Here is a 72,089-nt window from a genome sequence, read left to right as displayed (position 1 = left end):
TCACCATGCGCACTTTCCTCCATGGGAGTAATGTCTCATACAGTTTCGCTTTGATCGCTCCCTGAAAGACCAGTAGTAGTTTCCGATGCACATCTGGAGGCATTCTGTAATCTGTGGACTATCAGAGTGTTGATGAACACAGAAATTGCATCGGGATGGAATACAACAGTAACCATGCGCACTTTCCTCCATGGGAGTAATGTCTCAAACAGTTTAGGATTTGATCGCTCCCTGGAAGACCAGTAGTAGTTTCCGATGCACATCTGGAGGAATTCTGTAATCTGTTTACTATCAGAGTGTTGTTGAAACACAGAAATTGCATCGGGATTGAATACAACAGTCACCATGCGCACTTTCCTCCATGGGAGTAATGTCTCATACAGTTTCGCTTTGATCGCTCCCTGAAAGACCAGTAGTAGTTTCCGATGCACATCTGTAGGCATTCTGTAATCTGTGGACTATCAGAGTGTTGATGAACACAGAAATTGCATCGGGATTGAATACAACAGTAACCATGCGCACTTTCCTCCATGGGAGTAACATCTGAAACAGTCTACGCTTTGATCGCTCCCTCGATGACCAGTAGTAGTTTCCGATGCACATCTGGAGGCATTCTGTAATCCGAGGACTATCAGAGTGTTGTTGAAACACTGAAATTGCATCGGTATTGAATACAACAGGCACCATGCGCTCTTTATTCCATGAAAGTAATGTCTGAAACAGTCTATGCTTTGATCGTTCCCTGGAAGACCAGTTGTAGTTTCCGATGCACATCTGGAGGCAATCTGTAATCTGTGGACCTTCAAAGTGTTGATGAAACACAGAAATTGCATCGGGATTGAATACAACAGGCACCATGCGTACATTTCTCAATTGGAATAATGTCTCATACTGCCATCGCTTTGATCGTTCCCTACAAGACCAGTAGTAGTTTCCGATGCACATCTGGAGGCATTCTGTAATCTGTGGACCTTCAAAGTGTTGATGAAACACAGAAATTGACGCGGGATTGAATACAAGAGTCACCTTGACCACTTTCCTCCATTGGAGTAATGTCTCAAACAGCCTACGCTTTGATCGATCCCTGGAAGACCAGTAGTAGTTTCCGATGCACATCTGGAGGCATTCTGTAAGCTGTTTACAATCAGAGTGTTCTGGAAACACAGAAATTGCATCGGGATAGAATAAAACAGTCATCATGCGGACTTTCCCCCATGGGAGTAATGTCTCAAACAGTCTACGCTTTAATCGTTCCCTGGAAGACCAGTAGTAGTTTCCGATGCACAACTGGAGGCATTCTGTAATCTGTTTACTATCAGAGTGTTGTTGAAACACAGAAATTACATCGGGATTGAATACTACAGTCACCATGCGGACTTTCCTCCATGGGAGTAATGTCTCCAACAGTATACGCTTTGATCGTTCCCTGGAAGACCAGTAGTAGATTCCGATGCACATCTGGAGGCATTCTGTAATCTGTGGACTATCAGAGTGTTGTTGACACACTGAAATTGCATCGGGATTGAATACAACCGTCACCATGAGGACTTTCCTCCTTGGGAGTAATGTCTCAAACTGTCTACGCTTTGATCGTTCCCTGGAAGACCTGTAGTAGATTCCGATGCATATCTGGAGGCATTCTGTTATCTGTGGATTATCAGAGTGTTGATATAACACAGAAATTGCATCGGGATTGAATACAATGACACCCTGCGCACTTTCCTCCATGGGAGTAATGTCTCAAACAGTCGACGCTTTGATCGCTCCCTGGAAGACGAGTAGTAGTTTCCGATGCACATCTGGAGGCATTGTGTAATCTGTGGACAACGAGAGTGTTGATGAAACACAGAAATTGCATCGGGATTGAATACAACAGTCACCATGCGCACTTTCCTCCATGGGAGTAATGTCTAAACAGTCTACGCGTTAGTCGTTCCCTGGAAGACCAGTAGTAGTTTCCGATGCACATCTAGAGGCATTCTGTTATCTGTTTACTATCAGAGTGTTGTTGAAACACAGAAATTGCATCGGGATTGAATACAACAGTCACCATGCGGACTTTCCTCCATGGGAGTAATGTCTCCAACAGTATACGCTTTGATCGTTCCCTGGAAGACCAGTAGTAGATTCCGATGCACATCTGGAGGCATTCTGTAATCTGTGGACTATCGGAGTGTTGTTGAAACACTGAAATTGCATCGGGATTGAATACAACAGTCGCCATGCTCACTTTCATCCATGGGAGTAATGTCTCACACAGTCTACGCTTTGATCTTTCCTGGAAGGCCAGTAGTAGTTTCCGATACACATCTTTAGGCGTTCTGTAATCTGTGGACTATCAGAGTGTTGTTGAATCACAGAAATTGCATCGGGATTGAATACAACAGTCACCATGCGCACTTTCATCCATGGGAGTAATGTCTCACACAGTCTACGCTTTGATCGTTCCCTGGAAGTCCAGTAGTAGTTTCCGATGCACATCTGGAGGCATTCTGTAATCTGTGGACTATCAGAGTGTTGATGAAACACAGAAATTGCATCGGGATAGAATACAACATTCACCATGCGCACTTTCCTCCATGGGAGTAATGTGTCAAACAGTTTAGGCTTTGATCGCTCCCTGGAAGACCAGTAGTAGTTTCCGATGGACATCTGGAGGCATTCTGTAATCTGTGGTCTATCAGAGTGTTGATAAACACAGAAAATGCATCGGGATTGAATACAACAGTCACCATGCGCACTTTCCTCCATGGGAGTAATGTCACAAACAGTCTACGCTTTGATCGTTCCCTGGAAGACCAGTAGTAGTTTCCGATGCACATCTGGAGGCATTCTGTAATCTGTGGACCTTCAAAGTGTTGATGAAACACAGAAATTGCCGCGGGATTGAATACAACAGTCACCATGACCACTTTCCTCCATGGGAGTAATGTATCAAACAGCCTACGCTTTGATCGTTCCCTGGAAGACCAGTAGTAGTTTCCGATGCACATCTGGAGGCATTCTGTAATCTGTTTACTATCAGAGTGTTGTTGAAACATTGAAATTGCATCGGGATTGAATACAACAGGCACCATGCGTACATTTCTCCATTGGAGTAATGTCTCAAACTGTCATCGTTTTGATCATTCCCTCAAGACCAGTAGTAGTTTCCGATGCACATCTGGAGGCATTCTGTAATCTGTGGACTATCGGAGTGTTGTTGAAACACTGAAATTGCATCGGGATTTAATACAACAGTCACCATGCGCACTTCCCTACATGGGAGTAATGTCTCAAACAGTTTAGGCTTTGATCGCTCCCTATAAGACCAGTTGTAGTTTCCGATGCACATCTTTTGGCATTCTGTAAACTGTGGTCTATCAGAGTATTGATGAGCACAGAAAATGCATCGGGATTGAATACAACAGTCACCATGCGCACTTTCCTCCATGGGAGTAATGCCTGAAACAGTGTACGCTTTGATCGTTCCCTGGAAGACCAGTAGTAGTTTCCGATGCACATCAGGTGGCATTCTGTAATCTGTTTACTAACCGAGTGCTAATGAAACACAGAATTTGGATCGGGATTGAATACAAGAGTCACCATGTCCACTTTCCTCCATGGGGGTAATGTCTCAAACATCCTACGCTTTGATCGTTCCCTCAAGACCAGTAGTAGTTTCAGATGCACATCTGGAGGAATTCTGTAATCTGTTTACTATCAGAGTGCTGTTGAAACACAGAAATTGCATCGGGATTGAATTCAACAGTCACCATACGGACTTTCCTCCATGGGAGTAATATCTTAAACCGTCTACGCTTTGATCGTTCCCTGGAAGACCAGTAGTAGATGCCGATGCATATCTGGAGGCATTCTGTAATCTGTGGATTATCAGAGTGTTGATATAACACAGAAATTAAATCGGGATTGAATACAAAGTCACCCTGCGCACTTTAATACATAGGAGTAATGTCTCAAACACTCTAAACTTTGATCTTTCAATGGAGGACCAGTATTAGTTTCCGATGCACATCTGGATTCATTCTGTAATCTGTGGACTAACAGAGTGTTGATGCAACACAGAAATTGCATCGGGATTGAATACAACAGTCACCACGCGCACTTTCTTCCATGGGAGTAATGTCTCAAAGAGTTTACGCTTTGATCGTCCCCTGGAAGACTAGTAGTAGTTTCCGATGCACATCTGGAGGCATTCTGTAATCCGTGGACTATCAGAGTGTTGTTGAAACACAGAAATTGCATCGGGATTGAATACAACAGTCACCATCCTCACTTTCCTCCATGGGAGTAATGTCTCAAACAGTCTACGATTTTATCGTTCCCTGGAAGACCAGTAGCAGTTTCCGATGCACATCTGGAGGCATTCTGTAATCTGTTTACAATCAGAGTGTTGTTGAAACACAGAAATTGCATCGGGATTGAATACAACACTCACCATGCGGACTTCCCTCCATGGGAGTAATGTCTCAAACAGTCCACGCTTTGATCGTTCCCTGGAAGACCAGTAGTATTTTTCGATGCACATCTGGAGGCATTCTGTAATCTGTGGACTATCAGAGTGTTGTTTAAACACAGAAATTGCATCGGGATTGAATACAACAGACACCATCAGCATTTTCCTCCATGGGAGTAATGTCTCAAACAGTCTACGCTTTTATCGTTCCCTGGAAGACCAGTAGCAGTTTCCGATGCACATCTGGAGGCATTCTGCAATCTGTGGACCATCAGAGTGATGTTGAAACACAGAAATTGCATCGGGATTGAATACAACAGTCACCATGCGCACTTTGCTCCATGGGAGTAATGTCTCAAACAGTCGACGATTTGATCGCTCCCTGGAAGACCAGTAGTACTTTCCGATGCACATCTGGAGGCATTCTGTAATCTGTGGACTATCAGAGTGTTGATGAACACAGAAATTGCATCTGGATTGAATACAACAGTCACCATGCGCACTTTCCTCCATGGGAGTAATGTCTCAAACAGTCGACGCTTTGATCGCTCCCTGGAAGACCAGTAGTAGTTCCGATGTACATTTGGAGGCATAGTGTAATCTGTGGACAATCAGATTGTTGATGAAACACAGAAATTGCATCGGGATTGAATACAACAGTCACCATGCGCACTTTCCTCCATAGGAGTAATGTCTCAAACAGTCTAAGCTTTAATCGTTCCCTGGAAGACCAGTAGTAGTTTCCGATGCACATCTGGAGGCATTCTCTAATCTGTTTACTATCAGAGTGTTGTTGAAACACAGAAATTGCATCGGGATTGAATACAACAGTCACCATGCGGACTTTCCACCATGGGAGTAATGTCTCAAACAGTATACGCTTTGATCGTTCCCTGGAAGACTAGTTGTAGTTTCCGATGCACATCTGGAGGCATTCTGTAATATGCGGACTATCAGAGTGTTGTTGAAACACTGAAATTGAATCGGGATTGAATACAACAGTCACCATGCGCACTTTCATCCATGGGAGTAATGACTCACACAGTCTACGCTTTGATCGTTCCCTGGAAGGCCAGTAGTAGTTTCCGATGCACATCTGGAGGCATTCTGTAATCTGTTTACTATCAGAGTGTTGTTGAAACACAGGAATTGCATCGGGGTTGAATACAACAGTCACCATTCGCACTTTCCTCCATGGGAGTAATGTCTCAAACAGTCTACGCTTTGATCGTTCCCTGGAAGACCAGTAGTAGTTTCCGATGCACATCTGGAGGCATTCTGTAATCTGTTTACTATCAGAGTGTTGTTCAAACACAGAAATTGCATCGGGATTGAATACAACAGTCACCATGCTGACTTTCCTCCATGGGAGTAATGTCTCAAACAGTATACGCTTTGATCGTTCCCTGGAACACCAGTAGTAGTTTCCGATGCACATCTGGAGGCATTCTGTAATCTGTGGACTATCAGAGTGTTGTTGAAGCACTGAAATTGCATCGGGATTGAATACAACAGTCACCATGCGCACTTTCATCCATGGGAGTAATGACTCACACAGTCTACGCTTTGATCGTTCCCTGGAAGGCCAGTAGTAGTTTCTGATGCACATCTGGAGGCATTCTGTAATCTGTGGACTATCAGAGTGTTGATGAAACGCAGAAATTGCATCGGGATTGAATACAACAGTCACCATGCGCACTTTCCTCCATGGGAGTAATGTCTCAAACAGTTTAGGCTTTGATCGCTCCCTGGAAGACCAGTAGTAGTTTCGGATGCACATCTGGAGGCATTCTGTAATCTGTGGTCTATCAGAGTGTTGATGAACACAGAAAATGCATCGGGATTGAATTCAACAGTCACCATGCGGACTTTCCTCCATGGGAGTAATGTCTCAAACCGTCTACGCTTTGATCGTTCCCTGGAAGACCAGTAGTAGATTCCGATGCATATCTGGCGGCATTCTGTAATCTGTGGATTATCAGAGTGTTGATGAACACAGAAATTGCATCGGGATTGAATACAACAGTAACCATGCGCACTTTCCTCCATGGGAGTAATGTCTCAAACAGTTTAGGATTTGATCGCTCCCTGGAAGACCAGTAGTAGTTTCCGATGCACATCTGGAGGCATTCTGTAATCTGTGGACTATCAGAATGGTGTTGAAGCACAGAAATTGCATCGGGATTGAATACAACTGTCACCATGCGCACTTTCCTCCATGGGAGTAACATCTGAAACAGTCTACGCTTTGATCGTTCCCTCGATGACCAGTAGTAGTTTCCGATGCACATCTGGAGGCATTCTGTAATCCGAGGACTATCAGAGTGTTGTTGAAACACTGAAATTGCATCGGTATTGAATACAACAGGCACCATGCGCTCTTTATTCCATGAAAGTAATGTCTGAAACAGTCTATGCTTTGATCGTTCCCTGGAAGACCAGTTGTAGTTTCCGATGCACATCTGGAGGCAATCTGTAATCTGTGGACCTTCAAAGTGTTGTTGAAACACAGAAATTGCATCGGGATTGAATACAACAGGCACCATGCGTACATTTCTCCATTGGAATAATGTCTCATACTGCCATCGCTTTGATCGTTCCCTACAAGACCAGTAGTAGTTTCCGATGCACATCTGGAGGCATTCTGTAATCTGTGGACCTTCAAAGTGTTGATGAAACACAGAAATTGACGCGGGATTGAATACAAGAGTCACCTTGACCACTTTCCTCCATTGGAGTAATGTCTCAAACAGCGTACGCTTTGATCGATCCCTGGAAGACCAGTAGTAGTTTCCGATGCACATCTGGAGGCATTCTGTAATCTGTTTACAATCAGAGTGTTCTGGAAACACAGAAATTGCATCGGGATAGAATAAAACAGTCATCATGCGGACTTTCCCCCATGGGAGTAATGTCTCAAACAGTCTACGCTTTAATCGTTCCCTGGAAGACCAGTAGTAGTTTCCGATGCACAACTGGAGGCATTCTGTAATCTGTTTACTATCAGAGTGTTGTTGAAACACAGAAATTACATCGGGATTGAATACTACAGTCACCATGCGGACTTTCCTCCATGTGAGTAATGTCTCCAACAGTATACGCTTTGATCGTTCCCTGGAAGACCAGTAGTAGATTCCGATGCACATCTGGAGGCATTCTGTAATCTGTGGACTATCAGAGTGTTGTTGACACACTGAAATTGCATCGGGATTGAATACAACCGTCACCATGAGGACTTTCCTCCATGGGAGTAATGTCTCAAACTGTCTACGATTTGATCCTTCCCTGGAAGCCCTGTAGTAGATTCCGATGCATATCTGGAGGCATTCTGTTATCTGTGGATTATCAGAGTGTTGATATAACACAGAAATTGCATCGGGATTGAATACAATGACACCCTGCGCACTTTCCTCCATGGGAGTAATGTCTCAAACAGTAGACGCTTTGATCGCTCCCTGTAAGACGAGTAGTAGTTTCCGATGCACATCTGGAGGCATTGTGTAATCTGTGGACAACGAGAGTGTTGATGAAACACAGAAATTGCATCGGGATTGAATACAACAGTCACCATGCGCACTTTCCTCCATGGGAGTAATGTCTAAACAGTCTACGCGTTAATCGTTCCCTGGAAGACCAGTAGTAGTTTCCGATGCACATCTAGAGGCATTCTGTTATCTGTTTACTATCAGAGTGTTGTTGAACCACAGAAATTGCATCGGGATTGAATACAACAGTCACCATGCGGACTTTCCTCCATGGGAGTAATGTCTCCAACAGTATACGCTTTGACCGTTCCCTGGAAGACCAGTAGTAGATTCCGATGCACATCTGGAGGCATTCTGTAATCTGTGGACTATCGGAGTGTTGTTGAAACACTGAAATTGCATCGGGATTGAATACAACAGTCGCCATGCTCACTTTCATCCATGGGAGTAATGTCTCACACGGTCTAGGCTTTGATCTTTCCTGGAAGGCCAGTAGTAGTTTCCGATACACATCTTAAGGCATTCTGTAATCTGTGGACTATCAGAGTGTTGATGAAAGACAGAAATTGCATCGGGATTGAATACAACAGTCACCATGCGCTCTTCCGTACATGGGAGTAATGTCTCAAACTGTTTAGGCTTTGATCGCCCCCTGGAAGACCAGTTGTAGTTTCCGATGCACATCTCGAGGCATTCTGCAATCTGTAGTCTATCAGAGTGTTGATGAACACAGAAATTGCATCGGGATTGAATACCACAGGCACCATCCGCACTTACCTGCATGGGAGTAATGTCTCAAACATCCTACGCTTTGATCGTTCCCTGGAAGTCCAGTAGTAGTTTCCGATGCACATCTGGAGGCATTCTGTAATCTGTGGACTATCAGAGTGTTGATGAAACACAGAAATTGCATCGGGATAGAATACAACATTCACCATGCGCACTTTCCTCCATGGGAGTAATGTGTCAAACAGTTTAGGCTTTGATCGCTCCCTGGAAGACCAGTAGTAGTTTCCGATGCACATCTGGAGGCATTCTGTAATCTGTGGTCTATCAGAGTGTTGATAAACACAGAAAATGCATCGGGATTGAATACAACAGTCACCATGCGCACTTTCCTCCATGGGAGTAATGTCACAAACAGTCTACGCTTTGATCGTTCCCTGGAAGACCAGTAGTAGTTTCCGATGCACATCTGGAGGCATTCTGTAATCTGTGGACTATCAGAGTGTTGATGAAACACAGAAATTGCATCGGGATAGAATACAACATTCACCATGCGCACTTTCCTCCATGGGAGTAATGTGTCAAACAGTTTAGGCTTTGATCGCTCCCTGGAAGACCAGTAGTAGTTTCCGATGCACATCTGGAGGCATTCTGTAATCTGTTTACTATCAGAGTGTTGTTGAAACATTGAAATTGCATCGGGATTGAATACAACAGTCACCATGCGCACTTTCATCCATGGGAGTAATGTCTCACACAGTCTACGCTTTGATCGTTCCCTGGAAGGCCAGTAACAGTTTCCGATGCACATCTGGAAGCATTCTGTAATCAGTGGACTATCAGAGTGTTGATGAAACACTGAAATTGCATCGGGATTGAATACAACAGTCACCATGCGCACTTCCCTACATGGGAGTAATGTCTCAAACAGTTTAGGCTTTGATCGCTCCCTATAAGACCAGTTGTAGTTTCCGATGCACATCTGGAGGCATTCTGTAATCTGTGGTCTATCAGAGTGTTGATGAACACAGAAATTCCATCGGGATTGAATACAACAGTCACCATGCGCACTTTCCTCCATGGGAGTAATGTCTCAAACAATCTACGCTTTGATCGTTCCCTGGAAGACCAGTAGCAGTTTCCGATGCACATCTGGAGGCATTCTGTAATCTGTGGACTATCAGAGTGTTGTTTAAACACTGAAATTGCATCGGGATTTAATACAACAGGCACCATGCGTACATCTCTCCATTGGAGTAATGTCTCAAACTGTCATCGTTTTGATCATTCCCTCAAGACCAGTAGTAGTATCCGATACACATCTGGAGGCATTCTGTAATCTGTGGACTATCGGAGTGTTGTTGAAACACTGAAATTGCCTCGGGATTTAATACAACAGTCACCATGCGCACTTCCCTACATGGGAGTAATGTCTCAAACAGTTTAGGCTTTGATCGCTCCCTATAAGACCAGTTGTAGTTTCCGATGCACATCTTTTGGCATTCTGTAAACTGTGGTCTATCAGAGTATTGATGAGCACAGAAAATGCATCGGGATTGAGTACAACAGTCACCATGCGCACTTTCCTCCATGGGAGTAATGCCTGAAACAGTGTACGCTTTGATCGTTCCCTGGAAGACCGGTAGTAGTTTCCGATGCACATCTGGTGGCATTCTGTAATCTGTTTACTAACCGAGTGCTAATGAAACACAGAATTTGGATCGGGATTGAATACAACAGTCACCATGTCCACTTTCCTCCATGGGAGTAATGTCTCAAACATCCTACGCTTTGATCGTTCCCTCAAGACCAGTAGTAGTTTCACTTGCACATCTGGAGGAATTCTGTAATCTGTTTACTATCAGAGTGCTGTTGAAACACAGAAATTGCAACGGGATTGAATTCAACAGTCACCATACGGACTTTCCTCCATGGGAGTAATGTCTTAAACCGTCTACGCTTTGATCGTTCCCTGGAAGACCAGTAGTAGATGCCGATGCATATCTGGAGGCATTCTGTAATCTGTGGATTATCAGAGTGTTGATATAACACAGAAATTAAATCGGGATTGAATACAAAGTCACCCTGCGCACTTTAATACATAGGAGTAATGTCTCAAACACTCTAAACTTTGATCGTTCAATGGAGGACCAGTATTAGTTTCCGATGCACATCTGGATTCATTCTGTAATCTGTGGACTAACAGAGTGTTGATGCAACACAGAAATTGCATCGGAATTGAATACAACAGTCACCATGCGCACTTTCTTCCATGGGAGTAATGTCTCAAAGAGTTTACGCTTTGATCGTTCCCTGGAAGACCAGTAGTAGTTTCCGATTCACATCTGGAGGCATTCTGTAATCTGTGGACCTTCAAAGTGTTGATGAAACACAGAAATTGCATCGGGATTGAATACAACAGGCACCATGCGTACATTTCTCCATTGGAGTAATGCCTCAAACTGTCATCGCTTTAATCGTTCCCTCAAGACCAGTAGTATTTTCCGACGCACATCTGGAGGCATTCTGTAATCTGTGGACTATCAGAGTGTTGTTGAAACACATAAATTGCATCGGGATTGAATACAACACTCACCATGCGGACTTCCCTCCATAGGAGTAATGTCTCAAACAGTCCACGCTTTGATCGTTCCCTGGAAGACTAGTAGTAGCTTCCGATGCACATCTGGAGGCATTCTGTAATCCGTGGACTATCAGAGTGTTGTTGAATCACAGAAATTGCATCGGGATTGAATACAACAGTCACCATCCTCATTTTCCTCCATGGGAGTAATGTCTCAAACAGTCTACGATTTTATCGTTCCCTGGAAGACCAGTAGCAGTTTCCGATGCACATCTGGAGGCATTCTGTAATCTGTTTACTATCAGAGTGTTGTTGAAACACAGAAATTGCATCGGGATTGAATACAACACTCACCATGCGGACTTCCCTCCATGGGAGTAATGTCTCAAACAGTCCACGCTTTGATCGTTCCCTGGAAGACCAGTAGTATTTTTCGATGCACATCTGGAGGCATTCTGTAATCTGTGGACTATCAGAGTGTTGTTGAAACACAGAAATTGCATCGGGATTGAATACAACAGACACCATCAGCATTTTCCTCCATGGGAGTAATGTCTCAAACAGTCTACGCTTTTATCGTTCCCTGGAAGACCAGTAGCAGTTTCCGATGCACATCTGGAGGCATTCTGCAATCTGTGGACCATCAGAGTGATGTTGAAACACAGAAATTGCATCGGGATTGAATACAACAGTCACCATGCGCACTTTGCTCCATGGGAGTAATGTCTCAAACAGTCGACGATTTGATCGCTCCCTGGAAGACCAGTAGTAGTTTCCGATGCACATCTAGAGGCATTCTGTAATCTGTGGACTATCAGAGTGTTGATGAACACAGAAATTGCATCTGGATTGAATACAACAGTCACCATGCGCACTTTCCTACATGGGAGTAATGTCTCAAACAGTCGACGCTTTGATCGCTCCCTGGAAGACCAGTAGTAGTTCCGATGTACATTTGGAGGCATAGTGTAATCTGTGGACTATCAGAGTGTTGATGAACACAGAAATTGCATCTGGATTGAATACAACAGTCACCATGCGCACTTTCCTCCATGGGAGTAATGTCTCAAACAGTCGACGAATTGATCGCTCCCTGGAAGACCAGTAGTAGTTTCCGATGCACATCTGGAGGCATTCTCTAATCTGTTTACTATCAGAGTGTAGTTGAAACACAGAAATTGCATCGGGATTGAATACAACAGTCACCATGCGGACTTTCCACCATGGGAGTAATGTCTCAAACAGTATACGCTTTGATCGTTCCCTGGAAGACTAGTAGTAGTTTCCGATGCACATCTGGAGGCATTCTGTAATATGCGGACTATCAGAGTGTTGTTGAAACACTGAAATTGAATCGGGATTGAATACAACAGTCACCATGCGCACTTTCATCCATGGGAGTAATGACTCACACAGTCTACGCTTTGATCGTTCCCTGGAAGGCCAGTAGTAGTTTCCGATGCACATCTGGAGGCATTCTGTAATCTGTTTACTATCAGAGTGTTGTTGAAACACAGGAATTGCATCGGGGTTGAATACAACAGTCACCATTCGCACTTTCCTCCATGGGAGTAATGTCTCAAACAGTCTACGCTTTGATCGTTCCCTGGAAGACCAGTAGTAGTTTCCGATGCACATCTGGAGGCATTCTGTAATCTGTTTACTATCAGAGTGTTGTTCAAACACAGAAATTGCATCGGGATTGAATACAACAGTCACCATGCTGACTTTCCTCCATGGGAGTAATGTCTCAAACAGTATACGCTTTGATCGTTCCCTGGAACACCAGTAGTAGTTTCCGATGCACATCTGGAGGCATTCTGTAATCTGTGGACTATCAGAGTGTTGTTGAAGCACTGAAATTGCATCGGGATTCAATACAACAGTCACCATGCTGACTTTCCTCCATGGGAGTAATGTCTCAAACAGTTCAGGTTTTGATCGCTCCCTGGAAGACCAGTAGTAGTTTCCGATGCACATCTGGAGGCATTCTGTAATCTGTGGTCTATCAGAGTGTTGATGAACACAGAAAATGCATCGGGATTGAATTCAACAGTCACCATGCGGACTTTCCTCCATGGGAGTAATGTCTCAAACCGTCTACGCTTTGATCGTTCCCTGGAAGACCAGTAGTAGATTCCGATGCATATCTGGCGGCATTCTGTAATCTGTGGATTATCAGAGTGTTGATATAACACAGAAATTAAATCGGGATTGAATACAAAGTCACCCTGCGCACTTTCCTTCATAGGAGTAATGTCTCAAACAGTCTAATCTTTGATCGTTCCCTGGAGGACCAGTATTAGTTTCCGATGCACATCTGGATGCATTCTGTAATCTGTGGACTAACAGAGTGTTGATGCAACACAGAAATTGCATCGGGATTGAATACAACAGTCACCATGCGCACTTTCTTAAATGGGAGTAATGTCTCAAACAGTTTACGCTTTGATCGTTCCCTGGAAGACCAGTGGTAGTTTCCAATGCACATCTGGAGGCATTCAGTAATCTGTGGACTATCAGAGTGTTGTTGAAACACTGAAATTGCATCGGGATTTAATACAACAGTCACCTTGACCACTTCCCTCCATGGGAGTAATGTCTCAAACAGTCTAAGCTTTAATCGTTCCCTGGAAGACCAGTAGTAGTTAACGATGCACATCTTTAGGCATTCTGTAAACTGTTTACAATCAGAGTGTTGTTGAAACACATAATTGCATCGGGATTGAATACAACAGTCACCATGCTGACTTTCCTCCATTGGAGTAATGTCTCAAACAGTATACGCTTTGATCGTTACCTGGAACACCAGCAGTAGTTTCCAATGCACATCTGGAGGCATTCTGTAATCTGTGGACTATCAGATTGTTGTTGAAACACTGAAATTGCATCGGGATTTAATACAACAGTCACCATGACCTCTTTCCTCCATGGGAGTAATGTCTCAAACATCCTGAGCTTTGATCGTTCCCTCAAGACCAGTAGTAGTTTCCGATGCACATCTGGAGGCATTCTGTAATCTGTTCACTAACAGAGTGTTGTTGAAACACAGGAATTGCATCGGGATTGAATACAAGAGTCACCATGCGGACTTTCCTCCATGGGAGTAATGTCTCAAACTGTTTAGGATTTGATCGCTCCCTGGAAGACGAGTAGTAGTTTCCGATGCACATCTGGAGGCATTCTGTAATCTGTGGACTATCAGAGTGTTGTTGAAACACTGAAGTTGCATCGGGGTTGAATACAACAGTCACCATGCGCACTTTCCTCCATGGGAGTAATGTCTCAAACAGTCTACGCTTTGATCGTTCCCTGGAAGACCAGTAGTAGTTTCCGATGAACATCTGGAGGCATTCTGTAATCTGTTGACCTTCAAAGTGTTGATGAAACACAGAAATTGCATCGGGATTGAATACAACATTCACCATGCGTACATTTCTCCATGGGAGTAATGTCTCAAACTGTCATCGCTTTAATCGTTCCCTCAAGACCAGTAGTAGTTTCCGATGCACATCTGGAGGCATTCTGTAATCTGTGGACTATCAGAGTGTTGTTGAAACACTGAAATTGCATTGGGATTTAATACAACAGTCACCATGACCACTTTCCTCCATGGGAGTAATGTCTGAAACAGTCTACGCTTTGATCGTTCCCTCAAGACCAGTAGTAGTTTCTGATGCACATCTGGAGGCATTCTGTAATCTGTTTACTATCAGAGTGTTGTTGAAACACAGAAATTGCATCGGGATTGAATACAACACTCACCATGCGGACTTTCCTCCATGGGTGTAATGTCTCAAACAGTCCACGCTTTGATCGTTCCCTGGAAGACCAGTAGTAGTTTTCGATGCACATCCGGAGGCATTCTGTAATCTGTGGACTATGAGAGTGTTGTTGAAACACAGAAATTGCATCGGGATTGAATACAACAGTCACCATCCGCATTTTCCTCCATGGGAGTAATGTCTCAAACAGTCTACGCTTTTATCGTTCCCTGGAAGACCAGTAGCAGTTTCCGATGCACATCTGGAGGCATTCTGTAATCTGTGGACTATCAGAGTGATGTTGAAACACAGAAACTGCATCGGGATTGAATACAACAGTCACCATCCGCACTTTCCTCCATGGGAGTAATGTCTCAAACAGTCTACGCTTTGATCGTTCCCTGGAAGACCAGTAGTAGATTCCGATGCAAATCTGGATTCATTCTGTAATCCGTGGATTATCAGAGTGTTGATATAACACAGAAATTACATCGGGATTGAATACAAAGTCACCCTGCTCACTTTCCTACATAGGAGTAATGTCTCAAACGGTCTACGCTTATATCGTTCCCTGGAAGACCAGTAGCAGTTTCCGATGCACATCTGGAGGCATTGTGTAATCTGTGGACAATCAGAGTGTTGATGAAACACAGAAATTGCATCGGGATTGAATACAACAGTCACCATGCGCACTTTCCTCCATGGGAGTAATGTCTCAAACAGTCGACGCTTTGATCGTTCCCTGGAAGACCAGTAGTAGTTTCCGATGAACATCTGGAGGCATTCTGTAATCTGTGGACCTTCAAAGTGTTGATGAAACACAGAAATTGCATCGGGATTGAATACAACAGTCACCATGCGCACTTTCCTCCATGGGAGTAATGTCTCAAACTGTCTACGCTTTGATCGCTCCCTGGAAGACCAGTAGTAGTTTCCGATGCACATCTGGAGGCATTCTGTAATCTGTGGACCTTCAAAGTGTTGATGAAACACAGAAATTGCTTTGGGATTGAATAAAACAGGCACCATGCGTACATTTCTCCATTGGAGTAATGTCTCAAACTGTCATCGCTTTGATCGTTCCCTCAAGACCAGTAGTAGTTTCCGATGCACATCTGGAGGCATTCTGTAATCTGTGGACTATCAGAGTGTTGTTGAAACACTGGAATTGCATCGGGATTGAATACAACAGTCACCATGCGGACTTTCCTCCATGGGAGTAATGTCTCAAACAGTCTACGCTTTGATCGTTCCCTGGAATACCAGTAGTAGATTCCGATGCATATCTGGATTCATTCTGTAATCTGTGGATTATCAGAGTGTTGATATAACACAGAAATTACATCGGGATTGAATACAAAGTCACCCTGCTCACTTTCCTACATAGGAGTAATGTCTCAAACAGTCTACGCTTTGATCGTTCCCTGGTAGACCAGTAGTAGTTTCCGATGCACATCTGGAAGCATTCTGTAATCTGTGGACTAACAGAGTGTTGTTGAAACACAGAAATTGCATCGGGATTGAATACAATAGTCACCATGCGCACTTTCTTCCATGGGAGTAATGTCTCAAACAGTTTACACTTTGATCGTTCCCTGGAAGACCAGTAGTAGTTTCCGATGCACATCTGGAGGCATTGTGTAATCTGTGGACAATCAGAGTGTTGATGAAACACAGAAATTGCATCGGGGTGAAAAATACAACAGTCACCATGCGCACTTTCCTCCATGGGAGTAATGTCTCAAAGAGTCTACGCTTTGATCGTTCCCTGGAAGACCAGTAGTAGTTTCCGATTCACATCTGGAGGCATTCTGTAATCTGTGGACCTTCAAAGAGTTGAGGAAACACAGAAATTGCATCGGGATTGAATACAACAGGCACCTTGCGTACATTTGCCCATTGGAGTAATGTCTCAAACTGTCGACGCTTTGATCGCCCCTGGAAGACCAGTAGTAGTTTCCGATGCACATCTGGAGGCATTCTGTAATCTGTGGACCTTCAAAGTGTTGAGGAAACACAGAAATTGCATCGGGATTGAATACAACACTCAGCAGGGGTACATATCCCCATTGGAGTAATGTCTCAAACTGTCATCGCTTTGATCGTTCCCTCAAGACCATTAGTAGTTTCCGATGCACATCTGGAGGCATTCTGTAATCTGTTTCCTATCAGAGTGTTGTTGAAACACTGAAATTGCATCGGGATTGAATACAACAGTCACCATGCGCACTTTCCTCCATGGGAGTAATGTCTCAAACAGTCTACGCTTTGATCGTTCCCTGGAAGACCAGTAGTAGTTTCCGATGAACATCTGGAGGCATTCTGTAATCTGTGGGCCTTCAAAGTGTTGAGGAAACACAGAAATTGCATCGGGATTGAATACAACAGGCACCATGCGCACTTTCCTCCATGGGAGTAATGTCTCAAACAGTTTAGGCTTTGATCGCTCCCTGGAAGTCCAGTAGTAGTTTCCGATGCACATCTGGAGGCATTCTGTAATCTGTGGTCTATCAGAGTGTTGATGAACACAGAAATTGGATCGGGATTGAATACAACAGTCACCATGACCACTTTCCTCCATGGGAGTAATGTCTCAAACATACTACGCTTTGATCGTTCGATCAAGACCAGTAGTAGTTTCCGATGCACATCTGGAGGCATTCTGTAATCTGTTTCCTATCAGAGTGTTGTTGAAAAACAGAAATTGCATCGGGATTGAATACAACAGTCACCATGCGGACTTTCCTCCATGGGAGTAATGTCTCAAACAGTCTACGCTTTGATCGTTCCCAGGATGACCAGTAGTAGTTTCCGATGCACATCTGGAGGCATTCTGTAATCTGTGGACTATCCGAGTGCTAATGAAACACAGAAATTGGATCGGGATTGAATACAATAGTCACCATGACCACTTTCCTCCATGGGAGTAATGTCTCAAACATCCTACGCTTTGATCGTTCGATCAAGACCAGTAGTAGTTTCCGATGCACATCTGGAGGCATTCTGTAATCTGTTTCCTATCAGAGTGTGGTTGAAACACAGAAATTGCATCGGGATTGAATACAACAGTCACCATGCGGACTTTCCTCCATGGGAGTAATGTCTCAAACAGTCTACGCTTTGATCGTTCCCTGGAAGACCAGTAGTATTTTCCGATGCATATCTGGAGGCATTCTGTAATCTGTGGACTATCAGAGTGTTGTTGAAACACTGAAATTGCATCGGGATTGAATACAACAGTCACCATGCGCACTTTCCTCCATGGGAGTAATGTCTCAAACAGTCTACGCTTTGATCGTTCCCTGCAAGACCAGTTGTAGTTTCCGATGAACATCTGGAGGCATTCTGTAATCTGTGGACCTTCAAAGTGTTGATGGAACACAGAAATTGCAACGGAATTGAATACAACTGGCACCATGCGTACATTTCTCCATTGGAGTAATGTCTCAAACTGTCATCGCTTTAATCGTTCCCTAAAGACCAGTAGTAGATTCCGATGCACATCTGGAGGCATTCTGTAATCTGTGGACTATCAGAGTGTTGTTGAAACACAGAAATTGCATCGGGATTGAATACAACAGTCACCATGCGGACTTCCCTCCATGGGAGTAATGTCTCAAACAGTCTACGCTTTGATCGTTCCCTGGAAGACCAGTAGTAGTTTCCGATGCCCATCTGGAGGCATTCTGTAATCTGTGGACCTTCAAAGTGTTGAGGAAACACAGAAATTGCATCGGGATTGAATACAACAGGCACCATGCGCACTTTCCTCCATGGGAGTAATGTCTCAAACAGTTTAGGCTTTGATCGCTCCCTGGAAGTCCAGTAGTAGTTTCCGATGCACATCTGGAGGCATTCTGTAATCTGTGGTCTATCAGAGTGTTGATGAACACAGAAATTGGATCGGGATTGAATACAACAGTCACCATGACCACTTTCCTCCATGGGAGTAATGTCTCAAACATACTACGCTTTGATCGTTCGATCAAGACCAGTAGTAGTTTCCGATGCACATCTGGAGGCATTCTGTAATCTGTTTCCTATCAGAGTGTTGTTGAAAAACAGAAATTGCATCGGGATTGAATACAACAGTCACCATGCGGACTTTCCTCCATGGGAGTAATGTCTCAAACAGTCTACGCTTTGATCGTTCCCAGGATGACCAGTAGTAGTTTCCGATGCACATCTGGAGGCATTCTGTAATCTGTGGACTATCCGAGTGCTAATGAAACACAGAAATTGGATCGGGATTGAATACAATAGTCACCATGACCACTTTCCTCCATGGGAGTAATGTCTCAAACATCCTACGCTTTGATCGTTCGATCAAGACCAGTAGTAGTTTCCGATGCACATCTGGAGGCATTCTGTAATCTGTTTCCTATCAGAGTGTGGTTGAAACACAGAAATTGCATCGGGATTGAATACAACAGTCACCATGCGGACTTTCCTCCATGGGAGTAATGTCTCAAACAGTCTACGCTTTGATCGTTCCCTGGAAGACCAGTAGTATTTTCCGATGCATATCTGGAGGCATTCTGTAATCTGTGGACTATCAGAGTGTTGTTGAAACACTGAAATTGCATCGGGATTGAATACAACAGTCACCATGCGCACTTTCCTCCATGGGAGTAATGTCTCAAACAGTCTACGCTTTGATCGTTCCCTGCAAGACCAGTTGTAGTTTCCGATGAACATCTGGAGGCATTCTGTAATCTGTGGACCTTCAAAGTGTTGATGGAACACAGAAATTGCAACGGAATTGAATACAACTGGCACCATGCGTACATTTCTCCATTGGAGTAATGTCTCAAACTGTCATCGCTTTAATCGTTCCCTAAAGACCAGTAGTAGATTCCGATGCACATCTGGAGGCATTCTGTAATCTGTGGACTATCAGAGTGTTGTTGAAACACAGAAATTGCATCGGGATTGAATACAACAGTCACCATGCGGACTTCCCTCCATGGGAGTAATGTCTCAAACAGTCTACGCTTTGATCGATCCCTGGAAGACCAGTAGTAGTTTCCGATGCACATCTGGAGGCATTCTGTAATCTGTGGACCTTCAAAGTGTTGAGGAAACACAGAAATTGCATCGGGATTAAATACAACAGGCACCATGCGTACATTTGCCCATTGGAGTAATGTCTCAAACAGTCGACGCTATGATCGCCCCTGGAAGACCAGTCGTAGTTACCGATGCACATCTGGAGGCATTCTGTAATCTATGGACCTTCAAAGTGTTGAGGAAACACAGAAATTGCATCGGGATTGAATACAACAGGCACCATGCGTACATTTCCCCATTGGAGTAATGTCTCAAACTGTCATCGCTTTGATCGTTCCCTCAAGACCATTAGTAGTTTCCGATGCACATCTATAGGCATTCTGTAATCTGAGGACTATCCGAGTTCTAATGAAACACAGAAATTGGATCGTGATTGAATACAACAGTCGCCATGACCACTTTCCTCCATGGGAGTAATGTCTCAAACATCCTTCGCCTTGATCGTTCGCTCAAGACCAGTAGTAGTTTCCGATGCACATCTGGAGGCATTCTGTAATCTGTGGTCTATCAGAGTGTTGTTGAAACACTGAAATTGCATCGGGATTGAATACAACAGTCACCATGCGCACTTTCCTCCATGGGAGTAATGTCTCAAACAGTCTACGCTTTAATCGTTCCCTCAAGACCAGTAGTAGCTTCCGATGCACATCTGGAGGCATTCTGTAATCTGTGAACTATCAGAGTGTTGTTGAAACACAGAAATTGCATCGGGATTGAATACAACAGTCACAATCCGCACTTTCCTCCATGGGAGTTATGGTTCAAACAGTCTACGCTTTGATCGTTCCCTGGAAGACCAGTAGCTGTTTCCGATGCACATCTGGAGGCATTCTGCAATCTGTGGATTATCAGAGTGTTGTTGAAACACAGAAATTGCATCGGGATTGAATACAACAGTCACCATGCGGACCTTCCTCCATGGGAGTAATGTCTCAAACAGTCTACGCTTTGATCGTTCCCTGGAAGACCAGTGGTAGATACCGATGCATATCTGGATTCATTCCGTAATCTGTGGATTATCAGAGTGTTGATATAACACAGAGATTACATCGGGATTGAATACAAAGTCACCCTGCTCACTTTCCTACATAGGAGTAATGTCTCAAACAGTCTACGCTTTGATCGTTCCCTGGAAGACCAGTAGTAGTTTCCGATGCACATCTGGAAGCATTCTGTAATCTGTGAACTAACAGAGTGTTGTTGAAACACAGAAATTGCATCGGGATTGAATACAATAGTCACCATGCGCACTTTCTTATATGGGAGTACTGACTCAAACAGTTTTCACTTTGATCGTTCCCTGGAAGAATAGTAGTAGTTTCCGATGCACATCTGGAGGCATTGTGTAATCTGTGGACAATCAGAGTGTTGATGAAACACAGAAATTGCATCGGGGTGAAAAATACAACAGTCACCATGCGCACTTCATTCCATGGGAGTAATGTCTCAAACAGTCTACGCTTTGATCGTTCCCTGGAAGACCAGTAGTAGTTTCCGATGCACATCTGGAGGCATTCTGTAATCTGTGGACCTTCAAAGTGTTGAGGAAACACAGAAATTGCATCGCGATTGAATACAACAGGCACCATGCGTACATTTGCCCATTGGAGAAATGTCTCAAACAGTCGACGCTTTGATCGCCCCTGGAAGACCAGTAGTAGTTTCCGATGCACATCTGGATGCAATCTGTAATCTGGGGACTACCAGAGAATTGATGAAACACAGAAATTGCGTAGGGATTGAATACAACAGGCACCATTCGCACTTTCCTACATGGGAGTAGTGTCTCAAACAGTCTACGCTTTGATCGTTCCCTGGAAGTCCAGTAGTAGTTTCCGATGCACATCTGGAGGCATTCTGTAATCTGTGGACTATCAGAGTGTTGTTAAAACACTGAAATTGCATCGGGATTTAACACAACAGGCACCATGTGCACTTTCCTCCATGGGAGTAATGTCTGAAACAGTCTACGATTTGGTCGTTCCCTGGAAGACCAGTAGTAGTTTCCGATGCACATCTGGAGGCATTCTGTAATCTATGGACCTTCAAAGTGTTGAGGAAACACAGAAATTGCATCGGGATTGAATACAACAGGCACCATGCGTACATTTCTCCATTGGAGTAATGTCTCAAACTGTCATCGCTTTGATCGTTCCCTCAAGACCATTAGTAGTTTCGGATGCACATCTGGAGGCAATCTGTAATCTGTGGACTATCCGAGTGCTAATGAAACACAGAAATTGGATCGGGATTGAATACAACAGTCACCGTGATCACTTTCCTCCATGGGAGTAATGTCTCAAACATCCTACGCTTTGATCGTTCGATCAAGACCAGTAGTAGTTTCCGATGCACATCCGGAGGCATTCTGTAATCTTTTTCCTATCAGAGTGTTGTTGAAACACATAAATTTCACTGGGATTGAATACAACAGTCACCATGCGAACTTTCCTCCATGGGAGTAATGTCTCAAACAGTCTACGCTTTGATCGTTCCCTGGAAGACCAGTAGTATTTTCCGATGCACATCTGGAGGCATTCTGTAATCTGTGGACTATCAGAATGTTGTTGAAACACTGAAATTGCATCGGGATTGAATACAACAGTCACCATGCGCACTTTCCTCCATGGGAGTAATGTCTGAAACAGTCTACGCTTTGATCGTTCCCTTTAAGACCAGTAGTAGTTTCCGATGAACATCTGGAGGCATTCTGTAATCTGTGGACCTTCAAAGTGTTGATGGAACACAGAAATTGCAACGGGATTGAATACAACTGGCACCATGCGTACATTTCTCCATTGGAGTAATGTCTCAAACTGTCATCGCTTTAATCGTTCCCTCAAGACCAGTAGTAGTTTCCGATGCACATCTGGAGGCATTCTGTAATCTGTCTACTATCAGAGTGTTGTTGAAACACTGAAATTGCATCGGGATTTAATACAACAGTCACCTTGACCACTTCCCTCCATGGGAGTAATGTCTGAAACAGTCTACGCTTTGATCGTTCCCTCAAGACCAGTAGTAGTTTTCGATGCACATCTTGTGGCATTCTGTAATCTGTTTACTATCAGAGTGTTGTTGAAACACAGAAATTGCATCGGGATTGAATACAACAGTCACCATGCGCACTTCCCTCCATGGGAGTAATGTCTCAAACCGTCTACGCTTTGATCGTTCCCTGGAAGTCCAGTAGTAGTTTCTGATGCACATCTGGAGGCATTCTGTAATCTGTGGACTATCCGAGTGCTAATGAAACACAGAAATTGGATCGGGATTGAATACAACAGTCACCATGACCACTTTCCTCCATGGGAGTAATGTCTCAAACATCCTACGCTTTGATCGTTCGATCAAGACCAGTAGTAGTTTCCGATGCACATCTGGAGGCATTCTGTAATCCGTTTCCTATCAGAGTGTTGTTGAAACACAGAAATTGCATCGGGATTGAATACAACAGTCACCATGCGGACTTTCCTCCATGGGAGTAATGTCTCAAACAGTCTACGCTTTGATCGTTCCCTGGAAGACCAGTAGTATTTTCCGATGCACATCTGGAGGCATTCTGTAATCTGTGGACTATCAGAGTGTTGTTGAAACACTGAAATTGCATCGGGATTTAATACAACAGTCACCCTGCGCACTTTCCTCCATGGGAGTAATGTCTCAAACAGTCTACGCTTTGATCGTTCCCTGTAAGACCAGTAGTAGGTTCCGATGAACATCTGGAGACATTCTGTAATCTGTGGACCTTCAAAGTGTTAATGGAACACAGAATTTGCAACGGGATTGAATACAACTGGCACCATGCGTACATTTTTCCATTGGAGTAATGTCTCAAACTGTTATCGCTTTAATCGTTCCCTCAAGACCAGTAGTAGTTTCCGATGCACATCTGGAGGCATTCAGTAATCTGTGGACTATCAGAGTGTTGTTGAAACACTGAAATTGCATCGGGATTTAATACAACAGTCACCTTGACCACTTCCCTCCATGGGAGTATTGTCTGAAACAGTCTACGCTTTGATCGTTCCCTCAAGACCAGTAGTAGTTTCTGATGCACATCTGGAGGCATTCTGTAATCTGTTTACTATCAGAGTGTTGTTGAAACACAGAAATTGCATCGGGATTGAATACAACAGTCACCATGCGGACTTTCCTCCATGGGAGTAATGTCTCAAACAGTCTACGCTTTGATCGTTCCCTGGAAGACCAGTAGTAGTTTCCGATGCACATCTGGAGGCATTCTGTAATCTGTGGACCTTCAAAGTGTTGAGGAAACACAGAAATTGCATCGGGATTGAATACAACAGGCACCATGCGTACCTTTGCCCATTGGAGTAATGTCTCAAACAGTCGACGCTTTGATCGCCCCTGGAAGACCAGTAGTAGTTTCCGATGCACATCTGGAGGCATTCTGTAATCTATGGACCTTCAAAGTGTTGAGGAAACACAGAAATTGCATCGGGATTGAATACAAAAGGCACCATGCGTACATTTCCCCATTGGAGTAATGTCTCAAACTGTCATCGCTTTGATCGTTCCCTCAAGACCATTAGTAGTTTCCGATGCACATCTGGAGGCATTCTGTAATCTGTGGATTTACCGAGTGCTAATGAAACACAGAAATTGGATCGGGATTGAATACAACAGTCACCATGACCACTTTCCTCCATGGGAGTAATGTCTCAAACATCCTTCGCTTTGATCGTTCGCTCAAGACCAGTAGTAGTTTCCGATGCACATCTGGAGGCATTCTGTAATCTGTTTCCTATCACACTGTTGTTGAAACGCAGAAATTGCATCGGGATTGAATACAACAGTCACCATGCGGACTTTCCTCCATGGGAGTAATGTCTCAAAGAGTCTACGCTTTGATCGTTCCCTGGTAAGACCAGTAGTAATTTCCGATGCACATCTGGAGGCATTCTGTAATCTGTGGACTATCAGAGTGTTGTTGAAACATTGAAATTGCATCGGGATGGAATACAACAGTCTGCATGCGCACTTTCCTCCATGGGAGTAGTGTCTCAAACAGTCTACGCTTTGATCGTTCCCTGGAAGACCAGTAGTAGTTTCCGATGAACATCTGGAGTTATTCTGTAATCTGTGGACCTTCAAAGTGTTGATGGAACACAGAAATTGCATCGGGATTGAATACAACAGGCACCATGCGTACATTTCTCCATTGGAGTAATGTCTCAAACTGTCATCGCTTTAATCGTTCCCTCAAGAAAAGTAGTAGTTTCCGATGCACATCTGGAGGCATTCAGTAATCTGTGGACTATCAGAGTGTTGTTGAAACACTGAAATTGCATCGGGATTTAATACAACAGTCACCATGACCACTTTCCCCCATGGGTGTAATGTCTGAAACAGTCTACGCATTTATCGTTCCCTCAAGACCAGTAGTAGTTTCTGATGAACATCTGGAGGCATTCTGTAATCTGTTTACTATCAGACTGTTGTCAAAAAACAGAAATTGCATCGGGATTGAATACAACAGTCACCATGCGGACTTCCCTCCATGGGAGTAATGTCTCAAAAAGTTTACGCTTTGATCATTCCCTGGAAGACATGTACTAGTTTCCGATGCACATCTGGAGGCATTCTGCGATCTGTGGACTATCAGAGTGTTGTTGAAACACATAAATTGCAGCGGGATTGAATACAACAGTCACCATGCGCACTTTCCTCCATGGGAGTAATGTCTCAAACAGTCTAGGCTTTGATCGTTCCCTGGAAGATCAGTAGTAGTTTCCGATGCACATCTGGAGGCATTCTGTAATCTGTGGACTATCAGAATGTTGTTGAAACACTGAAATTGCATCGGGATTGAATACAACAGTCACCATGCGCACTTTCATCAATGGGAGTAATGTCTCACACAGTCTACGTTTCGATCCTTCCCTGGAAGTCCAGTAGTAGTTTCCGATGCACATCTGGAGGCATTCTGTAATCTGTGGACTATCAGAGTGTTGATGAAACACAGAAATTGCATCGGGATTGAATACAACAGTCACCATGCGCACTTTCCTCCATAGGAGTAATGTCTCAAACAGTTTAGGCTTTGATCGCTCCCTGGAAGTCCAGTAGTAGTTTCCGATGCACATCTGGAGGCATTCTGTAATCTGTGGTCTATCAGAGTGTTGATGAACACAGAAAATGCATCGGGATTGTATACAACTGTCACCATGCGCACTTTCCTCCAGGGGAGTAATGTCTCAAACAGTCTACGCTTTGATCGTTCCCTGGAAGACCAGTAGTAGTTTCCGATGCACATCTGGAGGCATTCTGTAATGTGTGGACTATCAGAGTGTTGTTAAAACACTGAAATTGCATCGGGATTTAATACAACAGTCACCATGTGCACTTTCCTCCATGGGAGTAATGTCTGATACAGTCTATGCTTTGATCGTTCCCTGGAAGACCAGTAGTAGTTTCCGATGCACATCTGGAGGCATTCTGTAATCTGTGGACCTTCAAAGTGTTGAGGAAACACAGAAATTGCATCGGGATTGAATACAACAGGATCCATGAGTACATTTCTCCATTGGAGTAATGTCTCAAACTGTCATCGCTTTGATCGTTCATTCAAGACCATTAGTAGTTTCCGATGCACATCTGGAGGCATTCTGCAATCTGTGGACTATCCGAGTGCTAATGAAACACAGAAATTGGATCGGGATTGAATACAACAGTCACCATGACCATTTTCCTCCATGGGAGAAATGTGTCAATTATCCTACGCTTTGATCGTTCCCTTAAGACCAATAGTAGTTTCCGTTGCACATCTGGAGGCATTCTGCAATCTGTTTACTATCAGAGTGTTGCTGAAACACCGAAATTGCAACGGGATTTATCAGAACTGGCACCATGCGGACTTCCCTCCATGGGAGTAATGTCTCAAACAGTCCACGCTTTGATCGTTCCCTGGAAGACCAGTAGTAGTTTCCGATGCACATCTGGAGGCATTCTGTAATCTGTGGACTATGAGAGTGTTGTTGAAACACAGAAATTGCATCGGGATTGAATACAACGGTCACCATCCGCACTTTCCTCAATGGGAGTAATGTCTCAAACAGTCTACGCTTTGATCGTTCCCTATAAGACCAGTAGCAGTTTCCGATGCACATCTGGAGGCATTCTGTAATCTGTGGACTATCCGAGTGCTAATGAAACACAGAAATTGCATCGGGAATGAATACAACAGTCACCATGACCACTTTCCTCCATGGGAGTAATGTCTCAAACATCCTACGCTTTGATCGTTCCCTTAAGACCAGTAGTAGTTTCCGTTGCACATCTGGAGGCATTCTGTAATCTGTTTACTATCAGAGTGTTGCTGAAACACAGAAATTGCATCGGGATTGAATACAACAGTCACCATGCGGACTTTCCTCCAAGGGAGTAATGTCTCAAAGAGTCTACGCTTTAATCGATCCCTGGAAGACCAGTAGTAGTTTCCGATGCACATCTGGAGGTATTCTGTAATCTGTGGACTATCAGAGTGTTGTTGAAACACTGAAATTGCATCGGGATTGAATACAACAGTAACCGTGCGCATTTTCTTCCATTGGAGTAATGTCTCAAACAGTCTATGCTTTGATCGTTCCCTGGAAGACCAGTAGTAGTTTCCGATGAACATCTGGAGGCATTCTGTAATCTGTGGCCTATCAGAGTGTTGTTGAAACACTGAAATTGCATCATGTTTTAATACAACAGTCACCTTGACCACTTCCCTCCATGGGAGTAATGTCTGAAACAGTCTACGCTTTGATCGTTCCCTCAAGACCAGTAGTAGTTTTTAATGCACATCTGGAGGCATTCTGTAATCTGTTTACTATCAGAGTGTTGTTGAAACACATAAATTGCATCGGGATTGAATACAATAGTCACCATGCGCACTTTTCTCCATTGGAGTAATGTCTCAAACAGTTTAGGCTTTGATCGCTCCCTGGAAGTCCAGTAGCAGTTTCCGATGCACATCTGGAGGCATTCTGTAATCTGTGGTCTATCAGAGTGTTGATGAACACAGAAAATGCATCGGGATTGAATACAACGGTCACCATGCGCACTTTCCTCCAGGGGAGTAATGTCTCAAACAGTCTACGCTTTGATCGTTCCCTGGAAGACCAGTAGTAGTTTCCGATGCACATCTGGAGGCATTCTGTAATCTGTGGACTATCAGAGTGTCGTTAAAACACTGAAATTGCATCGGGATTTAATGCAACATGCACCATGCGTACATTTCTCCATTGGAGTAATGTCTCAAACTGTCATCGCTTTGATCGTTCCCTCAAGACCATTAGTAGTTTCCGATGCACATCTGGAGGCATTCTGTAATCTGTGGACTATCCGAGTGCTAATGAAACACAGAAATTGGATCGGGATTGAATACAACAGTCACCATGACCACTTTCCTCCATGGGAGTAATGTCTGAAACATTCTACGCTTTGATCGTTCGATCAAGACCAGTTGTAGTTTCCGATGCACATCTGGAGGCATTCTGTAATCTGTTTCCTATCAGAGTGTTGCTGAAACACAGAAATTGCATCGGGATTGAATACAACAGTCACCATGCGGACTTTCCTCCATGGGAGTAGTGTCTCAAACAGTCTACGCTTTGATCGTTCCCTGGAAGACCAGTAGTATTTTACGATGCACATCTGGAGGCATTCTGTAATCTGTGGACTGTCAGAGTGTTATGAACACAGAAATTGCATCTGGATTGAATACAACAGTCACCATGCGCACTTTCCTCCATGGGAGTAATGTCTCAAACAGTTTAGGCTTTGATCGTTCCCTGGAAGACCAGTAGTAGTTTCCGATGCACATCTGGAGGCATTATGTAATCTGTTTACTATCAGAGTGTTGTTGAAACACAAAATTGCATCGGGATTGAATACAACAGTCACCATGCGGACTTTCCTCCATGGGAGTAATGTCTCAAACAGTATACGCTTTGATCTTCCCCTGGATGACCAGTAGTAGTTTCCGATGCACATCTGGAGGCATTCTGTAATCTGTGGACTATCCGAGTTCTAATGAAACACAGAAATTGCATCGGGATTGAATACAACAGTCACCATGACAACTTTGCTCTATGGGAGTAATGTCTTAAACAGTCGACGCTTTGATCGCTCCTTGGAAGACCAGTAGTAGTTTCCGATACACATCTGGAGGCATTCTGCAATCTGTGGACTATCAGAGTGTTGTTGAAACACATAAATTGCAGCGGGATTGAATACAACAGTCACCATGCGCTCTTTCATCAATGGGAGTAATGTCTCACACAGTCTACGCTTCGACCTTCCCTGGAAGTCCAGTAGTAGTTTCCGATGCACATCTGGAGCCATTCTGTAATCTGTGGATTATCAGAGTGTTGTTAAAACACTGAAATTGCATCGGGATTTAATACAACAGTCACCATGTGCACTTTCCTCCATGGGAGTAATGTCTGAAACAGTCTACGCTTTGATCGTTCCCTATAAGACCAGTAGCAGTTTCCGATGCACATCTGGAGGCATTCTGTAATCTGTGGACTATCCGAGTGCTAATGAAACACAGAAATTGCATCGGGATTGAATACAACAGTCACCATGATCACTTTCCTCCATGGGAGTAATGTCTCAAACATCCTACGCTTTGATCGTTCCCTTAAGACCAGTAGTAGTTTCCGTTGCACATCTGGAGGCATTCTGTAATCTGTTTACTATCAGAGTGTTGCTGAAACACAGAAATTGCATCGGGATTGAATACAACAGTTTCCATGCGGACTTTCCTCCAAGGGAGTAATGTCTCAAAGAGTCTACGCTTTGATCGTTCCCTGGAAGACCAGTAGTAGTTTCCGATGCACATCTGGAGGTATTCTGTAATCTGTGGACTATCAGAGTGTTGTTGAAACACTGAAATTGCATCTGGATTGAATACAACAGTCACCATGCGCATTTTCTTCCATTGGAGTAATGTCTCAAACAGTCTATGCTTTGATCGTTCCCTGGAAGACCAGTAGTAGTTTCCGATGAACATCTGGAGGCATTCTGTAATCTGTGGACCTTCAAAGTTTTGATGACACACAGAAATTGTATTGGTATTGAATACAACAGTCACCATGCGTACATTTCTCCATTGGAGTAATGTCTCAAACTGTCATCGCTTTGATCGTTACCTCAAGACAAGTAGTAGTTTCCGATGCACATCTGGAGGCATTCTGTAATCTGTGGACTATCAGAGTGTTGTGGAAACACAGAAATTGCATCGGGATTGAATACAACAGTCACCATCCGCACTTTCCTCCATGGGAGTAATGTCTCAAACAGTCTACGCTTTGATCGTTCCCTGGAAGACCAGTAGTAGATTCCGATGCATATCTGGATTCATTCTGAAATCTGTGGATTATCAGAGTGTTGATATAACACAGACATTACATCGGGATTGAATACAAAGTCACCCTGCTCACTTTCCTACACAGGAGTAATGTGTCAAACAGTCTACGCTCTGATCGTTCCCAGGAAGACCAGTAGTATTTTTCGATGCACATCTTGAAGCATTCTGTAATCTGTGGACAAACAGAGTGTTGATGAAACACAGAAATTACATCGGGATTGAATACAACAGTCACCAAGCGCACTTTCTTCCACGGGAGAAATGTGTCAAACAGTTTACGCTTTGATCATTCCCTGGAAGACCAGTAGTAGTTTCCGATGCACATCTGGAGGCATTCTGTAATCTATGGGCTGTCAGAGTGTTGAGGAACACAGAAATTGCATCTGGATTGAATACAACAGTCACCATGCGCACTTTCCTCCATGGGAGTAATGTCTCAAACAGTCGACGCTTTGATCGCTCCCTGGAAGACCAGAAGTAGTTTCTGATGCACATCTGGAGTCATTCTGTAATCTGTGGACTATCCGAGTGCTAATGAAACACTGAAATTGCATCGGGATTAAATACAACAGTCACCATCTGCACTTTCCTCCATGGGAGTAATGTCTCAAACAGTCGACGCTTTGATCGCTCCCTGGAAGACCAGTAGTAGTTTCCGATGCACATCTGGAGGCATTCTGTAATCTGTGGACTTTCAAAGTGTGGATGAAACACAGAAATTGCATTGGGATTGAATACAACAGGCACCATGCGTACATTTCTCCATTGGAGTAATGTCTCAAACTGTCATCGCTTTGATCGTTCCCTCAAGACCAGTAGTAGTTTCCGATGCACATCTGGAGGCATTCTGTAATCTGTGGACTATGCGAGTGCTAATGAAACACAGAAAAAGCGTCGGGATTGAATACAACAGTCACCATGACTACTTTCCTCCATGGGAGTAAAGTCTGAAACAGTCTACGCTTTGATCGTTTCCTGGAATACCAGTAGTAGTTTCCGATGCACATCTGGAGGCATTCTGTAATCTGTTTACCATCAGAGTGTTGTTGAAACACAGTAATTGCATCGGGATTGAATACAACAGTCACCATGCGGACTTTCCTCCAAGGGGGGTAATGTCTCAAACAGTCTACGCTTTGATCGTTCCCTCTAAGACCAGTAGTAGTTTCCTATGCACATCTGGAGGCATTCTGTAATCTGTGGACTATCAGAGTGTTGTAGAAACACTGAAATTGCATCGGGATTTAATACAACAGTCACCATGCGCACTTTCATCCATGGGAGTTAAATCTCAAACAGTCTACGCTTTGATCGTTCCCTGGATGACCAGTAGTAGTTTCCGATGCACATCTGGAGGCATTCTGTAATCTGTGGATTGAATACAACAGTCACCATGCGCCCTTTCCTCCATGGGAGTAATGTCTCAAACAGTTTAGGATTTGATCGCTCCCTGGAAGACCAGTAGTAGTTTCCGATGCACATCTGGAGGCATTCTTTAATCTGTGGACTATCTGAGTGCTAATGAAACACAGAAATTGCATCGGGATTGAATACAACAGTCACCATCTGCACTTTCCTCCATGGGAGAAACGTCTGAAACAGTCTACGCTTGGTCGTTCCCTGGAAGACCAGTAGTAGTTTCCGATGCACATCTGGAGGCATTCTGTAATTTGTGGACCTTCAAAGTGTTGATGAAACACAGAAATTGCATCGGGATTGAATACAACAGTCACCATGACCACATTTCTCCATGGGAGTAATGTCTCAAACAGTCTACGCTTTGATCGTTCCCTGGAAGACCATTAGTTGTTTCCGATGCACATCTGGAGGCATTCTGTAATCTGTTTACTATCAGAATGTTGTTGAAACACAGAAATTGCTTCGGGATTGAATACAACACTCACCATTCGGAGTTTCCTCCATGGCAGTAATGTCTCAAAGAGTCTACGCTTTGATCGTTCCCTGGAAGACCAGTAGTAGTTTCCGATGCACATCTGGAGGCATTCTGTAATCTGTGGTACTATCGGAGTGTTGTTGAAACACAGAAATTGCATCGGGATTGAATACAACAGTCACCATCCGCATTTTCCTAAATGGGAGTAATATCTCAAACAGTCTACGCTTTGATCGTTCCCTGAAAGACCAGTAGTAGTTTCCGATGAACATCTGGAGGCATTCTGTAATCTGTGGACCTTCAAAGTGTTGATGAAACACAGAAATTGCATCGGCATTGAATACAACAGTCGACATGCGCACATTCCTCCATGGGAGTAATGTCTCAAACAGGCTACGCTTTGATCGTTCCCTGGAAGAGCAGTAGTAGTTTCCGATGCACATCTGGAGGCATTCTGTAATCTGTGGACCTTCAAAGTGTTGATGAAACACAGAAATAGCATCGGGATTGAATACAACAGGCACCATGTGTACATTTCTCCATTGGAAAAATGTCTCAAACTGTCATCGCACTGATCGTTCCCTCAAGACCAGTAATAGTTTCCGATGCACATTTGGAGGCTTACTTTAATCTGTGGACTATCCGAGTGCTAATGAAACACAGATATTGCATCGGGATTGAATACAACAGTCACCATGAGCACTTTTCTCCATGGGCGTAATGTCTCAAACAGTTTAGGATTTGATCGCTCCCTGGAAGACCAGTAGTAGTTTCCGATGCACATCTTTAGGCATTCTGTAATCTGTGGTCTATCAGAGTGTTGATGAACACAGAAATTGCATTGGGATTGAATAAAACTGTCACCATGCGCACTTTCCTCCATGGAAGTAATGTCTCAAACAGTCTACGCTTTGATCGCTCCCAGGAAGGCCAGTAGTAGTTTCCAATGCACATCTGGAGGCATTCTGTAATCTGTTTACTATCAGAGTGTTGTTGAAACACAGTAATTGCATCGGGATCGAATACAACAGTCACCATGCGGACTTTCCTCCATGGGAGTAATGTCTCAAACATTCTACGCTTTGATCGTTCCCTGGAAGGCCAGTAGTAGTTTCCTATGCACATCTGGAGGCATTCTGTAATCTGTGGACTATCAGAGTGTTGTGGAAACACTGAAATCGCATCGGCATTGAATACAACAGTCACCATGCGCACTTTCATCCATGGGAGTAGTGTCTCAAACAGTCTACGATTTGATCGTTCCCTGGATGACCAGAAGTAGTTTCCGATGCACATCTGGAGGCATTCTGTAATCTGAGGATTGAATACAACAGTCACCATGCGCAGTTTCCTCCATGGGAGTAATGTCTCAAACAGTTTAGAATTTCATCGCTCCCTGGAAGACTAGTAGTACTTTCCGATGCACATCTGGAGGCATTCTGTAATCTGTGGACTATCAGAATGTTGTTGAAACACAGAAATTGCATCGGGATTGAATACAACGGTCGACATGAGCACTTTCCTCCATGGGAGTAATGTCTCAAAGAGTCTACGCTTTGATCGTTCCCTGGAAGAGCAGTAGTAGTTTCCGATGCACATCTGGAGGCATTCTGTAATCTGTAGACCTTCAAAGTGTTGATGAAACACAGAAATAGCATCGGGATTGAATACAACAGGCACCATGTGTACATTTCTCCATTGGAAAAATGTCTCAAACTGTCATCGCACTGATCGTTCCCTCAAGACCAGTAATAGTTTCCGATGCACGTTTGGAGGCGTACTTTAATCTGTGGACTATCCGAGTGCTAATGAAACACAGATATTGCATCGGGATTGAATACAACAGTCACCATGAGCACTTTTCTCCATGGGCGTAATGTCTCAAACAGTCTACGCTTTGATCGTTCCCAGGAAGACCAGTAGTAGTTTCAGATGCACATCTGGAGGCTTTCTGTAATCTGTGGATTGAATACAACAGTCAACATGCAAACTTTCCTCCATGGGAGTAATGTCTCAAACAGTTTAGGATTTGATCGCTCCCTGGAAGTCCAGAGTACTTTTCGATGCACATCTGGAGGCATTTTGTAATCTGTGTACTATCAGAATGTTGTTGAAACACAGAAATTGCATCGGGATTGAATACAACAGTCACCATGCGCACTTTCCTCCATGGGAGTAATGTCTCAAACAGTCTACGGTTCGATCGTTCCCTGGATGACCAGTAGTAGTTTCCGATGCACATCTGGAGGCTTTCTGTAATCTGACGACCTTCAAAGTGCTAATGAAACACAGAAATTGCATCAGGATTGAATACAACAGTCACCATGACCACTTTTCTCCATGGGAGTAATGTCTCAAACAGTCTACGCTTTGATCGTTCCCTGGAAGACCAGTAGTATTTTCCGATGCACATCTGCAGACAATCTGTAATCTGTGGACTATCAGAGTGTTGATGAAACACAGAAATAGCATCGGGATTGAATACAACAGTCACCATCCGCACTTTCCTCCATTGGAGAAACGTCTGAAACAGTCTACGCTTGGTCGTTCCCTTGAAGACCAGTAGTAGCTTTCGATGCAAATCTGGAGGCATTTTGCAATCTGTGGACTATCAGAGTGTTGTTGAAACACAGAAATTGCATCGGAATTGAATACAACAGTCATCATCCGCACATTCCTCCATGGGAGTAATGTCTCAAACAGTCTACGCTTTGATCGTTCCCTGGAAGACCAGTAGTAGGTTCCGATGCACATCTGGAGGCATTCTGTAATCTGTGGACTATCAGAGTGTTGATATAACACAGAAATTACATCGGGATTTAATACAAAGTCACCATGCGCACTTTCCTACATAGGAGTAATGTCTCAAATAGTCTACGCTTTGATCGTTCCCTGGAAGACCAGTAGTAGTTTCCGATGCACATCTGGAGGCATTCTGTAATCTGTGGAGCTTCAAAGTGTTGATGAAACACAGAAATTGCATCGGGATTGAATAAAACTGTCACCAAGCGCACTTTCCTCCATGGAAGTAATGTCTCAAACAGTCTACGCTTTGATCGCTCCCAGGATGACCAGTAGTAGTTTCCGATGCACATCAGGAGGCATTCTGTAATCTGTTTACTATCAGAGTGTTGTTGAAACATAGTAATTGCATCGGGATTGAATACAACAGTCACCATGCGGACTTTCCTCCATGGGAGTAATGTCTCAAACATTCTACGCTTTGATCGTTCCCTGGAAGGCCAGTAGTAGTTCCGATGCACATCTGGAGGCATTCTGTAATCTGTGGACTATCAGAATGTTGTTGAAACACAGAAATTGCATCGGGATTGAATACAACAGTCGACATGCGCACTTTCCTCCATGGGAGTAATGTCTCAAAGAGTCTACGCTTTAATCATTCCCTGGAAGAGCAGTAGTAGTTTCCGATGCACAACTGAAGGCATTCTGTAATCTGTGTTACTATCAGAGTGTTGTTGAAGCACTGAAATTGCATCGGGATTGAATACAACAGTCACCATGCGCACTTTCCTCCATGGGAGTAATGTCTCAAACAGGCTACGCTTTGATCGTTCCCTGGAAGAGCAGTAGTAGTTTCCGATGCACATCTGGAGGTATTCTGTAATCTGTGGACCTTCAAAGTGTTGATGAAATACGGAAATAGCATCGGGATTGAATACAACAGGCATAATGCGTACATTTCTCCATTTTAGGAATGTCTCAAACTGTCATCGCTTTGATCGTTCCCTCAAGACCAGTAATAGTTTCCGATGCACATCTGGAGGCGTACTTTAATCTGTGGACTATCCGAGTGCTAATGAAAGACAGATATTGCATCGGGATTGAATACAACAGTCACCATGAGCACTTTTCTCCATGGGCGTAATGTCTCAAACAGTGTACGCTTTGATCGTTCCCAGGAAGACCAGTAGTAGTTTCCGATGCACATCTGGAGGCATTCTGCAATCTGTTTACTATCAGAGTGTTGTTGAAACACAGTAATTGCATCGGGAGTGAATACAACAGTCACCATGCCGACTTTCCTCCATGGGAGTAGTGTCTCAAACAGTCTACGCTTCGATCGTTCCCTGGATGATCGGTAGTAGTTTCCGATGTACATCTGGAGGCTTTCTGTAATCTGTGGACCTTCAAAGTGTTGATGAAACACTGAAATTTCATCGGGATTGAATACAACAGGCACCATGCGTACATTTCTCCATTGGAGTATTGTCTCAAACTGTCATCGCTTTGATCGTTCCCTGGAAGACCAGTAGTTGTTTCCGATGCACATCTGGAGGCATTCTTTAATCTGTGGACTATCTGAGTGCTAATGAAACACAGAAATTGCATCGGGATTGAATACAACAGTTACCATGACCACTTTTCTCCATGCTAGTAATGTCTCAAACATTCTAGGCTTTGATCGTTCCCTGGAAGACCAGTAGTAGTTTCCGATGCACATCTGGAGACAATCTGTAATCTGTGGACTATCCGAGTTTTAATGAAACAAAGAAATTGCATCGGGATTGAATACAACAGTCACCATGACCACTTTTCTCCATGGGAGTAATGTCTCAAACAGTCTACGCTTTGATCGTTCCCTGGAAGACAAGTAGTAGTTTCCGATGCACATGTGGAGGCATTCTGTAATCTCTTTACTATCAGAGTGTTGTTGAAACACAGAAATTGCATCGGGAATGTATACAACAGTCACCATGCGGACTTTCCTCCATAGGAGTAATGTCTCAAACAGTCCACGCTCAGATCGTTCCCTGGAAGACCAGTAGTAGCTTCTGATGCTAATCTGGAGGCATTTTGCAATCTGTGGACTATCAGAGTGTTGTTGAAACACAGAAATTGCATCGGGATTGAATACAACAGTCACCATCCGCACTTTCCTCCATGGGAGTAATGTTCAAACAGTCTACGCTTTGATCGTTCCCTGGAAGACCAGTAGTAGGTTCCGATGCACATCTGGAGGCATTCTGTAATCTGTTTACTATCAGGGTGTTGTTGATACACAGAAATTGCATCGGTATTGAATACAACAATCACCATGCGGACTTTCTCCATGGGAGTAATGTCTCAAACAGTCTACACTTTGATCGTTCCCTGGGAGACCAGTAGTAGATTCCGATGCACATCTGGAGGCATTCTGTAATCTGTGGACTATCAGAGTGTTGTTGAAACACTGAAATTGCATCGGGACTGAATACAACAGTCACCATGCGAACTTTCATCCATGGGAGTAATGTCTCAAACAGTCTACGCTTTTATCGTTCCCTGGAAGACCAGTAGTAGTTTCCGATGCACATCTGGATGCATTCTGTAATCTGTGGACTATCTGAGTGTTGATGAAGCACACAAATTGCATCGGGATTGAATACAACAGTCACCATGCGCACTTTCATCCATGGGAGTAATGTCTCAAACAGTTTAGGATTTGATCGCTCCCTGGAAGACCAGTAGTAGTTTCCGATGCACATCTGGAGGCATTTTGTAATCTGTGGACTATCAGAGTGTTTTTGAAGCACTGAAATTGCATCGGGATTGAATACAACAGTCACCATGCGCACTTTCCTCCATGGGAGTAATGTCTACAACAGTCTACGCTTTGATCGTTCCCTGGAAGACAAGTAGTAATTTCCGATGCACATCTGGAGGCATTCTGTAATCTGTGGACCTTCAAAGTGTTGATGAAACACAGAAACTGCAACGGGATTGAATACATCAGGCACCATGCGTACATTTCTCCATTGGAGTAATGTCTCAAACTGTCATCGCTTTGATCGTTCCCTCAAGACCAGTAGTAGTTTCCGATGCACATTTGGAGGCATTCTGTATTCTGTGGACTATCAGAGTGTTGATGAAACACAGAAATTGCATCGGGATTGAATACAACAGTTACGATGCGCACTTTCCTCCATGGGAGTAATGTCTGAAACAGTCTACGCATTGATCGTACCCTGGAATACCAGTAGTAGTTTCCGATGCACATCTGGAGGCATTCTGTAATCTGTTTACTATCAGAGTGTTGTTGAAACACAGAAATTGCATCGGGATTGAATACAACAGTCACCATGCGGACTTTCCTCTATGGGAGTAAAGTCTCAAACAGTCTACGCTTTGATCGTTCCCTGGAAGACCAGTAGTAGTTTCCGATGCACATCGGGAGGCATTCTGTAATCTGTGGACTATCAGAGTGTTGTGGAAACACTGAAATCGCATCGGGATTGAATATAACAGTCACCACGCCCACATTCATCCATGTTAGTAGTGTCTCAAACAGTCTACGCTATGATCGTTCCCTGGATGACCTGAAGTGGTTTCCGATGCACATCTGGATGCATTCTGTAATCTGAGGATTGAATACAACAGTCACCATGCGCACTTTCCTCCATGGGAGTAATGTCTCAAACAGTTTAGAATTTCATCGCTCCCTGGAAGACCAGTAGTACTTTCCGATGCACATCTGGAGGCATTCTGTAATCTGTGGACTATCAGAATGTTGTTGAAACACAGAAATTGCATCGGGATTGAATACAACAGTCAGCATGACCACTTTTCTCCATGGGAGTAATGTCTCAAACAGTCTACGCTTTGATCGTTCACTGGAAGAGCATTAGTCGTTTCCGATGCACATCTGGAGGCATTCTGTAATCTGTGGTACTATCAGAGTGTTGTTGAAGCACTGAAATTGCATCGGGATTGAGTACAACAGTCACCATGCGCACTTTCCTCCATGGGAGTAATGTCTCAAACAGGCTACGCTTTGATCGTTCCCAGGAAGGCCAGTAGTAGTTTCCGATGCACATCTGGAGGCATTCTGTAATCTGTGGACCTTCAAAGTGTTGATGAAACACAGAAATTGCATCGGGATTGAATACAACAGGCACCATGCGTACAATTCTCCATTGGAGTAATGTCTCAAACTGTCATCGCTTTGATCGTTCCCTCAAGACCAGTAGTAGTTTCCGATGCACATCTGGAGGCATTCTTTAATCTGTGGACTATCCGAGTTCTAATGAAACAAAGAAATTGCATCGGGATTGAGTACAACAGTCACCATGACCACTTTTCTCCATGGGAGTAATGTCTCAAACAGTCTACGCTTTGATCGTTCCCTGGAAGACCAGTAGTAGTTTCCGATGCACATCTGGAGACAATCTGTAATCTGTGGACTATCAGAGTGTTGATGAAACACAGAAATAGCATCGGGATTGAATACAACAGTCACCATCCACACTTTCCTCCATGGGAGTAACGTCTGAAACAGTCTACGCTTGGTCGTTCCCTGGAAGACAAGTAGTAGTTTCCGATGCACATCTAAAGGCATTCTGTAATCTGTGGACCTTTAAAGTGTTGATGAAACACAGAAATTGCATCGGGATTGAATACAACAGGCACCATGCGTACAATTCTCCATTGGAGTAATGTCTCAAACTGTCATCGCTTTGGTCTTTCCCTCAAGACCAGTAGTAGTTTTCGATGCACATCTGGAGGCATTCTTTAATCTGTGGACTATCCGAGTTTTAATGAAAAAAAGAAATTGCATCGGGATTGAATACAACAGTCACCTTGCGGACTTTCCTCCATAGGAGTAATGTCTCAAACAGTCCACGCTCAGATCGTTCCCTGGAAGACCAGTAGTAGCTTCCGATGCTAATCTGGAGGCATTTTGCAATCTGTGGACTATCAGAGTGTTGTTGAAACACAGAAATTGCATCGGGATTGAATACAACAGTCACCATCCGCACTTTCCTCCATGGGAGTAATGTTAAAACAGTCTACGCTTTGATCGTTCCCTGGAAGACCAGTAGTAGGTTCCGATGCACATCTGGAGGCATTCTGTAATCTGTGGACTATCAGAGTGTTGATATAACACAGAAATTACATCGGGATTGAATACAAAGTCACCCTGCGCACTTTCCTACATAGGAGTAATGTCTCAAACAGTCTACGCTTTGATCGTTCCCTGGAAGACCAGTAGTAGTTTCCGATGCACATCTGGAGGCATTCTGTAATCTGTGGACTATCAGAGTGTTGTTGAAACACTGAAATTGCATCGGGACTGAATACAACAGTCACCATGCGAACTTTCATCCATGGGAGTAATGTCTCAAACAGTCTACGCTTTTATCGTTCCCTTGAAGACCAGTAGTAGTTTCCGATGCACATCTGGATGCAGTCTGTAATCTGTGGACTATCTGAGTGTTGATGAAACACACAAATTGCATCGGGATTGAATACAACAGTCACCATGCGCACTTTCATCCATGGAAGTAATGTCTCAAACAGTTTAGGATTTGATCGCTCCCTGGAAGACAAGTAGTAGTTTCCGATGCACATCTGGAGGCATTCTGTAATCTGTGGACTATCAGAGTGTTTTTGAAAAACTGAAATTGCATCGGGATTGAATACAACAGTCACCTTGCGCACTTTCCTCCATGGGAGTAATGTCTCAAACAGTCTACGCTTTGATCGTTCCCTGGAAGACAAGTAGTAGTTTCCGATGCACATATGGAGGCATTCTGTAATCTGTGGACCTTCAAAGTGTTGATGAAACACAGAAATTGCAACGGGATTGAATACAATAGGCACCATGCGTACATTTCTCCATTGGAGTAATGTCTCAAACTGTCATCGCTTTGATCGTTCCCTCAAGACCAGTAGTAGTTTCCGATGCTCATCGGGAGGCATTCTGTAATCTGTGGACTATCAGAGTGTTGTGGAAACACTGAAATCGCATCGGGATTGAATACAACAGTCACCATGCGCACTTTCATCCATGGGAGTAGTGTCTCAAACCGTCTACGCTTTGATCGTTCCCTGGATGACCAGAGGTAGTTTCCGATGCACATCTGGAGGCATTCTGTTATCTGAGGATTGAATACAACAGTCACCATGCGCACTTTCCTCCATGGGAGTAATGTCTCAAACACTTTAGAATTTCATCGCTCCCTGGAAGACCAGTAGTACTTTCCGATGCACATCTGGAGGCATCCTGTAATCTGTGGACTATCAGAATGTTGTTGAAACACAGAAATTGCATTTTGATTGAATACAACAGTCGACATGCGCACTTTCCTCCATGGGAGTAATGTCTCAAAGAGTCTACGCTTTGATCGTTCCCTGGAAGAGCAGTTGTAGCTTCCGATGCACATCTGGTGGCATTCTGTTATCTGTGGTACTATCAGAGTGTTGTTGAAGCACTGAAATTGCATCGGGATGGAATACAACAGTCACCATGCGCACTTTCCTCCATGGGAGTAATGTCTCAAACAGGCTACGCTTTGATCGTTCCCTGGAAGAGCAGTAGTAGTTTCCGATGCACATCTGGAGGCATTCTGTAATCTGTTTATTATCAGAGTGTTGTTGAAACACAGAAAATGCATCGGGATTGAATACAACAGTCACCATGCGGACTTTCCTCTATGGGAGTAAAGTCTCAAACAGTCTACGATTTGATCGTTCCCTGGAAGACCAGAAGTAGTTTCCGAAGCACATCGGGAGGCATTCTGAAATCTGTGGACTATCAGAGTGTTGTTGAATCATTGAAATTGCATCTGGATTGAATACAACAGTCACCATGCGCACTTTCATCCATGGGAGTAATGTCTCAAACAGTCTACGCATTATTCGTTCAGTGGAAGACAAGTAGTAGTTTCCGATGCACAATTGGAGGCATTCTGTAATCTGTGGACTATCAGAGTGTTGATGAAAAACAGAAATTGCATCGGGATTGAATACAACAGTCACCATGCACACTTTCCTCTATGGGAGTAATGTCTCAAACAGTTTAGGATTTGATCGGTCGCTGGAAGACCATTAGTAGTTTCCGATGCACATCTGGAGGCATTCTGTAATCTGTGGACTATCAGAATGTTGTTGAAACACAGAAATTGCATCGGGATTGAATACAACAGTCACCATCCGCACTTTCCTCCATGGGAGTACCGTCTGAAACAGTCTACGCTTGGTCGTTCCCTGGAAGACTAGTAGTAGTTTCCGATGCACATCTGGAGGCATTCTGTAATCTGTGGACCTTCAAAGTGTTGATGAAACACAGAAATTGCATCGGGATTGAATACAACAGGCACCATGCGTACATTTCTCCATTGGAGTAATGTCTCAAACTGTCATCGCTTTGATCGTTCCGTCAAGACCAGTAATAGTTTCCGATGCACATCTGGAGGCGTACTTAAATCTGTGGACTATCCGAGTGCTAATGAAACACAGATATTGCATCGGGATTGAATACAACAGTCACCATGAGCACTTTTCTCCATGGGATTAATGTCTCAAACAGTCTACGCTTTGATCGTTCCCTGGAAGACCAGTAGTAGTTTCCGATGCACATCTGGAGACAATCTGTAATCTGTGGACTATCAGAGTGTTGATGAAACACAGAAATAGCATCGGGATTGAATACAACAGTCACCATCCACACTTTCCTCTATGGGAGTAATGTCTCAAACAGTTTAGGATTTGATCGGTCGCTGGAAGACCATTAGTAGTTTCCGATGCACATCTGGAGGCATTCTGTAATCTGTGGACTATCAGAATGTTGTTGAAACACAGAAATTGCATCGGGATTGAATACAACAGTCACCATGCGCACATTCCTCCATAGGAGTAATGTCTCAAACAGTCCACGCTCAGATCGTTCCCTGGAAGACCAGTAGTAGCTTCCGATGCAAATCTGGAGGCATTTTGCAATCTGTGGACTATCAGAGTGTTGTTGAAACACAGAAATTGCATCGGGATTGAATACAACAGTCACCATGCGGACTTTCCTCTATGGGAGTAAAGTCTCAAACAGTCTACGCTTTGATCGTTCCCTGGAAGACCAGTAGTAGTTTCCGATGCACATCGGGAGGCATTCTGTAATCTGTGGACTATCAGAGTGTTGTGGAAACTCTGAAATCGCATCGGGATTGAATACAACAGTCACCATGCACACTTTCATCCATGGGAATTGTGTCTCAAACAGTCTACGCTTTGATCGTTCCCTGGATGACCAGAAGTAGTTTCCGATGCACATCTGGAGGCATTCTGTAATCTGTGGACTATCAGAATGTTGTTGAAACACAGAAATTGCATCGGGATTGAATACAACAGTCGACATGCGCACTTTCCTCCATTTGAGTAATGTCTCAAAGAGTCTACGCTTTGATCGTTCACTGGAAGAGCAGTAGTAGTTTCCAATGCACATCTGGAGGCATTCTGTAATCTGTGGTACTATCAGAGTGTTGTTGAAGCACTGAAATTGCATCGGGATTGAATACAACAGTCACCATGCGCACTTTCCTCCATGGGAGTAATGTCTCAAACAGGCTACGCTTTGATCGTTCCCTGGAAGAGCAGTAGTAGTTTCCGATGCACATCTGGAGGCATTCTGTAATCTGTGGACTATCCGAGTGCTAATGAAACACTGAAATTGCATCGGGATTGAATACAACAGTCACCATCCGCACTTTCCTCCATTGGAGTAATGTCTCAAACTGTCATCGATTTGATCGTTCCCTCAAGACCAGTAGTAGTTTCCGATGCACATCTGGAGGCATTCTGTAATCTGTGGACTATCCGAGTGCTAATGAAACACAGTAATTGCGTCGGGATTGAATACAACAGTCACCATGACCACTTTCCTCCATGGGAGTAATGTCTCAAACAGTCTACGCTTTAATCGTCCCCTGGGGAACCAGTAGTAGTTTCCGATGCACATTTGGAGGCATTCTGTAATCTGTGGACTATCGGAGCGTTGTTGAAACACTGAAATTGCATCGGGATTGAATACAACAGTCACCATGCGCATTTTCTTCCATGGGAGTAATGTCTCAAACAGTCTACGCTTTGATAGTTCCCTGAAAGACCAGTAGTAGTTTCCGATGAACATCTGGAAGCATTCTGTAATCTGTGGGCCTTCAAAGTGTTGATGAAACACAGAAATTGCATCGGGATTGAATACAACAGGCACCATGCGTACATTTCTCCATTGGAGTAATGTCTGTAAATGTCATCGCTTTAATCGTTCCCTCAAGACCAGTAGTAGTTTCCGATGCACATCTGGAGGCATTCTGTAATCTGTGGACTATCAGAGTGTTGTTGAAACACTGAAATTGCATCGGGATTGAATAAAACAGTCACCATGACCACTTTCCTCCATGGTAGTAATGTCTGAAACAGTCTACGCTTTGATCGTTCCCTGGAAGACCAGTAGTAGTTTCCGATGCACATCTGGAGGCATTCTGAAATCTGTCGACCTTCAAAGTGTTGATGAAACACAGAAATAGCATCGTGATTGAATACAACAGGCACCATGCGTACATTTCTCCATTGGAGTAATGTCTCAAACTGTCTTCGCTTTGATCGTTCCCTCAAGAGCAGTAATAGTTTCCGATGCACATCTGGAGGCGTACTTTAATCTGTGGACTATCCGAGTGCTAATGAAACACAGATATTGCAATGGGATTGAATACAACAGTCACCATGAGCACTTTTCTCCATGGGCGTAATGTCTCAAACAGTCTACGCTTTGATCGTTCCCAGGAAGACCAGTAGTAGTTTCCGATGCACATCTGGAGGCATTCTGTAATCTGTTTACCATCAGAGTGTTGTTGAAACACAGTAATTGCATCGGGATTGAATACAACAGTCACCATGCGGACTTTCCTCCATGGGAGTAATGTCTCAAACAGTCTACGCTTTGATCGTTCCCTGGAAGACCAGTAGTAGTTTCCTATGCACATCTGGAGGCATTCTGTAATCTGTGGACTATCAGAGTGTTGTGGAAACACTGAAATTGCATCGGGATTGAATACAACAGTCACCATGCGCACTTTCATCCATGGGAGTAGTGTCTCAAACAGTCTACGCTTTGATCGTTCCCTGGATGACCAGTAGTAGTTTCCGATGCACATCTGGAGGCATTCTGTAATCTGTGGATTGAATACAACAGTCACCATGCGCCCTTTCCTCCATGGGAGTAATGTCTCAAACAGTTTAGGATTTGATCGGTCCCTGGAAAACCAGTAGTACTTTCCGATGCACATCTGGTGGCATTCTGTAATCTGTGGACTATCAGAGTGTTGATGAAACACAGAATTTGCAACGGGATTGAATACAACAGTCACCATGCGCACTTTCCTCATTGGGAGGTATGTTTCAAACAGTCTACGCTTTGATCGTTCACTGGAAGACCAATAGTAGTTTCCGATGCACATCTGGAGGCATTCTGTAATCTGTGGACTATCAGAGTTTTGATGAAACACAGAAATTGCATCGGCATTGAATACAACAGTCACCATGCGCACTTTCCTCCACGGTAGTAATGTCTCAAACAGTCTGCGCTTTGATCGTTCCCTGGAAGACCAGTCATAGTTTCCGATGAACATCTGGAGGCATTCCGTAATATGTGGACTATCAGAGTGTTGATGAAACACAGAAATTGCCTTGGGATTGAATACAACAGTCACCATGAGCACATTCCTCCATCGGAGTAATGTCTCAAACAGTCTACGCTTTGATCATTCCCTGGAAGACCAGTAGTAGTTTCCGATGCACATCTGGTGGCATTCTGTAATCTGTAGACTATCAGAGTGTTGATGAAACACAGAAATTGCATAGGGATTGAATACAACAGTTACCATGCGCACTTTGCTCCATGGGAGTAATGTCTCTAACAGTCTACGCTTTGATCGTTCCCTGGAAGGCCAGTAGTAGTTCCCGATGCACATCTGGTGGCATTCTGTAATCGGCCGACTATCAGAGTGTTGATGAATCACAGAAATTGCATCGGGATTGGATACAACAGTCACCATGCGCACTTTCCTCCATGGGAGGTACGTCTCAGTCAGTCCACGCTTTGATCGTTCCCTAGAAGACCAGTAGTAGTTTCCGATGCACATCTGCTGGCATTCTGTAATCTGTGGACTATCAGAGTGTTGATGAAACACAGAAATTGCATCGGGATTGAATACAACAGTCACCATGCGCACTTTCCTCCATGGGAGTAATGTCTGAAACAGTATACGCTTTGATTGTTCCCGGGAAGACCAGTAGTAGTTTCCGATGCACATCTCGTGGCATTCTGTAATCTGTGGACTATCAGAGTGTTGATGAAACACAGGAAAAGCATCGGGATTCAATTCAACAGTCACCATGCGCACTTCCTCCATGGGAGTAATGTCTCAAAGAGTTTAAGCTTTGATCGTTCCCTGGAAGACCAGTAGTAGTTTCCGATGCACATTTGGAGGCATTCTGTAATCTGTGGAGTATCAGAGTGTTGATGAAACTCAGATATTGCATCGGGATTGAATACAACAGTCACCATCCGCACTTTCCTCCATGGGAGTAATGTCTGAAACAGTCTACGCTTTGATCGTTATCGGAAAGACCAGTAGTAGTTTCCGATGCACATCTGAAATCATTCTGTAATCTGTGGACTATCAGAGTGTTGATGAAACACAGAAATTGCATCGGGATTAAATACAACAGTCACCATGCGCACTTTCCTCCATGGGAGTAATGTCTCAAACAGTGTACGCTTTGATCGTTCCCTGGAAGACCAGTAGTAGTTTCCGATTGAGTACAACAGTCACCATGCGCACTTTCCTCCAAGGGAGTAATTTTCAAGCAGTCTACGCTTTGTTTGTTCCCTGGAAGACCAGTAGTAGTTTCCGATGCACATCTAGTGGCATTCTGTAAACTGTGGACTATCAGAGTGTTGATGAAACACAGTAATTGCATCGGGATTGAATACAACAGTCACCATGCGCACTTTCCTCCATGGGCGGTACGTCTCAATCAGTCTACGCTTTGATCGTTCCCTGGAAGACCAGTAGTAGTTTGCGATGCACATCTGGATGCATTCTGTAATCTGTGGACTATCAGAGTGTTGATGAAACACAGAAAATGCATCGGGATAGAATACAATAGTCACCATGCGCACTTTCCTCCATGGGAGTAATGTCTGAAACAGTATGCGCTTTGATTGTTCTCGGGAAGACCAGTAGTAATTTTCGATGCACATCTCGTGGCATTCTGTAATCTGTGGACTATCAGAGTGTTGATGAAACACAGTAATTGCATCGGGATTGAATTCAACAGTCACCATGCGCACTTTCCTCCATGGGAGTAATGTCTCAAACAGTCTACGCTTTAATCGTCCCCTGGGGAACCAGTAGTAGTTTCCGATGCACATTTGGAGGCATTCTGTAATCTGTGGACTATCGGAGCGTTGTTGAAACACTGAAATTCCATCGGGATTGAATACAACAGTCACCATGACCACTTTCCTCCATGGTAGTAATGTCTGAAACAGTCTACGCTTTGATCGTTCCCTGGAAGACCAGTAGTAGTTTCCGATGCACATCTGGAGGCATTCTGAAATCTGTCGACCTTCAAAGTGTTGATGAAACACAGAAATAGCATCGGGATTGAATACAACAGGCACCATGCGTACATTTCTCCATTGGAGTAATGTCTCAAACTGTCTTCGCTTTGATCGTTCCCTCAAGAGCAGTAATAGTTTCCGATGCACATCTGGAGGCGTACTTTAATCTGTGGACTATCCGAGTGCTAATGAAACACAGATATTGCAATGGGATTGAATACAACAGTCACCATGAGCACTTTTCTCCATGGGCGTAATGTCTCAAACAGTCTACGCTTTGATCGTTCCCAGGAAGACCAGTAGTAGTTTCCGATGCACATCTGGAGGCATTCTGTAATCTGTTTACCATCAGAGTGTTGTTGAAACACAGTAATTGCATCGGGATTGAATACAACAGTCACCATGCGGACTTTCCTCCATGGGAGTAATGTCTCAAACAGTCTACGCTTTGATCGTTCCCTGGAAGACCAGTAGTAGTTTCCTATGCACATCTGGAGGCATTCTGTAATCTGTGGACTATCAGAGTGTTGTGGAAAAACTGAAATTGCATCGGGATTGAATACAACAGTCACCATGCGCACTTTCATCCATGGGAGTAGTGTCTCAAACAGTCTACGCTTTGATCGTTCCCTGGATGACCAGTAGTAGTTTCCGATGCACATCTGGAGGCATTCTGTAATCTGTGGATTGAATACAACAGTCACCATGCGCCCTTTCCTCCATGGGAGTAATGTCTCAAACAGTTTAGGATTTGATCGCTCCCTGGAAAACCAGTAGTACTTTCCGATGCACATCTGGTGGCATTCTGTAATCTGTGGACTATCAGAGTGTTGATGAAACACAGAATTTGCAACGGGATTGAATACAACAGTCACCATGCGCACTTTCCTCATTGGGAGGTATGTTTCAAACAGTCTACGCTTTGATCGTTCACTGGAAGACCAATAGTAGTTTCCGATGCACATCTGGAGGCATTCTGTAATCTGTGGACTATCAGAGTGTTGATTAAACACAGAAATTGCATCGGGATGGAATACAACTGTCACCATGAGCACATTCCTACATAAAAGTAATGGCTCAAACAGTCTACGCTTTGATCGTTCCCTGGAAAACCGGTTGTAGTTTCCGATGAACATCTGGAGTCATTCTGTTATTTGTGGACTATCAGAGTTTTGATGAAACACAGAAATTGCATCGGCATTGAATACAACAGTCACCATGCGCACTTTCCTCCACGGTAGTAATGTCTCAAACAGTCTGCGCTTTGATCGTTCCCTGGAAGACCAGTCATAGTTTCCGATGAACATCTGGAGGCATTCCGTAATATGTGGACTATCAGAGTGTTGATGAAACACAGAAATTGCCTTGGGATTGAATACAACAGTCACCATGAGCACATTCCTCCATCGGAGTAATGTCTCAAACAGTCTACGCTTTGATCATTCCCTGGAAGACCAGTAGTAGTTTCCGATGCACATCTGGTGGCATTCTGTAATCTGTAGACTATCAGAGTGTTGATGAAACACAGAAATTGCATAGGGATTGAATACAACAGTTACCATGCGCACTTTGCTCCATGGGAGTAATGTCTCTAACAGTCTACGCTTTGATCGTTCCCTGGAAGGCCAGTAGTAGTTCCCGATGCACATCTGGTGGCATTCTGTAATCGGCCGACTATCAGAGTGTTGATGAATCACAGAAATTGCATCGGGATTGGATACAACAGTCACCATGCGCACTTTCCTCCATGGGAGGTACGTCTCAGTCAGTCCACGCTTTGATCGTTCCCTAGAAGACCAGTAGTAGTTTCCGATGCACATCTGCTGGCATTCTGTAATCTGTGGACTATCAGAGTGTTGATGAAACACAGAAATTGCATCGGGATTGAATACAACAGTCACCATGCGCACTTTCCTCCATGGGAGTAATGTCTGAAACAGTATACGCTTTGATTGTTCCCGGGAAGACCAGTAGTAGTTTCCGATGCACATCTCGTGGCATTCTGTAATCTGTGGACTATCAGAGTGTTGATGAAACACAGGAAAAGCATCGGGATTCAATTCAACAGTCACCATGCGCACTTCCTCCATGGGAGTAATGTCTCAAAGAGTTTAAGCTTTGATCGTTCCCTGGAAGACCAGTAGTAGTTTCCGATGCACATTTGGAGGCATTCTGTAATCTGTGGAGTATCAGAGTGTTGATGAAACTCAGATATTGCATCGGGATTGAATACAACAGTCACCATCCGCACTTTCCTCCATGGGAGTAATGTCTGAAACAGTCTACGCTTTGATCGTTCCCGGAAAGACCAGTAGTAGTTTCCGATGCACATCTGAAATCATTCTGTAATCTGTGGACTATCAGAGTGTTGATGAAACACAGAAATTGCATCGGGATTAAATACAACAGTCACCATGCGCACTTTCCTCCATGGGAGTAATGTCTCAAACAGTGTACGCTTTGATCGTTCCCTGGAAGACCAGTAGTAGTTTCCGATTGAGTACAACAGTCACCATGCGCACTTTCCTCCATGGGAGTAATGTCTCAAACAGGCTACGCTTTGATCGTTCCCTGGAAGAGCAGTAGTAGTTTCCGATGCACATCTGGAGGCATTCTGTAATCTGTGGACTATCCGAGTGCTAATGAAACACTGAAATTGCATCGGGATTGAATACAACAGTCACCATCCGCACTTTCCTCCATTGGAGTAATGTCTCAAACTGTCATCGATTTGATCGTTCCCTCAAGACCAGTAGTAGTTTCCGATGCACATCTGGAGGCATTCTGTAATCTGTGGACTATCCGAGTGCTAATGAAACACAGTAATTGCGTCGGGATTGAATACAACAGTCACCATGACCACTTTCCTCCATGGGAGTAATGTCTCAAACAGTCTACGCTTTAATCGTCCCCTGGGGAACCAGTAGTAGTTTCCGATGCACATTTGGAGGCATTCTGTAATCTGTGGACTATCGGAGCGTTGTTGAAACACTGAAATTGCATCGGGATTGAATACAACAGTCACCATGCGCATTTTCTTCCATGGGAGTAATGTCTCAAACAGTCTACGCTTTGATAGTTCCCTGAAAGACCAGTAGTAGTTTCCGATGAACATCTGGAAGCATTCTGTAATCTGTGGGCCTTCAAAGTGTTGATGAAACACAGAAATTGCATCGGGATTGAATACAACAGGCACCATGCGTACATTTCTCCATTGGAGTAATGTCTGTAAATGTCATCGCTTTAATCGTTCCCTCAAGACCAGTAGTAGTTTCCGATGCACATCTGGAGGCATTCTGTAATCTGTGGACTATCAGAGTGTTGTTGAAACACTGAAATTGCATCGGGATTGAATAAAACAGTCACCATGACCACTTTCCTCCATGGTAGTAATGTCTGAAACAGTCTACGCTTTGATCGTTCCCTGGAAGACCAGTAGTAGTTTCCGATGCACATCTGGAGGCATTCTGAAATCTGTCGACCTTCAAAGTGTTGATGAAACACAGAAATAGCATCGGGATTGAATACAACAGGCACCATGCGTACATTTCTCCATTGGAGTAATGTCTCAAACTGTCTTCGCTTTGATCGTTCCCTCAAGAGCAGTAATAGTTTCCGATGCACATCTGGAGGCGTACTTTAATCTGTGGACTATCCGAGTGCTAATGAAACACAGATATTGCAATGGGATTGAATACAACAGTCACCATGAGCACTTTTCTCCATGGGCGTAATGTCTCAAACAGTCTACGCTTTGATCGTTCCCAGGAAGACCAGTAGTAGTTTCCGATGCACATCTGGAGGCATTCTGTAATCTGTTTACCATCAGAGTGTTGTTGAAACACAGTAATTGCATCGGGATTGAATACAACAGTCACCATGCGGACTTTCCTCCATGGGAGTAATGTCTCAAACAGTCTACGCTTTGATCGTTCCCTGGAAGACCAGTAGTAGTTTCCTATGCACATCTGGAGGCATTCTGTAATCTGTGGACTATCAGAGTGTTGTGGAAACACTGAAATTGCATCGGGATTGAATACAACAGTCACCATGCGCACTTTCATCCATGGGAGTAGTGTCTCAAACAGTCTACGCTTTGATCGTTCCCTGGATGACCAGTAGTAGTTTCCGATGCACATCTGGAGGCATTCTGTAATCTGTGGATTGAATACAACAGTCACCATGCGCCCTTTCCTCCATGGGAGTAATGTCTCAAACAGTTTAGGATTTGATCGCTCCCTGGAAAACCAGTAGTACTTTCCGATGCACATCTGGTGGCATTCTGTAATCTGTGGACTATCAGAGTGTTGATGAAACACAGAATTTGCAACGGGATTGAATACAACAGTCACCATGCGCACTTTCCTCATTGGGAGGTATGTTTCAAACAGTCTACGCTTTGATCGTTCACTGGAAGACCAATAGTAGTTTCCGATGCACATCTGGAGGCATTCTGTAATCTGTGGACTATCAGAGTGTTGATTAAACACAGAAATTGCATCGGGATGGAATACAACTGTCACCATGAGCACATTCCTACATAAAAGTAATGGCTCAAACAGTCTACGCTTTGATCGTTCCCTGGAAGACCGGTTGTAGTTTCCGATGAACATCTGGAGTCATTCTGTTATTTGTGGACTATCAGAGTTTTGATGAAACACAGAAATTGCATCGGCATTGAATACAACAGTCACCATGCGCACTTTCCTCCACGGTAATAATGTCTCAAACAGTCTGCGCTTTGATCGTTCCCTGGAAGACCAGTCATAGTTTCCGATGAACATCTGGAGGCATTCCGTAATATGTGGACTATCAGAGTGTTGATGAAACACAGAAATTGCCTTGGGATTGAATACAACAGTCACCATGAGCACATTCCTCCATCGGAGTAATGTCTCAAACAGTCTACGCTTTGATCATTCCCTGGAAGACCAGTAGTAGTTTCCGATGCACATCTGGTGGCATTCTGTAATCTGTAGACTATCAGAGTGTTGATGAAACACAGAAATTGCATAGGGATTGAATACAACAGTTACCATGCGCACTTTGCTCCATGGGAGTAATGTCTCTAACAGTCTACGCTTTGATCGTTCCCTGGAAGGCCAGTAGTAGTTCCCGATGCACATCTGGTGGCATTCTGTAATCGGCCGACTATCAGAGTGTTGATGAATCACAGAAATTGCATCGGGATTGGATACAACAGTCACCATGCGCACTTTCCTCCATGGGAGGTACGTCTCAGTCAGTCCACGCTTTGATCGTTCCCTAGAAGACCAGTAGTAGTTTCCGATGCACATCTGCTGGCATTCTGTAATCTGTGGACTATCAGAGTGTTGATGAAACACAGAAATTGCATCGGAATTGAATACAACAGTCACCATGCGCACTTTCCTCCATGGGAGTAATGTCTGAAACAGTATACGCTTTGATTGTTCCCGGGAAGACCAGTAGTAGTTTCCGATGCACATCTCGTGGCATTCTGTAATCTGTGGACTATCAGAGTGTTGATGAAACACAGGAAAAGCATCGGGATTCAATTCAACAGTCACCATACGCACTTCCTCCATGGGAGTAATGTCTCAAAGAGTTTAAGCTTTGATCGTTCCCTGGAAGACCAGTAGTAGTTTCCGATGCACATTTGGAGGCATTCTGTAATCTGTGGAGTATCAGAGTGTTGATGAAACTCAGATATTGCATCGGGATTGAATACAACAGTCACCATCCGCACTTTCCTCCATGGGAGTAATGTCTGAAACAGTCTACGCTTTGATCGTTCCCGGAAAGACCAGTAGTAGTTTCCGATGCACATCTGAAATCATTCTGTAATCTGTGGACTATCAGAGTGTTGATGAAACACAGAAATTGCATCGGGATTAAATACAACAGTCACCATGCGCACTTTCCTCCATGGGAGTAATGTCTCAAACAGTGTACGCTTTGATCGTTCCCTGGAAGACCAGTAGTAGTTTCCGATTGAGTACAACAGTCACCATGCGCACTTTCCTCCAAGGGAGTAATTTTCAAGCAGTCTACGCTTTGTTTGTTCCCTGGAAGACCAGTAGTAGTTTCCGATGCACATCTAGTGGCATTCTGTAAACTGTGGACTATCAGAGTGTTGATGAAACACAGTAATTGCATCGGGATTGAATACAACAGTCACCATGCGCACTTTCCTCCATGGGCGGTACGTCTCAATCAGTCTACGCTTTGATCGTTCCCTGGAAGACCAGTAGTAGTTTGCGATGCACATCTGGATGCATTCTGTAATCTGTGGACTATCAGAGTGTTGATGAAACACAGAAAATGCATCGGGATAGAATACAATAGTCACCATGCGCACTTTCCTCCATGGGAGTAATGTCTGAAACAGTATACGCTTTGATTGTTCTCGGGAAGACCAGTAGTAATTTTCGATGCACATCTCGTGGCATTCTGTAATCTGTGGACTATCAGAGTGTTGATGAAACACAGTAATTGCATCGGGATTGAATTCAACAGTCACCATGCGCACTTTCCTCCATGGGAGATACGTCTCAATCAGTCTACGTTTTGATCGTTCCCTGCAAGACCAGTCGTAGTTTCCGATGCACATTTGGAGGCATTCTGTAATCTGTGGAGTATCAGAGTGTTGATGAAACACAGAAATTGCATCGGGATTGAATACAACAGTCACCATGCGCACTTTCCTCCATGGGAGTAATGTCCCAAACAGTCTACGATTTGATCGTTCCTGGAAGACCAGTAGTAGTTTAAGATGCACATCTGAAGGCACTCTGTAATCTGTGGACTATTAGAGTGTTGATGAAACACAGAAATTGCATCGGGATTGAATACAACTGTCACCATGCGCACTTTCCTCCACATAAGTAATGTCTCAAACAGTCTACGCTTTGATCGTCCCCTAGAAGACCAGTAGTAACTTCCGATGCACATCTGGAGGCATTCTGTAATCTGTGGACTATCAGAGTGTTGATGAAAAACAGAAATTGCATCGGGATTGAATACAACAGTCATCATGCGCCCTTTCCTCCACGGGAGTAATGTGTCAAACAGTCTACGATTTGATCGTTCCCTGAGAGACCAGTAGTAGTTTCCGATGCACATCTGGTGGCATTCTGTAATCTGTGGACCATCATAGTGTTGATGAAACACTGTAATTGCATCGGGATTGAATACAACAGTCAGCATGCTCACTTTTCTCCATGTGAGTAATGTCTCAAACAGTCTACGCTTTGATCGGTACCGGGAAGACCAGAAGTAGTTTCCGATGCACATATCGTGACATTCTGTAATCTGTGGACTATCAGCGTGTTGATGAAACACAGAAATTGCATCGGGATTGACTACAACAGTCACCATGCGCACTTTCCTCCATGGGAGTAATGTCTCAAACAGTCTACGCTTTGATCGTTCCCTGAAAGACCAGTAGTAGTTTCCGATGCACATCTGGAGGCATTCTGTAATCTGTTGAGTATCAGACTGTTGATGAATCACTGAATTTGCATCGGGATTGAATACAGCAGTCACCATGCCACTTACCTCCATGCGATTAAAGTCTCAAACAGTCTACGCTTTGATCGTTCCCTGAAAGACCAGTAGTAGTATACGATGCACATCTGGAGGCTTTCCGTAGTCTGTCGACTATCAGAGTGATGATGAAACACAGAAATTGCATCCGGATTGAATACAACAGTCACCATGCGCACTTTCCTCCATGGGAGAAATATCCCAAACTGTCTACGCTTTGATTGTTCTCTGGAAGACCAGTAGTAGTTTCCGATGCACATCTGGAGGCATTCTGAAATCTGTGGACTATCAGAGTGTTGATGAAACACAGAAATAGCATCGGGATTGATTACAACTGTCACCATGCGCACTTTGCTCCACGGGAGGTATGTCTCAAACAGTCTACGCTTTGATCGTTCCCTGGAAGACCAGTAGTAGTTTCCGATGCACATCTGGTGACATTCTGTAATCTGTGGACTATCAGAGTGTTGATGAAACACAGAAATTGCATCTGGATTGAATACAACAGTCACCATCCGCACTTTACTCCATGGGAGTAATGTCTGAGACAGTCTACGCTTTAATCGTTCCCTGGGAGACCAGTAGTAGTTTCCGGTGCACATCTCGTGGCATTCTGTAATCTGTGGACTATCAGAGTGTTGGTGAAACACAGAAAATGAATCGTGATTGAATACAACAGTCACCACGCTCACTTTCCTCCATGGGAGTAATGTCCCAAGGAGTTTACGATTTGATCGTTCCCTGGAAGACCAGTAGTACTTTCCGATGCACATCTGGTGGCATTCTGTAATCTGTGGACTATCAGAGTGTTGATGAAACACAGAATTTGCAACGGGATTGAATACAACAGTCACCATGCGCACTTTCCGCATTGGGAGGTATGTTTCAAACAGTCTACGCTTTGATCGTTCACTGGAAGACCAATAGTAGTTTCCGATGCACATCTGGAGGCATTCTGTAATCTGTGGACTATCAGAGTGTTGATGAAACACAGAAATTGCATCGGGATGGAATACAACTGTCACCATGAGCACATTCCTACATAAAAGTAATGTCTCAAACAGTCTACGCTTTGATCGTTCCCTGGAAGACCGGTTGTAGTTTCCGATGAACATCTGGAGTCATTCTGTTATTTGTGGACTATCAGAGTGTTGATGAAACACAGAAATTGCATAGGGATTGAATACAACAGTCACCATGCGCACTTTCCACCACGGTAGTAATGTCTCAAACAGTCTGCGCTTTGATCGTTCCCTGGAAGACCAGTAGTAGTTTCCGATGAACATCTGGAGGCATTCTGTAATATGTGGACTATCAGAGTGTTGATGAAACACAGAAATTGCCTTGGGATTGAATACAACAGTCACCATGAGCACGTTCCTCCATGGGAGTAATGTCTCAAACAGCCTACGCTTTGATCGTTCCCTGGAAGACCAGTAGTAGTTTCCGATGCACATCTGGTGGCATTCTGTAATCTGTAGACTATCAGAGTGTTGATGAAACACAGAAATTGCATCGGGATTGAATACAACAGTTACCATGCGCACTTTGCTCCATGGAAGTAATGTCTCTAACAGTCTACGCTTTGATCGTTCCCTGGAAGGCCAGTAGTAGTTTCCGATGCACATCTGGTGGCATTCTGTAATCGGCCGACTATCAGAGTGTTGATGAATCACAGAAATTGCATCGGGATTGGATACAACAGTCACCATGCGCACTTTCCTCCATGGGAGGTACGTCTCAATCAGTCCACGCTTTGATCGTTCCCTAGAAGATCAGTAGTAGTTTCCGATGCACATCTGGTGGCATTCTGTAATCGGCCGACTATCAGAGTGTTGATGAATCACAGAAATTGCATCGGGATTGAATACAACAGTCACCATGCGCACTTTCCTCCATGGGAGTAATGTCTGAAACAGTATACGCTTTGATTGTTCCCGGGAAGACCAGTAGTAGTTTCCGATGCACATCTCGTGGCATTCTGTAATCTGTGGACTATCAGAGTGTTGATGAAACACAGGAAAAGCATCGGGATTCAATTCAACAGTCACCATGCGCACTTCCTCCATGGGAGTAATGTCTCAAAGAGTTTAAGCTTTGATCGTTCCCTGGAAGACCAGTAGTAGTTTCCGATGCACATTTGGAGGCATTCTGTAATCTGTGGAGTATCAGAGTGTTGATGAAACTCAGATATTGCATCGGGATTGAATACAACAGTCACCATCCGCACTTTCCTCCATGGGAGTAATGTCTGAAACAGTCTACGCTTTGATCGTTCCCGGAAAGACCAGTAGTAGTTTCCGATGCACATCTGAAATCATTCTGTAATCTGTGGACTATCAGAGTGTTGATGAAACACAGAAATTGCATCGGGATTAAATACAACAGTCACCATGCGCACTTTCCTCCATGGGCGGTACGTCTCAATCAGTCTACGCTTTGATCGTTCCCTGGAAGACCAGTAGTAGTTTGCGATGCACATCTGGATGCATTCTGTAATCTGTGGACTATCAGAGTGTTGATGAAACACAGAAATTGCATCGGGATAGAATACAATATTCACCATGCGCACTTTCCTCCATGGGAGTAATATCTGAAACAGTATACGCTTTGATTGTTCTCGGGAAGACCAGTAGTAATTTTCGATGCACATCTCGTGGCATTCTGTAATCTGTGGACTATCAGAGTGTTGATGAAACACAGTAATTGCATCGGGATTGAATTCAACAGTCACCATGCGCACTTTCCTCCATGGGAGATACGTCTCAATCAGTCTACGTTTTGATCGTTCCCTGCAAGACCAGTCGTAGTTTCCGATGCACATTTGGAGGCATTCTGTAATCTGTGGAGTATCAGAGTGTTGATGAAACACAGAAATTGCATCGGGATTGAATACAACAGTCACCATGCGCACTTTCCTCCATGGGAGTAATGTCCCAAACAGTCTACGATTTGATCGTTCCTGGAAGACCAGTAGTAGTTTAAGATGCACATCTGAAGGCACTCTGTAATCTGTGGACTATTAGAGTGTTGATGAAACACAGAAATTGCATCGGGATTGAATACAACTGTCACCATGCGCACTTTCCTCCACATAAGTAATGTCTCAAACAGTCTACGCTTTGATCGTTCCCTAGAAGACCAGTAGTAACTTCCGATGCACATCTGGAGGCATTCTGTAATCTGTGGACTATCAGAGTGTTGATGAAAAACAGAAATTGCATCGGGATTGAATACAACAGTCATCATGCGCCCTTTCCTCCACGGGAGTAATGTGTCATACAGTCTACGATTTGATCGTTCCCTGAGAGACCAGTAGTAGTTTCCGATGCACATCTGGTGGCATTCTGTAATCTGTGGACCATCATAGTGTTGATGAAACACTGTAATTGCATCGGGATTGAATACAACAGTCAGCATGCTCACTTTTCTCCATGTGAGTAATGTCTCAAACAGTCTACGCTTTGATCGGTACCGGGAAGACCAGAAGTAGTTTCCGATGGACATATCGTGACATTCTGTAATCTGTGGACTATCAGCGTGTTGATGAAACACAGAAATTGCATCGGGATTGACTACAACAGTCACCATGCGCACTTTCCTCCATGGGAGTAATGTCTCAAACAGTCTACGCTTTGATCGTTCCCTGAAAGACCAGTAGTAGTTTCCGATGCACATCTGGAGGCATTCTGTAATCTGTTGAGTATCAGACTGTTGATGAATCACTGAATTTGCATCGGGATTGAATACAGCAGTCACCATGCCACTTACCTCCATGCGATTAAAGTCTCAAACAGTCTACGCTTTGATCGTTCCCTGAAAGACCAGTAGTAGTATACGATGCACATCTGGAGGCTTTCCGTAGTCTGTCGACTATCAGAGTGATGATGAAACACAGAAATTGCATCCGGATTGAATACAACAGTCACCATGCGCACTTTCCTCCATGGGAGTAATGTCTCAAACAGTCTACGATTTGATCGTTCCCTGGAAGACCAGTAGTAGTTTCCGATTAACATCTGGAGGCATTCTGTAATCTGTGGACTATCAGAGTGTTGATGAGACACAGAAATTGCATCGGGAATGAATACAACAGTCACCATGCGCACTTTTCTCCATGGGAGAAATATCCCAAACTGTCTACGCTTTGATCGTTCTCTGGAAGACCAGTAGTAGTTTCCGATGCACATCTGGAGGCATTCTGAAATCTGTGGACTATCAGAGTGTTGATGAAACACAGAAATAGCATCGGGATTGATTACAACTGTCACCATGCGCACTTTGCTCCACGGGAGGTATGTCTCAAACAGTCTACGCTTTGATCGTTCCCTGGAAGACCAGTAGTAGTTTCCGATGCACATCTGGTGACATTCTGTAATCTGTGGACTATCAGAGTGTTGATGAAACACAGAAATTGCATCTGGATTGAATACAACAGTCACCATCCGCACTTTACTCCATGGGAGTAATGTCTGAGACAGTCTACGCTTTAATCGTTCCCTGGGAGACCAGTAGTAGTTTCCGGTGCACATCTCGTGGCATTCTGTAATCTGTGGACTATCAGAGTGTTGGTGAAACACAGAAAATGAATCGTGATTGAATACAACAGTCACCACGCTCACTTTCCTCCATGGGAGTAATGTCCCAAGGAGTTTACGATTTGATCGTTCCCTGGAAGACCAGTAGTACTTTCCGATGCACATCTGGTGGCATTCTGTAATCTGTGGACTATCAGAGTGTTGATGAAACACAGAATTTGCAACGGGATTGAATACAATAGTCACCATGCGCACTTTCCGCATTGGGAGGTATGTTTCTAACAGTCTACGCTTTGATCGTTCACTGGAAGACCAATAGTAGTTTCCGATGCACATCTGGAGGCATTCTGTAATCTGTGGACTATCAGAGTGTTGATGAAACACAGAAATTGCATCGGGATGGAATACAACTGTCACCATGAGCACATTCCTACATAAAAGTAATGTCTCAAACAGTCTACGCTTTGATCGTTCCCTGGAAGACCGGTTGTAGTTTCCGATGAACATCTGGAGTCATTCTGTTATTTGTGGACTATCAGAGTGTTGATGAAACACAGAAATTGCATAGGGATTGAATACAACAGTCACCATGCGCACTTTCCTCCACGGTAGTAATGTCTCAAACAGTCTGCGCTTTGATCGTTCCCTGGAAGACCAGTAGTAGTTTCCGATGAACATCTGGAGGCATTCTGTAATATGTGGACTATCAGAGTGTTGATGAAACACAGAAATTGCCTTGGGATTGAATACAACAGTCACCATGGGCACATTCCTCCATGGGAGTAATGTCTCAAACAGCCTACGCTTTGATCGTTCCCTGGAAGACCAGTAGTAGTTTCCGATGCACATCTGGTGGCATTCTGTAATCTGTAGACTATCAGAGTGTTGATGAAACACAGAAATTGCATCGGGATTGAATACAACAGTTACCATGCGCACTTTGCTCCATGGAAGTAATGTCTCTAACAGTCTACGCTTTGATCGTTCCCTGGAAGGCCAGTAGTAGTTTCCGATGCACATCTGGTGGCATTCTGTAATCGGCCGACTATCAGAGTGTTGATGAATCACAGAAATTGCATCGGGATTGGATACAACAGTCACCATGCGCACTTTCCTCCATGGGAGGTACGTCTCAATCAGTCCACGCTTTGATCGTTCCCTAGAAGATCAGTAGTAGTTTCCGATGCACATCTGCTGGCATTCTGTAATCTGTGGACTATCAGAGTGTTGATGAAACACAGAAATTGCATCGGGATTGAATACAACAGGCACCATGCGCACTTTCCTCCATGGGAGTAATGTCTGAAACAGTCTACGCTTTGATCGTTCCCGGGAAGACCAGTAGTAGTTTCCGATGCACATCTGAAATCATTCTGTAATCTGTGGACTATCATAGTGTTGATGAAACACAGATATTGCATCGGGATTAAATACAACAGTCACCATGAACACTTTCCTCCGTGGGAGTAATGTCTCAAACAGTGTACGCTTTGATCGTTCCCTGGAAGACCAGTAGTAGTTTCCGATGCACATCTGGAGGCATTCTGTAATCTGTGGACTATCAGAGTGTTGAAGAAACACAGATATCGCATCGGGATTTAATACAACAGTCACCATGCGCACTTTCCTCCAAGGGAGTAATTTTCAAGCAGTCTACGCTTTGTTTGTTCCCTGGAAGACCAGTAGTAGTTTCCGATGCACATCTGCTGGCATTCTGTAATCTGTGGACTATCAGAGTGTTGATGAAACACAGAAATTGCATCGGGATTGAATACAACAGTCACCATGCGCACTTTCCTCCGTGGGAGTAATGTCTCAAACAGTGTACGCTTTGATCGTTCCCTGGAAGACCAGTAGTAGTTTCCGATCCACATCTGGATGCATTCTGTAATCTGTGGACTATCAGAGTGTTGATGAAACACAGAAATCGCATCGGGATTGAATACAACAGTCACCATGCGCACTTTCCTCCAAGGGAGTAATTTTCAAGCAGTCTACGCTTTGTTTGTTCCCTGGAAGACCAGTAGTAGTTTCCGATGCACATCTGGTGGCATTCTGTAAACTGTGGACTATCAGAGTGTTGATGAAACACAGTAATTGCATCGGGATTGAATACAACAGTCACCATGCGCACTTTCCTCCATGGGAGGTACGTCTCAATCAGTCTACGCTTTGATCGTTCCCTGGAAGACCAGTAGTAGTTTGCGATGCACATCTGGATGCATTCTGTAATCTGTGGACTATCAGAGTGTTGATGAAACACTGAAATTGCATCGGGATAGAATACAATATTCACCATGCGCACTTTCCTCCATGGGAGTAATGTCTGAAACAGTATACGCTTTGATTGTTCCCGGGAAGACCAGTAGTAGTTTTCGATGCACAGCTCGTATCATTCTGTAATCTGTGGACTATCAGAGTGTTGATGAAACACAGTAATTGCATCGGGATTGAATTCAACAGTCACCATGCGCACTTTCCTCCATGGGAGATACGTCTCAATCAGTCTACGTTTTGATCGTTCCCTGCAAGATCAGTCGTAGTTTCCGATGCACATTTGGAGGCATTCTGTAATCTGTGGAGTATCAGAGTGTTGATGAAACACAGAAATTGCATCGGGATTGAATACAACAGTCACCATGCGTACTTTCCTCCATAAACGTAATGTCTCAAACAGTCTACGCTTTGATCGTTCCCTGGAAGACCAGTAGTAGTTTCCGATGCACATCTGAAGGCACTCTGTAATTTGTGGACTATCAGAGTGTTGATGAAACACAGAAATTGCATCGGGATTGAATATAACAGTCACCATGCGCACTTTCCTCCACGGGAGGTATGTCTCAAACAGTCTACGCTTTGATCGCTACCGGGAAGACCAGAAGTAGTTTCCGATGCACATATCGTGGCATTCTGTAATCTGTGGACTATCAGCGTGTTGATGAAACACAGAAATTGCATCGGGATTGACTACAACAGTCACCATGCGCACTTTCCTCCATGGGAGTAATGTCTCAAACAGTCTACGCTTTGATCGTTCCCTGAAAGACCAGTAGTAGTTTCCGATGCACATCTGGAGGCATTCTGTAATCTGTTGAGTATCAGACTGTTGATGAATCACTGAATTTGCATCGGGATTGAATACAACAGTCACCATGCCACCTTCCTCCATGGGAGTAATGTCTCAAAGAGTCTACGCTTTGATCGTTCCCTGGAAGACCAGTAGTAGTTTCCGATTAACATCTGGAGGAATTCTGTAATCTGTGGACTATCAGAGTGTTGATGAAACACAGGAAAAGCATCGGGATTGAATACAACAGTCACCATGCGCACTTCCTCCATGGGAGTAATGTCTCAAAGAGTTTACGCTTTGATCGTTCCCTGGAAGACCAGTAGTAGTTTCCGATGCACATTTGGAGGCATTCTGTAATCTGTGGAGTATCAGAGTGTTGATGAAACACAGATATTGCATCGGGATTGAATACATCAATCACCATCCGCACTTTCCTCCATGGGAGTAATGTCTGAAACAGTCTACGCTTTGATCGTTCCCGGGAAGACCAGTAGTAGTTTCCGATGCACATCTGAAATCATTCTGTAATCTGTGGACTATCATAGTGTTGATGAAACACAGATATTGCATCGGGATTAAATACAACAGTCACCATGCGCACTTTCCTCCATGGGAGTAATGTCTCAAACAGTGTACGCTTTGATCGTTCCCTGGAAGACCAGTAGTAGTTTCCGATGCACATCTGGATGCATTCTGTAATCTGTGGACTATCAGAGTGTTGATGAAACACAGAAATCGCATCGGGATTGAATACAACAGTCACCATGCGCACTTTCCTCCAAGGGAGTAATTTTCAAGCAGTCTACGCTTTGTTTGTTCCCTGGAAGACCAGTAGTAGTTTCCGATGCACATCTGGATGCATTCTGTAATCTGTGGACTATCAGAGTGTTGATGAAACACAGAAATTGCATCGGGATAGAATACAATAGTCACCATGCGCACTTTCCTCCATGGGAGTAATGTCTGAAACAGTATACGCTTTGATTGTTCCCGGGAAGACCTGTAGTAGTTTTCGATGCACAGCTCGTATCATTCTGTAATCTGTGGACTATCAGAGTGTTGATGAAACACAGAAATTGCATCGGGATTGAATACAAAAGTCACCATGCGCACTTTCCTCCACGGGAGGTATGTCTCAAACAGTCTACGCTTTGATTGTTCCCTGGAAGACCAGTAGTAGTTTCCGATGAACATCTGCAGGCATTCTGTAATCTGTTTAATATCAGAGTGTTGATGAAACACAGAAATTGCGTCGGGATTGAATACAACATTCACCATGCGCACATTCCTCCATATAAGTAATGTCTCAAACAGTCTACGCTTTGATCGTTCCCTAGAAGACCAGTAGTAATTTCCGATGCACATCTGGAGGCATTCTGTAATCTGTGGACTATCAGAGTGTTGATGAAACACAGAAATTGCATCGGGATTGAATACAACAGTCATCATGCGCCCTTTCTCCACGGGAGTAATGTGTCAAACAGTCTACGCTTTGAGCGTTCCCTGAGGGACCAGTAGTAGTTTCCGATGCACATCTGGTGGCATTCGGTAATCTGTGGACCATCATAGTGTTCATGAAACACTGTAATTGCATCGGGACTGAATACAACAGTCACCATGCTCACTTTCCTCCATGGGAGTAATGTCTCAAACAGTCTACGCTTTGATCGCTACCGGGAAGACCAGAAGTAGTTTCCGATGCACATATCGTGGCATTCTGTAATCTGTGGACTATCAGCGTGTTGATGAAACACAGAAATTGCATCGGGATTGACTTCAACAGTCACCATGCGCACAGTCCTCCACGGGAGTAATGTCTCAAACAGTCTACGCTTTGATCGTTCCCTGAAAGACCAGTAGTAGTTTCCGATGTACATCTTGAGGCATTCTGTAATCAGTTGAGTATCAGACTGTTGATGAATCACTGAATTTGCATCGGGATTGAATACAACAGTCACCATGCCACTTTCCTCCATGGGAGTAATGTCTCAAACAGTCTACGCTCTGATCGTTCCCTGGAAGACCAGTAGTAGTTTCCGATTAACATCTGGAGGCATTCTGTAATCTGTGGACTATCAGAGTGTTGATGAAACACAGAAATTGCATCGGAAATGAATACAACAGTCACCATGCGCACTTTCCTCCATGGGAGAAATATCCCAAACTGTCTACGCTTTGATCGTTCTCTGGAAGACCAGTAGCAGTTTCCGATGCACATCTGGAGGAACTCTGAAATCTGTGGACTATCAGAGTGTTGATGAAACACAGAAATAGCATCGGGATTTAATACAACAGTCACCATGCGCACTTTGCTCCACGGGAGGTATGTCTCAAACAGTCTACGCTTTGATCGTTCCCTGGAAGACCAGCAGTAGTTTCCGATGCACATCTGGTGACATTCTGTAATCTGTGGACTATCAGAGTGTTGATGAAACACAGAAATTGCATCGGGATTGAATACAATAGTCACCATCCGCACTTTCCTCCATGGGAGTAATGTCTGAAACAGTGTACGCTTTGATCGTTCCCTGGAAGACCAGTAGTAGTTTCCGATGCACATCTCGTGGCATTCTGTAATCTGTAGACTATCAGAGTGTTGGTGAAACACACAAATTGCATCGGGATTGAATACAACAGTCACCATGCGCACTTTCCTCCACGGGAGGTATGACTCAAACAGTCTACGCTTTAATCGTTACCTGGAAGACCAGTAGTAGTTTCCGATGCACATCTGGTGGCATTCTGTAGTCTGGCGACTATCAGAGTGTTGATGAGACACAGAAATTGCATCGGGATTGAATACAACAGTCACCATCCGCACTTTCCTCCATGGGAGTAATGTCTGAGACAGTCTACGCTTCGATCGTTACCTGGAAGACCAGTAGTAGTTTCCGATGCACATCTCGTGGCATTCTGTAATCTGTGGAGTATCAGAGTGTTGATGAAACACAGAAATTGCATCGGGATTGAATACAACAATCACCATGCGCACCTTCCTCCAAGGGGGTAATTCTCAAACAGTCTACGCTTTGATCGTTCCCTGGAAGACCAGTAGTTGATTCCGATGTACATCTGGTGGCATTCTGCAATCTGTGGACTATCAGAGTGTTGATGAAACACAGAAATTGCATCGGGATTGAATACAACAGTCACCATACGCACTTTCCTCCATGGGAGTAATGTCTGAAATAGTCTATGCTTTGCTCGTTCCCTGGAAGATCAGTAGTAGTTTCCGATGCACATCTGGTGGCATTCTGTAATCTGGGGACTATCAGAGAGTTGATGAAACACAGAAATTGCATCGGGATTGAATACAACAGTCACCATACGCACTTTCCTCCATGGGAGTAATGTCTGAAATAGTCTATGCTTTGCTCGTTCCCTGGAAGATCAGTAGTAGTTTCCGATGCACATCTCGTGGCATTCTGTAATCTGTGGACTATCAGAGTGTTGGTGAAACACAGAAAATGCATCGGGATTGAATGCAACAGTCACCATGCTCACTTTCCTCCATGGGAGTAATGTCTCAAGGAGTTTACGATTTGATCGTTCCCTGGAAGACCAGTAGTAGTTTCCGATGCACATCTGGAGGCATTCTGTAATCTGTGGACTATCAGAGTGTTGATGAAACACAGAAATTGCATCGGGATTGAATACAACAGTCATCATGCGCCCTTTCCTCCAAGGGAGTAATGTGTCAAACAGTCTACGCTTTGATCGTTCCCTGAAAGACCAGTAGTAGTTTCCGATGCACATCTGGAGGCATTCTGTAATCTGTTGAGTATCAGACTGTTGATGAATCACTGAATTTGCATCGGGATTGAATACAACAGTCACCATGCCACTTTCCTCCATGGGAGTAATGTCTCAAACAGTCTACGCTTTGATCGATCCCTGGAAGACCAGTAGTAGTTTCCGATTAACATCTGGAGGCATTCTGTAATCTGTGGACTATCAGAGTGTTGATGAAACACAGAAATTGCATCGGAAATGAATACAACAGTCACCATGCGCACTTTCCTCCATGGGAGAAATATCCCAAACTGTCTACGCTTTGATCGTTCTCTGGAAGACCAGTAGCAGTTTCCGATGCACATCTGGAGGCCCTCTGAAATCTGTGGACTATCAGAGTGTTGATGAAACACAGAAATAGCAGCGGGATTTAATACAACAGTCACCATGCGCACTTTGCTCCACGGGAGGTATGTCTCAAACAGTCTACGCTTTGATCGTTCCCTGGAAGACCAGCAAAAGTTTCCGATGCACATCTGGTGACATTCTATAATCTGTGGACTATCAGAGTGTTGATGAAACACAGAAATTGCATCGGGATTGAATACAATAGTCACCATCCGCACTTTCCTCCATGGGAGTAATGTCTGAAACAGTGTACGCTTTGATCGTTCCCTGGAAGACCAGTAGTAGTTTCCGATGCACATCTCGTGGCATTCTGTAATCTGTGGACTATCAGAGTGTTGGTGAAACACAGAAATTGCATCGGGATTGAATACAACAGTCACCATGCGCACTTTCCTCCACGGGAGATATGTCTCAAACAGTCTACGCTTTAATCGTTACCTGGAAGACCAGTAGTAGTTTCCGATGCACATCTGGTGGCATTCTGTAGTCTGGGGACTATCAGAGTTTTGATGCATCGGGATTGAATACAATAGTCACCATCCGCACTTTCCTCCATGGGAGTAATGTCTGAAACAGTGTACGCTTTGATCGTTCCCTGGAAGACCAGTAGTAGTTTCCGATGCACATCTCGTGGCATTCTGTAATCTGTGGACTATCAGAGTGTTGGTGAAACACAGAAATTGCATCGGGATTGAATACAACAGTCACCATGCGCACTTTCCTCCACGGGAGGTATGACTCAAACAGTCTACGCTTTAATCGTTACCTGGAAGACCAGTAGTAGTTTCCGATGCACATCTGGTGGCATTCTGTAGTCTGGCGACTATCAGAGTGTTGATGAATCACAGAAATTGCATCGGGATTGAATACAACAGTCACCATCCGCACTTTCCTCCATGGGAGTAATGTCTGAGACAGTCTACGCTTTGATCGTTCCCTGGAAGACTAGTAGTAGTTTCCGATGCACATCTCGTGGCATTCTGTAATCTGTGGAGTATCAGAGTGTTGATGAAACACAGGAATTGCATCGGGATTGAATACAACAATCACCATGCGCACCTTCCTCCATGGGGGTAATTCTCAAACAGTCTACGCTTTGATCGTTCCCTGGAAGACCAGTAGTTGATTCCGATGTACATCTGGTGGCATTCTGCAATCTGTGGACTATCAGAGTGTTGATGAAACACAGAAATTGCATCGGGATTGAATACAACAGTCACCATGCGCACTTTCCTCCACGGGAGGTATGTCTCAAACTGTCTACGCTTTGATCGTTCCCTGGAAGACCAGTAGTAGTTTCCGATGCACATCTGGTTGCATTCTGTAATCTTGGGACTATCAGAGTGTTGATGAAACACAGAAATTGCATCGGGATTGAATACAACAGTCACCATACGCACTTTCCTCCATGGGAGTAATGTCTGAAATAGTCTAGGCTTTGCTCGTTCCCTGGAAGATCAGTAGTAGTTTCCGATGCACATCTCGTGGCATTCTGTAATCTGTGGACTATCAGAGTGTTGGTGAAACACAGAAAATGCATCGGGATTGAATGCAACAGTCACCATGCTCACTTTCCTCCATGGGAGTAATGTCTCAAGGAGTTTACGATTAGATCGTTCCCTGGAAGACCAGTAGTAGTTTCCGATGCAAATCTGGAGGCATTCTGTAATCTGTGGACTAACAGAGTGTTGATGAAACACAGATATTGCATCGGGATTGAATACAACAGCCACCATGCGCACTTTCCTCGATGGGAGTAATGTCTCAAACAGTCTACGCTTTGATCGTTCCCTGGAAGACCAGTAGTAGTTTCCGATGCACATCTGGAGGCATTCTGTAATCTGTGGAGTATCAGAGTGTTGATGAAACACAGAAATTGCATCGGGATTGAATACAACAGTCACCATGCGCTGTTTCCTCCATGGGAGTAATTCTCAAAAAGTCTACGCTTTGATCGTTCCCTCGAATACCTGTAGTACTTTGCGATGCACATCTGGTGGCATTCTGTAATCTGTGGACTATCAGAGTGTTGATGAAACACAGAATTTGCAACGGGATTAAATACAACAGTCACCATGCACACTTTCCTCATTGGGAGATATGTCTCAAACACTCTACGCTTTGATCGTTCCCTGGAAGACCAGTAGTAGTTTCCGATGCACATCTGGAGGCATTCTGTAATCTGTGGACTATCAGAGTGTTGATGAAACACAGAAATTGCATCGGGATTGAATACAACAGTCATCATGCGCCCTTTCCTCCAAGGGAGTAATGTGTCAAACAGTCTACGCTTTGATCGTTCCCTGAGGGACCAGTAGTAGTTTCCGATGCACATCTGGTGGCATTCGGTAATCTGTGGACCATCATAGTGTTGATGAAACACTGTAATTGCATCGGGATTGAATACAACAGTCACCATGCTCACTTTCCTCCATGGGAGTAATGTCTCAAACAGTCTACGCTTTGATCGCTACCGGGAAGACCAGAAGTAGTTTCCGATGCACATATCGTGGCATTCTGTAATCTGTGGACTATCAGCGTGTTGCTGAAACACAGAAATTGCATCGGGATTGACTACAACAGTCACCATGCGCACTGTCCTCCATGGGAGTAATGTCTGAAACAGTCTACGCTTTGATCGTTCCCTGAAAGACCAGTAGTAGTTTCCGATGCACATCTGGAGGCATTCTGTAATCTGTTGAGTATCAGACTGTTGATGAATCACTGAATTTGCATCGGGATTGAATACAACAGTCACCATGCCACTTTCCTCCATGGGAGTAATGTCTCAAACAGTCTACGCTTTGATCGATCCCTGGAAGACCAGTAGTAGTTTCCGATTAACATCTGGAGGCATTCTGTAATCTGTGGACTATCAGAGTGTTGATGAAACACAGAAATTGCATCGGAAATGAATACAACAGTCACCATGCGCACTTTCCTCCATGGGAGAAATATCCCAAACTGTCTACGCTTTGATCGTTCTCTGGAAGACCAGTAGCAGTTTCCGATGCACATCTGGAGGCCCTCTGAAATCTGTGGACTATCAGAGTGTTGATGAAACACAGAAATAGCAGCGGGATTTAATACAACAGTCACCATGCGCACTTTGCTCCACGGGAGGTATGTCTCAAACAGTCTACGCTTTGATCGTTCCCTGGAAGACCAGCAAAAGTTTCCGATGCACATCTGGTGACATTCTATAATCTGTGGACTATCAGAGTGTTGATGAAACACAGAAATTGCATCGGGATTGAATACAATAGTCACCATCCGCACTTTCCTCCATGGGAGTAATGTCTGAAACAGTGTACGCTTTGATCGTTCCCTGGAAGACCAGTAGTAGTTTCCGATGCACATCTCGTGGCATTCTGTAATCTGTGGACTATCAGAGTGTTGGTGAAACACAGAAATTGCATCGGGATTGAATACAACAGTCACCATGCGCACTTTCCTCCACGGGAGGTATGACTCAAACAGTCTACGCTTTAATCGTTCCCTGGAAGACCAGTAGTAGTTTCCGATGCACATCTCGTGGCATTCTGTAATCTGTGGAGTATCAGAGTGTTGATGAAACACAGGAATTGCATCGGGATTGAATACAACAATCACCATGCGCACCTTCCTCCATGGGGGTAATTCTCAAACAGTCTACGCTTTGATCGTTCCCTGGAAGACCAGTAGTTGATTCCGATGTACATCTGGTGGCATTCTGCAATCTGTGGACTATCAGAGTGTTGATGAAACACAGAAATTGCATCGGGATTGAATACAACAGTCACCATGCGCACTTTCCTCCACGGGAGGTATGTCTCAAACTGTCTACGCTTTGATCGTTCCCTGGAAGACCAGTAGTAGTTTCCGATGCACATCTGGTTGCATTCTGTAATCTTGGGACTATCAGAGTGTTGATGAAACACAGAAATTGCATCGGGATTGAATACAACAGTCACCATACGCACTTTCCTCCATGGGAGTAATGTCTGAAATAGTCTAGGCTTTGCTCGTTCCCTGGAAGATCAGTAGTAGTTTCCGATGCACATCTCGTGGCATTCTGTAATCTGTGGACTATCAGAGTGTTGGTGAAACACAGAAAATGCATCGGGATTGAATGCAACAGTCACCATGCTCACTTTCCTCCATGGGAGTAATGTCTCAAGGAGTTTACGATTAGATCGTTCCCTGGAAGACCAGTAGTAGTTTCCGATGCAAATCTGGAGGCATTCTGTAATCTGTGGACTAACAGAGTGTTGATGAAACACAGATATTGCATCGGGATTGAATACAACAGCCACCATGCGCACTTTCCTCGATGGGAGTAATGTCTCAAACAGTCTACGCTTTGATCGTTCCCTGGAAGACCAGTAGTAGTTTCCGATGCACATCTGGAGGCATTCTGTAATCTGTGGAGTATCAGAGTGTTGATGAAACACAGAAATTGCATCGGGATTGAATACAACAGTCACCATGCGCTGTTTCCTCCATGGGAGTAATTCTCAAAAAGTCTACGCTTTGATCGTTCCCTCGAATACCTGTAGTACTTTGCGATGCACATCTGGTGGCATTCTGTAATCTGTGGACTATCAGAGTGTTGATGAAACACAGAATTTACAACGGGATTAAATACAACAGTCACCATGCACACTTTCCTCATTGGGAGATATGTCTCAAACACTCTACGCTTTGATCGTTCCCTGGAAGACCAGTAGTAGTTTCCGATGCACATCTGGAGGCATTCTGTAATCTGTGGACTATCAGAGTGTTGGTGAAACACCGAAAATGCATCGGGATTGAATGCAACAGTCACCATGCTCACTTTCCTCCATGGGAGTAATGTCTCAAGGAGTTTACTATTTGATCGTTCCCTGGAAGACCAGTAGTAGTTTCTGATGCACATCTGGAGGCATTCTGTAATCTGTGGAGTATCAGAGTGTTGATGAAACACAGAAATTGCATCGGGATTGAATACAACAATCACCATGCGCAAATTTCCTCCATGGGAGTAATTCACAAACAGTCTACGCTTTGATCGTTCCCTGGAAGACCAGTAG

The sequence above is a fragment of the Schistocerca gregaria genome, chromosome 3 (assembly GCF_023897955.1).
Source record: "Schistocerca gregaria isolate iqSchGreg1 chromosome 3, iqSchGreg1.2, whole genome shotgun sequence".
NCBI classification, from domain to species: domain Eukaryota; kingdom Metazoa; phylum Arthropoda; class Insecta; order Orthoptera; family Acrididae; genus Schistocerca; species Schistocerca gregaria.
Note: the sequence above shows the minus strand (reverse complement) of the source record.